At 46.7% G+C, this 72,089-nt stretch overlaps 2 protein-coding genes and 1 long non-coding RNA gene across 3 annotated transcripts; 1 reads left to right on the top strand and 2 right to left on the bottom strand.

The window, feature by feature from the left end:
- Positions 1-33,070: 33,070 nt before the first annotated feature.
- Positions 33,071-33,764, bottom strand: LOC146196096 (myb/SANT-like DNA-binding domain-containing protein 3). Its single transcript, XM_084596914.1, has 3 exons — positions 33,474-33,764; positions 33,184-33,372; positions 33,071-33,081 (listed from the first exon to the last, which is right to left on the bottom strand). Exons 1-3 carry the CDS (start codon positions 33,739-33,741, stop codon positions 33,071-33,073), a joined length of 468 nt encoding a protein of 155 aa, XP_084453040.1. The 5' UTR covers positions 33,742-33,764.
- An 8,019-nt stretch (positions 33,765-41,783) lies between these two features.
- Positions 41,784-71,008, top strand: LOC146196094 (uncharacterized). The gene is made up of 2 exons (XM_084598095.1): positions 41,784-41,996; positions 65,905-71,008. Exons 1-2 carry the CDS (start codon positions 41,938-41,940, stop codon positions 70,847-70,849), a joined length of 5,004 nt encoding a protein of 1,667 aa, XP_084454221.1. The 5' UTR covers positions 41,784-41,937; the 3' UTR covers positions 70,850-71,008.
- LOC146196095 (uncharacterized) lies at positions 50,737-62,155 on the bottom strand. Its single transcript, XR_014706079.1, has 3 exons — positions 61,969-62,155; positions 55,559-55,675; positions 50,737-50,890 (listed from the first exon to the last, which is right to left on the bottom strand). It is a non-coding gene; the product is annotated as an uncharacterized LOC146196095 (long non-coding RNA).
- Positions 71,009-72,089: the final 1,081 nt, after the last annotated feature.

The following is a 72,089-nucleotide window of genomic DNA, read 5'->3' as shown; positions in this document are numbered from 1 at the left end:
TATCTCTGCGGCTTCAATGAAGCCCTTGACTCGTTTGTCCTTTATCACGCGCAGCTTAGCACAGAAGCTTCCTTTGATATCTTTGATTGTCTTATACAGAGCTCTTGTGTTGCTTAATTGGCTGTTGTCCTCAACTGCTTGGCACTGCATGTTCAGGAAGGCGTTCTTATCTCTCCTTGCTATTTTCTGAAAATCCGCATTGAGAACCTTGTATCTTTCTCTTTCCCCCATAACTTTTGCCATCCTCCTTTCCTCAGCTATTTGCAAAGCCTCTTCAGATAACCAGTTTGCTTTCTTGCATTTCTTTTGCTTTGGAACTACCTTAGTAGCAACTTCTTGTATTATATCACGAACATCAGACCACATCTCTTCGGGCTCTTTGTCTTCTAGATCTAATTCTTGAAATCGATTCCTCACTTCCACAGCATATTCTAATGGAACTTGATCCAGATTATACCTGAAAGGCCTTCTAGTTTTCTGCGTTTTCCTCAATCGAAGCTTAATTTTGGCAACAAGAAGCTGATGATCGGTGCCACAATCGTCCCCAGGCCTTGTTTTTACTGCTTGTATAGCGCTTCTCCATCTCTGCCGGCAAATAATATAATCGATCTGTATCCTGTACAGACCGTCCGGTGAAGTCCATGTGTACAGGCGCCTCTTGTGCTGTTGAAAATGAGTATTCGCTATGGTCAGGTTGTTTTCTTGACAAAACTCTACTAGCCTCTGCCCAGCTTCATTTGGCTCACCAAGACCGAACTTGCCTGTAATTCCGGATATTTCTTCACTCCCTACCTTGGCATTCCAATCTCCTATGAGAAAAACGACGTCTGATGATGGGGCGCGGTCTAAAAGGCATTGCAGGTCCGCATAAAATCTCTCAATGTCAGCTTCTTCAGCAGTAGTGGTCGGTGCATAGACTTGGATAACTGTTATGTTGAAAGGGTGACCTTGGATCCGAAGTGAAATCATTCGGTCGTTTTTGGGGTTGTACCCTAGCACTGCTTTGCCCATTCTTCTGTTTACTATGAGAGCGACCCCATTCCTTCTCTTGGATTCATGCCCACAATAAAAGACATAATGGTCGCCGGAGTTAAATTCTCCCATTCCGGTCCACTTGAGCTCGCTGATACCCAAGATATCAATGTTCAATCTGTCCATTTCTCGCTTGACGATATCCAGTTTACCTTGCGTCATAGATCTTACATTCCATGTTGCTATGTGATGCATCTCCTTGCAACATCGGACTTTCCGGTCGCTTCCCGATACATCCACAACTGCGCGTCCTTTTGGCTTTAGCCCAGCCGCTTCATTCGTCCTGGAGCTACTAGGAATCGCCCTTTGTTCATCCCCAGTAACATGTGGGACGCCTTCCAACCTGGGGGGCTCATCTTCCGGCGCCATATCATTAATGGTATTGTGACTGGCCATAGGGTTTTCTTGGCAGGAAATACTGGAGTGGGTTGCCATTACCTTCTCCAGTGAATCACATTTTGTCAGAACTCTCTGCCGTGACCTGTCTATCTTGGGTGGCCCTACACAGCAGAGCTCATGACTTCATGGAGTTTCGCAAGCCCCTCCGCCACGACAAGGCAGTGATCCATGACACAGTTAAATAATGGTTTTAACCGCAGACTTTAAGATAGGGCATCATGTTGCCATGAGAAAGAAATTGACGCTAAATACTGGGCGCACATTGAAATCCTTGGGAGCGCCTATTTCACTTCGGCTCAAAAGCCGACGGGCGGAAGCAAGCAGGCGCACTCCGGCGGGGTCCGACAAGGTACGTGACGTCACGGATCGAGCGCGCAGGCCTTGAATAATTCTAGGTGGCTCTGTGTCTGCTCGCCCTACGGGGCTGGGACTGGTAGTCGCTGCCGTTTGAGGCGGGGGCTAGCCTGCACCTATTGTAGGCCGTCAATGCACCTGCCACCGCTTCGGTGGAGGACGAGGGCCGCTGCGAGGCGCGTCTTTCTCTCTCTCTCTTTTTGTTTCTTTCTTTTCTATTTGCTCCTGTTCGCGCGAGGCAGCGGGGGTGGATCAGCTACAGAGCCAGTAGCAGGCCTGTCCAGTTTCTTTTCCTATTTCCTACAGTCGCAACAACACCAACAATAGGGGGAGGAGAGAACCGAGAAGCGGAGGTTCTGGCGGGTCAGGGACACCTCGGCGCCGGCTACTGCTCTGGCGATCTCGAGTTCTACGGCGTCGCACCGTAGACATCCTGTAGCAACCACCTGCTACAGCCAGGGGTGCCTCCAGCGCTGTTACCACCAATCTGTGTAGTTTCCACAACGCTAACATCACCAGCATCGCCTCCACGCGGCACTTTGACCTGGAGCTTCTACAAAGCCGCCAGCGACGCCAGCCTGAGCACTTCGAAAGCCACCTCGACGCCTGCTACCTGGATTTTACTAACTGCACCCATACAATGCTTCATCAGCACCGAACGATATAGTCCCGTTTTTCGGGCCGTGCGTTCACCCAGGATCAGTGACACTTCCATTGTATGCTTTTTTTTGTATGTGAGTCCTATTATATCTTCATCATTACCCGACATTATGATCAAGGGGCCAGACTAATTCTCTTGACTCCTTCTGGGCAATGCAAGCTATTGTAAAAAAAAACAACTAATCTTAAGCACTAGTAGTGTTGTAAGAACATGCGAGGCTGAAACGGGATATGTCCATCAAAGAATTGTGGTAAGTAATTTTCTTTAGTTTTCCAGCTTTTTACATAAGTATAAGATATGCATTATTGTCATTTCTTCTCCATACAACTCACATGCAAATATTTTCTGTTTCCTTAGGATAAAGAACTGTGTGTGTGTGTGTGTGTGTGTGTGTGTGTGTGTGTGTGTGTGTGTGTGTGTGTGTGTGTGTGTGTGTGTGTGTGTGTGTGTGTGTGTGTGTGTGCGTGCGTGTGTGTGTGTGTGTGTGTGTGTGTGTGTGTGTGTGTGTGTGTGTGTGTGTGTGTGTGTGTGTGTGTGTGTGTGTGTGTGTGTGTGTGTGTGTGTGTGTGTGTGTGTGTGTGTGTGTGTGTGTGTGTGTGTGTGTGTGTGTGTGTGTGTGTGTGTGTGTGTGTGTGTGTGTGTGTGTGTGTGTGTGTGTGTGTGTGTGTGTGTGTGTGTGTGTGTGTGTGTGAGAGTGAGTGAGTGAGTGAGTGAGTGAGTGAGTGCGTGCGTGTGTGCGTGCGCGCGTGTGTGTGTGTGAATGATTTCAATGCAACGTTCTTCATGAGAGAGAGCTTAGAAATCTTATATGATAGGTTTTATGAGCTGTACTGTGATAGCCAGCACTTCAGCCATCGACATGCACCAGTGCGTTGTGCGACGAAGACAAAGAAGAAGTACGCTGGGCTCGCCGTTGCAAGGTCCTCTCCTCACAGCTCTCCATCTGAGCGCCAATAAACGCCTTATTACAATTGGCGGAGGTGCCGGAAACGATCCCATCCAAACTGGAACTGCGAAGCCGTACACTACCCTCTACGACCGCCATGCAAGACGAGTCCACTTCGACGCTGCCGGCCGCTCCACCCACGATCATGTGTTCTGGCGTCGTGCGCCAGCGTGACCCTTGCCTCTTCAGCGGCACGGCCGATCAAGATGTCGACGACTGGCTGTCATCGTATGAAAGAGTAATCAGCTACAACAAGTGGGATGACTCATACAAGCTCAGTAACGTCATATTCTATCTGACGGACGTGGCGAACCTCTGGTTTCGCAACCATGAGGCTGACCTGTCATCTTGGTCGACATTTAAAAAGAATTTCGCGGAAGTGTTCGGCCGCCCGGCAGTGCGTAAGCTTCGTGCCGAACAACGTTTACACGATCGTGTTCAGTGCGCTGATGAGACATTTACCAGCTACATAGAAGACATCGTCGATCTCTGCAAACGAGTCGACCCGGCAATGCCGGAAGCGAACAAAATCCGCTACATCCTCGAGGGCATTTCTGAGGACGCCTTCCAGATGCTGGTAGCGAAAGATCCCACCAGCGTTAGTGAACTCGTGAAGCTTTGCCAGAGCTACGACGAGCTCCGCAAGCGGCGCGCTTCTAGGCGCCGCTCCAGTGTGTGCGACGAAGGCGTATCCGCATTAGCCTTGGGTGGTTCGCCAACTTCTGAAGGGAGCCCGCTGAATCAAAAGATCAAAGATTTTATTCGTGAAGAGGTCGCACGTCAAATCTCACTCCTTCCCCATTTTCAAGACTCGGGCCGCCTCGTTCCCGAACTGGCTCCATCTTTGGCCCCTACTATACGCCGTATCGTGCAAGAACACGTCGCTGATGTCTTGCCGTCCAACCCCGTGGTGCCGCTTGTGACGGCACCTCTCACGTATGCCCAAGTAACGGCTAGGCCACCACCTTCGCCCACGTCGGGCTCCTATGTGCAGGTCCCTGCCTACCGTTCACCGCCGCATGCTGAGCCTTCGTTCCAAGCCCCACCCTCAAGGTTCCGCCCACATCCTATGAAACCTTGGCGGACTACGGACAACCTTCCGATTTGCTATGCCTGCGGTCGGCCGGGCCATGTTGCACGCCTCTGTCGCCAGCGCCTCCAACCTTCACAGCCTGACATTCGACTTTACCCGTACGATACCGACTCACGCTCGCAAATGATTCCGCCCGGTTCTCAATTTGTCTCACAAGATCGCCAAACCTATGCCACTCGTCGATCACATTCTCCTCGGCGCCGATCGCTTTCTCCAATGCTGCGACGTTCTACCAGCACCGTTGAGGGAAACTAACAGTCGCAGTTCCGGGGGCAAGAACTGCGCTTGTTTCGAATTCCTCAAGTCCTCCATGTCGTCCCGCTAATGTTATCAAAGTTTCTGTAGAAGGCGCCACAGTTCTCTCTCTCGTCGATACCGGTGCAGCCGTCTCCGTCATCAGTGAAGCGCTCTGCCGTCGAATTCGCAAAGTGACCACTCCGATTTCCGACTTTTCGCTCCGCACCGCCTCATCACAGCACATTCACCCCTCCGCATCTTGCACAGCCCGTGTGCTCATTCAAGACGTCGTGTACCCCATCGAGTTTCTTGTTCTGCCGAACTGCTCGCATGATATCGTCCTTGGATACGATTTTTTATCGACTCATCAAGCCGTTATTGACTGTGCTCGTGCGCAAATTGCCTTCGCCCCCCTCTGTGATGCCCCCTTCTGTGATACCCCTCCCCGCACTGCAAAACTTCTCGTCGCCCATGACACCGACATTCCTCCGTTCTCTGCTGCCCTCGTACCACTGTCTTGTGAGTGGGTAACTCCTTTGACTGCGATTTTTACACCTTCCGAAGCCGCCTCCCGTCATCCCTGCCTCCTTTTTCCGTTCGCAGTTCTCGAAATTCAAGACGGCAAGAGTGCACTTTACGCCTCGAACCCATTTTCTTGCCCAGCGGTCCTGCTCCGTGGCGAATGCATTGGACGTCTTGAAGAGCTTGATCCCGGTCATATCACCACTCTTGCTGACTCAACCCCCTCCTTCGACGTTAGTCTGTGCTCTTGCGATGTTGCGACCGCTTCGACGCCCTCCGACGTTTTTCGACATGCTATTGATGCTGATCTTCCACTTGCGCAACGTGATCAACTTGTCGCCCTCTTGCAGAACTTCGCTTCTTCATTCGACCTTCCTCAAACTGACTTGGGCCGCACATCTGTCGTAGAGCACACCATTGACACCGGTAAAACTCCACCTTTGCGCCAGCGCCCCTATCGCGTGTCGACTTCGGAGCGCCAAGTAATTGCTGATCATGTGGACGACATGCTGCGTCGTGGTGTCATTCGGCCATCCCACAGTCCCTGGGCGTCTCCAGTTGTGTTGGTACCTAAGAAAGATGGCTCCTTCCGGTTTTGTGTCGACTACCGCCGGCTCAACAAGATCACGCGCAAGGACGTCTATCCTCTGCCACGCATCGATGACGCACTGGACTGCTTGCAGGGCGCCGAGTTTTTCTCTTCGTTGGATTTTCGATCTGGTTACTGGCAGGTGCCAATGGATGACGCTGACCGCTCTAAAACTGCCTTCATCACACCAGATGGATTATATGAATTCAACGTCATGCCCTTTGGGCTTTGCAACGCCCCGGCCACATTTGAACGCCTCATAGACACTGTGCTTTGTGGATTCAAGTGGCGAACCTGTCTTTGCTATCTCGATGATATCGTAGTCTTTTCTACCGATTTTCAATCCCACCTGCTCCGACTGAAGGACGTTCTCACTTGTCTCGCTACCGCCGGCCTCCAACTGAATCTGAAGAAGTGCCGCTTTGCTGCTCGCCGACTAACTATTCTAGGTCATGTCGTTTCTAAGGATGGCATTCTTCCCGATCCCACCAAACTTCGTGCAGTTGCCGAATTCCCACGCCCAAAATCACTGAAGCAGCTACGAAGTTTCATCGGCCTGTGCTCCTACTTTCGCCGCTTCATCTTAAATTTCGCCTCTATTATCGCTCCTCTCATCCAGCTCCTTTCCGGCAGCTCCGACCTCTGGGCATGGACACCTGCTTGTGATGACGCCTTCAACACTTTACGCCGTCTTTTGGTTTCGCCTCCCATCCTCCGCCACTTCGACCCGAATACGCCAACTGAGATTCACACTGACGCTAGCGGTATTGGGATAGGCGCCGTTCTCACCCAACGCAAACCTGGTATCCGAGACTATGTGGTGGCGTACGCAAGCCGCACCTTGACCAAGGCAGAGTCCAATTATTCTGTTACGGAAAGAGAATGCTTGGCCATTATTTGGGCCATCGGCAAATTCCGTCCGTATGTCTATGGCCGACCATTTTATGTGGTCACTGATCATCACGCTCTGTGCTGGCTGGCGTCCCTTAAGGACCCGTCTGGCCGCCTTGCTCGCTGGGCTCTTCGCCTCCAAGAGTATGACATTCGTGTCATATATCGCTCAGGCCTCAAGCATACTGACGCGGACGATCTTTCGCGCTCACCGCTGCCTCCCTTTTCGTTGTCTGATGAGATCTGCGCCTACGATTTGTCTTCGCTTGCCACTATCGACATGGCCACGGAACAGCGGCGCGACCCGTGGATATCTACACTTCTGGACTTTCTTTCAAGTCACTCTCCAGGTCGTTTGTCTAGGGCGCTTGCCCGCCAAGCTCACCATTTTTCAATTCGTGACGGGCTGCTCTATCGCCGCAATTATCTTCACGACGGAAGGAAGTGGCTTTTAGTCATCCCCCGTCATCTCCGCGCCGAAATTTGTGCTGCTTTCCATACTGATCCCCAGTGCGCCCACGGCGGAGTGTTGAAAACCTACACGCGCTTGCGCCTACGCTTCTTCTGGCGTGGAATGCACCGCTTTGTCCGCCATTTTGTCCGCTCTTGCCAGTCTTGCCAACGCCGAAAAACTCCTCTCAAGTCTCCTGCTTCTTTGCAGCCGTTGCCCTGTCCTGCCCGTCCGTTTGATCGTGTTGGCATAGATCTATACGGTCCCCTTCCTACAACTTCAGCTGGCAACCGCTGGATTATCGTGGCAGTGGATCATCTGACCCGCTACACTGAGACATCATCATTGCCCTCTGCTTCCGCACGCGACGTGGCTGCCTTTATTCTGAAAAACCTGGTTCTTCGCCATGGTGCCCCTCACGAACTGCTCGGTGACCGCGGACGCGCTTTCTTATCAGACGCTCTTGAGGCTCTCCTGAAAGAATGCCGCATCAACACCGCACCGCTACCTCGTACCACCCTCAGACGAATGGACTGACAGAACGTTTCAACCGCACTCTCGGTGACATGCTGGCTATGTACGTGAACACCGACCATTCCAATTGGGACCAAGTTCTACCGTTTACTACTTACGCATATAACACCGCGGCACAGACCCCTACTGGATTCTCTCCATTCTTTCTCCTTTACGGGCGCGAGCCACCCTGTACTATGGACACACTTTTTCCCTACCACCCTGACGTTTCCGAATCTTCCCCGCTATCCGATGCCGTCACGTACGCAGAAGAATGCCGTCAGCTCGCCCGCTCTCTCACAACAGAAATCAGTGGCAACAAAAATACCTCCGTGATACCGGCGAAGCTTCGTCATATCTCCCGAACTCTCTGGTGTGGCTCTGGGTGAGCTAGCTTATTTTCAATTTTATTATTCCATTCTGACTGCCATTTTTCGCGCAGCTTACAGCACTAACTTTAAACTTGCAGGGGATGCGTACTTTCTTAATTCCTTGGTGTTGTCCTTGTGCAGCACAGGCATCTGCGTTCTCATTTCCAATAATTCCGACATGCCTCGAAACCCAGCATAGTTTTATGCTTTGTCCTCGTGCTGTGGCCTTTGTAATATTTTGTATGATATCGGCAATTAATGGTGTACTTTCTATCTCCTGCACTCCATTCCCTCTTTCTCAACTTATGCCTTGTGGCAAACTCTTCGAAAAAAAAAAACTGCATTTCTATGATGAATGGCTGTGAGTACACTCGGGAAATCTATGCAGATGATACTGTTCTTCGCATTCTCATTTACTGCTGTTTCTACTGCCACAGAGATTGCGCAACTTTCCGCCGTAAAAATGGTAGCGCACTGATCAGGAACCTCACGACTTTCTCCTTTTCTCTTCTGTCATTGCACTGCCTACATAAAATGGTGTTTTATAATTGTTCTATAACTTGAATGTTCTATAATATCTGTATTTGTTTGTTGAGGGTCCATAATTCTTGTAATAAGATTTCATGGTGTGCTAGGTGTTTGTGGAAGTTTGTAAGTTTTAACTCACATATATAGGGGAAACTGTACCAAAGCGGCAATAGGTAGTGACAATGCGCAACATCGGGTAGTGTATTGGGTATATTTAATTGTAGGCACATCTCTCCGAAAGGAAGCAGGAGTGGCCTAACTTCCTCAGGCTTGTTATTAAATAGTGTCCTGAATGGGCATTTTGTAACTATTGTGCAGCAAATATGTTTCGATAGTGAACGAAATTTCAGGATGTAAGAAAGCGTGATCATGGTTCTTCTGTCTACAAGTGACGGCTCGTTTGTTTCCACGTAAATGCCCTTTATGGGTGACGTCCTGTAGGCACCAGTTGACAGGCGTAAACCTAAGTTGTGGACTGGATCCAATTGTGTCAGGCAACTGGATCTTGCAGACCCATACACTATGCAACCGGCATGACCGCATGCCAGAACGATAAATCCATAAAAGGTATATCTTGTCGGATCGCCAGCGTTTATGTCCCAGCACCTTAAGTATGTTCAAAGATAAGGAGGCTTTTTTAGGGTGTTTATGTGGGGGAGGAATATGTAAGCTTTCTGTCGAAAGTAACGCCTCGAAATTCGTGTTCGTGGTGCATGGTACACGTGCATGTACTGTACATTTATACATGTCTACACGTTAAGTCGCTCTGTAATTCAATACTTATTATTTCATATAGTCAACAGTATAAACGTTACCTATTTTTCAGGTCAACACACTGGCTGTGCTCTCCGACAATAATCGTTTGGATTATGCTGACTGTATGAAAGGCAAGCGTGACACAATCCAGCCACAGTCACAAACAAGTGCATTTTTACCGTACACCTGGCTACACTGTTTAAAGGAAGCTTGCAGCGATCGCATGGCAAAGCTGCATCAAAACCTTTTTATGTATTAATGAGCAGTTTTTATTGGTATTTTTATTAAAAAGCAGGGGACCCAAAAGTCGGCAATGCAAGTAGGGCCTCCTATCCTGGAGAGTTCATTCTGGAGCATTCATCTATGACTTCCAATGAGTTGATTTCTATAAGATCTAAAAGCTATCTGCAAATGATTTATGATCACTTGCTTGACCTCTTGAATATATTAGAAGGTTATGTGGAGACATTTACTGTAGACCAGATTGCATGCCCTTATGCTGACATGAACATTGCAAAACTCCCTCTGCTATGATACGTTGACCATAAAATATTGTGGTAACCATTTCAAAAGTCATTCACTTATTTTTGAGATGCCGGCGGCATTTCTTCATCAGAGAGAAAAAAAAAACTAGCAGCCGAGAGAATCTGGAGCCAACATGCCCGGCTATGCAGCAAGAAAAGCGGAGTCAAGCGAAGGAGGCTGTAATCTGTAGCTATATCGCGCATGTAAAATTAAAAAGAAAAACATTCTTATGATTCCTATTATTTTTTGACTTCCAAAATTCTTATCCAGATGTCATAAAAAAAAAAGGAACTATTCAGCCGCACCACGTACCTTTAGCTTTGATGTTAAAAAGGGGTCCGACTTTATTTTAGCTTACTTGCACTGGCCGGAGCCATGCGGGAGAATCAATCGTGCAGTGCGAAATATATTCATAATAAATATAATATAAAAGCTATTCTAGTTAGAACGCGAACGAAACCAATAGCTTTGGTAGTGAGTGCGGATCACTACGTATTTTAGGTGCTATGATAAAGCTGCATCTCCTAGGGTTACAATATGTTGAGGTACTTAACCCATGCAAAAAAAAAAAACGGATCTCGACGCACTGACTGCAAATGTCATTACCACAAAATGCAGACCGAGATGCAGAAAAATGCAGAAAAATGCAGAAAAATGAAAATGATTGTTACAAGTCGCAGTAAAAAAGGAAATAAAATGAGAATAAATGAGCAAACGCAATGAACTACAATATATTGCACAAATCGGTTTCTAAAATATTTTTTTTTAATTACGCGCATACTCAACGATTAGTACACTAATGCGGCGAATGCTGAAATCTTCTCCATTCTGCAAGAAATGAGGTTTATTGATGTATTGGTGGGAAGGCGCAGCTGAACCTTAAAAATAATTTGCAATGGGCAGCTGCAGACAATACGCTCACCGGAGAGAAAGGAAGAGTGAGAGGCGTTTAATTAATGTATGCATCCGCCCTTAAAATGGATTGCCACAAATGTACTTGTATATCTTGATTGGCTAGGCTTTGAGTAGCATTTGAGTGCTGATGGACCGCAATCGGGTCAGTTCGAACATCTGTCAGGACATTGTCTTATGTCATCCTTTCGCAGTGTTACTCTAAAGGAGGTGTTTCAGTGCTCCCTACTCTTAATACTTCCGAGAAGCGTATATCTGACCACCCCTATAAATCGTTGGCCCCACCGCGATGGCGCAGTGGTTAAGGTGCGTGGTTACTAAAACGGAGTTCCCGGGTTCGAACTCAGCAGCTGGCAGCTGCGTTTTGATGGAGGCGAAAGGAGAGGCGTCCGTCTGCTGTGTGATGCCAGCCAGGTGCTCGAAGTTACTCGGCAGCCCTCTACCACGATGCCTCTTTCTCACTTTTTGGTATCACTGCGGCCTTCCTCCCTTCTCTTACGGCGTGGGTTTGGTGTCCACGGAGAGTATGACAGATACTGCCAATACTGCCCCTTGTCTTTCATATAAACCGATTTACATTTACAATGTTTAGAGGGGCGTAAAGATGAGTTGGTGAAGGTAGTCCAAAACAGCCGTGACCTGAAGGGCCGGAGGGCAGCACTAGTTTTTAACTAACCTATAGTTGAATGTGTTATGTATTGCTACTTGTAATCCATGCAAAATCTAGATAAAATAATTTGCGAACTCAAATGCTCAAAACGTTATCACAATCATACATCCGCAGGGAACTCTAGTGAATTACAAAGCATTTAACAAATGACTTGTCTGAAATAACAGAAGCCAAAAAACTGTTTTTGATGGGGAGTAATTTCTTAACACTTCGAGCCTTCCAATAACTACATTTTTCTTAACTTGACCAGAAGCCTAATAATGCCAGTGCCGCTTCCGCAAGGACATTCAGGATATTGATATTCAGCCCTTCTCATGTCCGCCCGATCAAAAATAATAAGAGGACATTCTCTATTCGATTAACCTGTATCTTAACAAAACCAAAACTGTTCATTTGATTAAGCGCCGGATTTACTAGCCAGCTAGCTTTGCAATAGCTTGCTCATAAGCAGGGGGTGCGTTTTTTTTTTAGAATCCCTGTTTCTCGTGCTCGTCGAGTACGCTACAAAAATGAAAACCTTCCATGTAATTTTGATCACCCTTGTTCTGTGTATCGCCGAATCTAGACAAGTACCATGTTTTTTTTTTCTTCCGGCATAGCACCGCATCTCACAGAAGTTTGTTCAATTATTAGTAGTTTGGGGTTTAACTTTTTTACTTCTACTATAACGCATTTTCCAGAAATTGCCTCAGTATGCACAACCATCTGCAATATTTCACTGGTCAGATCACGTTTAATAAACCTGCAGGGTGAACCTTATATAGCAGGGATTTTTTGTCCAAGTGCTGTGCGCACGGCAACAGGGAGCACGAACGTAAATATGTTTATGGTCCATGAAGTTATAAATGATGTAACGCTCCAAGTACGCTAATGGCAATTTCTCGAGCTTCGCCACTGACAAGCTGGACTCGAGAAATATGTGAGCACGTACTCATGGTATAGGATCGCCTTCGCTTGGAGGGCCCGCGCCAACGGTAATAAAGTCCGTTGGAGTGCAACCGCACCGCTCTATCGCTTTGCTCACGAATATCGTCCTCACGTGTCTCTTAATCAGCTGTTTTCGCACATATCGGCCAAGATGCTGACTTTCCGGCTCCGCTGCTCACGAGCGTTTTATTTTCGACACGAGACTCCTTGTTCTCAATGCACTAAGCGAGTGGGTATGTTAACGCGTAGGTGCTCTCATCAATAGTGAACATTGTACTGAACGATAGAGCTCGGCGTTTATCCAGTAGCGTCAGAGGAAGTAAGACTCGAACATGTTTTCTTTTAGGAAAATAAAAACAAAGTGGGCGACACTTGAGCTCTGCCTTTAGGGAATGGCGTGACGGTAGGAAAGGATTCCAATGACGGCTCCCCTTGTACGTCCACACTCGTGTAGGCGCGCTATGCCAGTCGTCCAGTCACTCTTCCGTTAATCTGTGCCTCTATTACCTCACATATTCTGATCATCGCACAATTATTTATTTATTTATTTTATTTCCCATACCCTCGATTGCCCAGGCATTATAGATGGGATTGGGGTTACATGAATCATAAACCATAAAAAATGGCAGCTTTAGAAAACAAACGCAATACAACACAAAATTTGTCTCAAGTGAATTAAAACACAATACAAATATTAGCGAAAGTGTTGATCGCATAATGGAAGCAGTACAAAATGTTTCAAGAATAATCTAGGACACCACACAAATATGATTTAAACTTATCATAAAAAAAAAAGAAGAAAAAAGTAAGAAACGGGTTACTTGCGAAAGAAACTAAATCAAATCAGGAAAAAACAAGGAAGACAGTAACTGGGGAAAAAGATCGATATCGGTGATTGACACAATATGCGCGGGAAGGCAGTTACAGTAGTTTGATGTACGTGACATGAACAAAACAATGGGTTCAACGCGTCTGAACCGAATTTTGAGGGAAAGCTTTGGCTGCTGGCGACAAAGCGTTGCATCGAACACAACCAGCGTTTCGTTGAACGCATCAAAGTTCACCAGCATTCCATGCAGAACCCACTTTCAAGGCTGTCATGAACATGCCTGCGTGGCATACGGGTAACGTCAATTCAAATGTCACGGAAGGGTGATTCTAATGTCACCCTCCCGCATGAAAGGAGAGGGCAGAGTTGATGATATAGGTTGCTACGTAATGGGACAAATCTTTCAGGCACCGGTGGAATGCTCAAGGGTGGCGTAGTGTACCTTTCGCTACAAAATTATGGTTCACACTTAAGCTCCGCCTTTAAGGGTATGACGCTATAGCATAATCTACTAGCCCACATATTAAGCCCCGCTTTAGCTAAGCCGTATAAACGTGCCTGTGTGTCATAGGGGTAACGTGAATTCAAATGTGATGGCTGGCTGATTGGAATGTAACCCTCCCACACGAAAGGAGACATCCGAGTTGGCGCTCTTTCAGGCACCGGCGACATGCTGAAGGCTGCAAAACAATATATTGGGCGAATTGGTTTCGGACGACCATAACAACAGCGCACTTGACAACACTAATGAGTAGGGAGGATAAAACAGCTCTGACTGCCAACTAAATTTCACTAGGAAATCAGCAGGCTTTTATACACGCTGATAACCAGGAAGCAAAGTACACACAAAAAAAAAAACATACACGGAAAAGGTCAATCGCCAGCAGCACGTGCCAGATTTCACTGAAAAACAAATTATCAAGGTATCCTAGCTTCGAAAGGGTTGTGAATTTACGCTTGTCCGCGTTGTTATTTTTATTCGGCATTTGGACTGCTAACTTATTTCACCTGTAGAACTGCACTTAGCCTCTCCTACATCCGCTATACACATGAAAGGATCATTCATTCGAACTTTATTCAAAACAGCCGACAGTTTCTTCATTCATTTTTTTACAGAGCTTTCTTATGACTTTCTTAATATTTTTTTGATTGCTACATCGTTCTTCATTAGTCTTTCCTACCTCCGCTCTAGGCATAGCTCTAGTTAAATGTGCAAATTTTATTTGAACAATTCGTCACCTTCATTTTTTCCTCTGTTTTTGCTGGTCATTGCTCTGAGGTCTTTCAAGATTTCTTCAATTATCAGAGCCTTTACCTTATGTACCTTCAAGACTGGAGTCTGCACGCTCTTTTCGATAATACTAAATTTACCTCTGATCAAACAACGTCGTGACCACATGCCCTGTATTATTCTTCACCCCTTAATTAAAACTGAAGCCCTTTGTACCTGTGAGCTTCGGTCTCTGTATGGGAGAGTATGAATACTGTTGTTCACAGGGCTTTTCAGAGACTCACTTTTTCTACACATACTCTTGTGAAGTTATAAGCAGACACTTTAAATTTCCTTGCGTGGTTTTGTACTTCACTTATTCTTTCTTGTTCAATGCGCAATAAGGTTAATGCAATTGTTTTATTTATATTATTAACCCGATATAGCAGCAGCCTTCTCTGCAGAAAACCGGTAGTTGTCGGCATTGTATACATTACAGTCACTGCACTGCGCCATCCCCACTCTTCTCTCCGCATGCTTTATTTCCAGGCCATACAACCCACAATTACCTTTACGGTACCCGCTTGGTGGTTTCGCCCCGTTCATTCCTGTCTTCAGGAGGTCATTTATGTCCAGCGTGTCCCTCTACTCGCCATTACAGGAGCATTCCGCACAAAGCGTACGGCTACGCTTCAAGTGCTCCTCCGGGTGTATCTTCTCCCCTTGGAGCTGGACCGCTTCTGTGTGGAGAACAGCCTCTTAAAATGTACTGATCCCGTCATTTTTGGGGGTCACACGTATTTACCGTCTTATATTTTTTCTATTTTATCCCTGGTGCTACCATCCTTCTCTTGTCTCCGCCTTCTCCTTCACCCGTCTTTTTCCTTCTCACATTCCCTTTCAATCCTCTCTTTCCGGCTTTCATATCTTCAACGGGCGCTGCCTAGGTCGCATTCTCGTCTTGTGGCGCGCTACGGAACGTAGCCCAGTTTCGTCTTGAGACAGCGTCCAGCGCTTTCTGTGCAGCATAGGCTCTAGCGTTTTATGACGGGTTGTTATGCTCAGCGTGCTTCATTTCCTTTGCCGTTGCACGTTTATCCTCACTGTCTTTCTCTCCTTCAAGCTATCTGTTTTCTTTCTGCCAAGGACATCTGCGTCCGAAATAACCGCACCCTTGCCAACCATCTCGTTTCATCGTCGTTTATTCTTATATCATGTCGCTGCCGATTATGGGGCAACGAGCTTGCAGACAGGACCACCTCTCTGGTTTCAACGCACAACCTCCTGCGGCCGTCGTGGCTTTCCCCCTTGTCTGTGCCCACCCCCGCATGCAAAACTGTCCTCAGGCTCTGGGCATCTACCTGGAACGGGGATCACTCTGACATCCTGTTATGTGTTTTTGTCCCTTACATTCTCCACCTCCCCCTCGGTTTCCCTCCAACCCGTTCTGTTGTTCCTCTCCTAAAAGGACGCGGTCACTTTCCCTCATACGTCGATCTTTTCACACTTCACACTTCGCCTTCCTACGTCGATCTTTTCACACTTCACACTTCGCCTTCCTATCGATACCGTGACGCTGTGTGTGACGTAGTCCATTGCCGAAGCGCCTGTCCTCTCACCGCGGACACAGCAGGGCGGCTTATCGGCTATCAAAATTTTGTTTTCCAACAAGGCTTCCCTTTTGCTAGCTTTCCCTCGTTCCCGTGCACTGCTTATGCGCCTGACTGTTCGCGTTTTGCCTTTACTCCCATCTGTCAATAGCGTCCAATCCCGCCACGATGATTCGTAGGCCTAATGCCAATCTGCTACATGCTTAATGATGTCGGGAGTACAAATGGTCAATCTTGGTGGGTCGCTGCTCTACCCCTGACATGTGTACAGGGGACTTGATTGCTTGCTCACCCGCATGTACTCGTAGTGTTTGTTTATTTTTATTTTAATTGCTCTTATATAATCGTTGCTAATGGATGTTAGATGGGCAGCTTTTTTTTTCTTTTTTTTTTCTTTTTGATATTATCCTTCTGCGATGATACATTTCTTTTTGTTTTTTTGTTTCACTGATTAAGCATCGTTTTCTCAGATGTACATAAGAGCGTAATATTAATTTAGTCGAAGGAAACCGAGCGATGTTTGAGGGGGAGCTCTGTCCGCTAGCTAACGTTTCGACAAGTGGACTTGTCTTCCTCTAGACAGCGTGGTCCTCACCGGTGAGGTTTGCGTAGGCCTTTGCTTCAGAAATACAACATGAGGGGAGGGCATACGATGCCGTGATGCGAATAACGCAAAGACAGAAAACAAAATTGCCTTGGATACAGGTTTGTTTCAACAGGGATTTCTTGCCCTAAAAAATAAATAATAAAAAGCCATCAGCAGCACCCAAACAAACAATGCGATGTAAGTGATGAGCCAGCACAAGAAGCAGGCCCGCATGTAGGAGTTGTTTAGCGAGTTCAAAGTTACGTCATAAGCAATGCAGCTGCAGCAAAATACTTGCGGGGAGCGCTAAATAAATTCTTGAATTCGAACTTAGGATGACCTAATAATTTCAGCATGAGAAAAATATAAAGAATAAGAAATGCTTGTGCGGCCTGGTAAGAAATACGCCTGCATTCTATTACATCACATTGGAAATCAGATGCTGAATCACCATGGCAGACTGCCTTACTAGGACTAGTACTAGTAACACTAGTACTGGTAACACTAGTACAGTAGCAGTTTATAGTGTTCTCAGACAACCTGGTATGTTGAAGGGAGATTCTTTATCAGGCCAAACGGACATTTTTTATTCGCTACAGTAATTTGATAGCCGAATATTCCCGCCTCAGCAGTTAATATGCCTGTGACGAAAACCTTGCCTCCTTTGTTTCTGTGTTATTTTTTTCTTTCTGCAATGCAATTTTTTTTTTTTTTGGCAATCTTCTAATTATATGGATTTAAGCCCGCTGTGCTTTGGGCGCGGAAGGCTGTGCAACGCATTCTTATCATTTCTTTTCTTTACTTTTCCACACTAACTCTAGTCGCTGCTACGAGAAAAATATTGACAAGAAAGAGAGAGAAAAGGGATTGAGTGGTGCTACGATAGCATTGGCAGGAGTCTAGAAACGGCGGCATTAAGAACAGAAGAGGATACGCAGAAGAAAAAGGAGAGTAGGAAGAAAAAAAAAGGGGGTTACGTTACCCATGAAACAGGAGGAAATATCACAAGAAATTGTTTCAAGAAGAAACAAATACTATAAAAATCCATACAAAAATCTCGAAAAATTGACAGGCGGTGATCTCCAAGAGCAAGATTTGAATGCTCTAGCAAGAATTTCACCAAGACGTTTTTTTTGTTCTTTTTTACTACCTCGAACTTGCACATTTCAGTCAAGGTGAACTCAAGGCAAGTTTTCTGGTGGCCTGAGCCAATTTTTTGTGTGGCCATGTTAAACTACCTCGAACCATTGCCTAATTTAGATAGTCCTGTGTCTCCACTTTGTGAAGCATATTTCGATGTAATGGCGACACACAGATCTTCCGTCATCTTTTTATGACTATATCAATATCTCCTTATCATTCTGTCACAATGCGAATGCTTGCTCTGCCAATTTGCATTACCTTCGTATCATGTGCTGTCGCTTCCTATCCCTCTTTAATACACACGAACTAGGTTCACCTCTGCCCTTGAAGTAACACGGTGACGCCGCGGCCATGCGGTTCCGTACTCATTTCCCAAGAGAATTCTTATTGCAAAAGCAATACTACGCCAGCTCTAACCGCTCGTCGCTGTGTCCGTGTCCCCTGTCAGGAGCTGCCAACTTGGGTCTCTCGTTTGACATGAGACGGTTATGCCAGAATCAGCCTGCCAGGACCCTGACATTCACGTTACCCATATAAGCCACTAAGACATGTTCATACGGCTTGGTTAAAGCGAGGCTTTATATGTTGGTTGAGGAAGAAGAAAAAGAGAAGGAGAAGAAAGCTCGGTCACCAGCAGCTAATGCTTTCGCTCCATATTCTGTTCAGCAGCGTTGAACCCTTCTTTTTTCTTCGAATGCAGTCCAGCGGATATTTGTTTTTCTTTTCTTTTTTTTTTTGCTTTAAAGCATGGTGACAGCTGACCACACCACTAATTCGCTCACCGCAGACAGCACAGCTAGCCCATTAAAAGTAAAAAAAAAAAAAAAACAACATAAAATGTTAAAGGAGGGAACAAAATGTTGTTGTTCTCCTCTAATTTGATGGCACATACTTACACAGGAGGATCGGCCAAGAATTGGGGTGCAGAGATATTAGATTTTGAGATGTATAATTATAACTAAAAAAAAATAGAAAGGATTGCTAGGGAATAGAGACAAACATTTACGTATGAAAAACCAAAATAAAAAGGGTAATTACTAATGTAGGCAGTAGGAAAATAATGAGATATATATAAGTACACATTAAAAAATTACAATCATATTAGCAAGGCAGACGTTTTGGTTCTATTAAGACGTTTTGAATGACGTTGAAAACAGACCTGGCTGTACCCAAGCATGGTGGCAACAAACGATAATAAAATTTGGCTTCTCAAATTAAGACCCAGCTGTTGTAACGGCTTCTCCAAATACCGTTTTCTCATCATGGTAAAATGGCGGCAAAATAGCAAGAAATGATCTATTGTTTCCGGTTCCCCGCAGAATGCGCAGACGGGAGTAAGCGCCAAACCAGACCTAAAAAAGCGTAGGAGTCATGGTGTTTTTTTTTTCTTTTTTAAGAACGCGCCTTTAATAGGGATTATGAAGCAGAGGGAACATATTTCAGATTCTAATTCCTTTTTCCGAGATCTGTGTTATTATTTGTAGCAAAACCTAAACTCCTGAATCAGAAATGCATTCTCATATTTTCTGTCCTGTATATTGAGCACCTGCTGAGAGAACAAACTATCTCATTTCCTCAAATCCACGTACATCCCGGCTGACATGCTGCAAAATCGCTTTTGGGAGTACTTTTGATGTATCCATGTGGCCATTTATTATTGCGTTAATTCTTACGTTCATCACAGCGTCTTCTGCGCTGCAATTAGCTTGCGCCTTTAATTTCGCATAATTATCTAACTCTTCATTCGCTAGCTCAAATTTATTTGCATATGAATCAGTACATGCCTCTAAATTAGATCTAAGACCACAGAGCATTCAATTTGGGCTCCTTTATGCAGCGAAAGCTAGCGATATTTCGCGGCCTGTGGATAATTCATAGCGCTGCGCCAAATTCATGATGTGTTGAAAGATGCAGACTGTGGTACTGAAACAGAATTGTTGTTTAGGAAGCGAGCACAAATGAAATGACTCCATTTTTCAGGGCCCGCAAACGGCCTGGCGAATTTATAAATATAAATGTGCTGTAGGTTTTGTAATTATGTAATATGTAATTATGTAATTAGCAGTAAAAAAAATATTTCGTGGCCTGCGAGTAGCGTGTCCATCTCGCAATCCAAAGGTCCGGGATCAGATCCCACCACAATCTAAATTAGCCAAAATTTCTCTTCAACCCAATAACTTCTCTCTGGTGGCTGCAACCACCTTGTGAATTTGGGCGCGTATCCGAGCTTTCACCTGTCGATTGAGTTAAATAATTGTTTGCGTCCACAGGAATACTCCGCTCACGGCCACGAACGCCGACGCCGACAACACCGAGTTTTGAGTGAAACAGGATGCCCTACAGCGTTAAAATTTATAAAGTATTGTTATTATATTAATATAGTAAATAACACAAGTTGTGTCAAAGTTAATCGTACAACATTTTACGCACGAAAGAAACTGCGTATTGTAAACGAAATGAAGGCTGATCTTCAAGACTAGTCGAGAGCGACATTCAGAGCTTTTTGTTCTCGAGCTAATGATCTGGATATTTCATGCGCAGAAAAAAAAAAAAAAAGTGCGCAATCCTCACACGGGAGCAAGATACTTTCGGTCGAACGGAGAGTCAATAATAGAACCTAGTCACAAAGAAGCCGTGTTCTGATACTCAAAAAATGCCTGGAGACATGCATAGCTGCAGAACTGGACAGGAATGAGGACGTTAGCACAGTCCTCATTACTATGGCCACAATAGAAGTAAACGGAGTCCTGCACTGAGCTCATCGAAACCAAAAACATCGGTCATATTAAGTTCAGCAAGATGGTCTGATAAGTTAAAAATACGGATGTGAAAGGTTCTCTTTGCTGATCTTTCTAGACGAACAGAGATGTGCGTATGAACGCGCCTGCAGATGGGCGATAACATTAACGGGGCTAATAGCGAAATATAACGCTGCCCTATGAGTTGAGCCCACTTAGTATCAAGATCGTAGCTCCTCACAGTACGACGTTGCGGTCAGCGAATGGCATACTCGGCGCGCCCAATGAAATCCGCGGATGGAGCACAAAGAATGTAATAGCGCTTCTTAACTTTTGAGATATCCGGAGAACACTAAAAATTACGTTCTTGTTTTGTACCTATAGGCAAAAAAAAAAAATAACTGCACAGAGCATATCTTTTTAAAGCCCCACACTGATTAAGCCTTGTTGTTTTAATAGTTTAATACAATACTGTTTCAAGTCGCTTGCTTTCACGATGTATATTTATGAATTCGAATGATTGGAAGGTAGATGGTTGGCGAATTTCCTCTACCATTCCACTGAAAAATGCTGCACCCTTCGCCCGTTTGCTCTGCGAGTGTTCTTCCAGAATAGAGGGGTCGGTCATCGTTCGCTCTGCCAAAGGCTTTGGGCCTTGGTTATTTTACAGGTCAACACCTTCCTTCATATATATATATATATATATATATATATATATATATATATATATATATATATATATATATATATATATATATATATATATATATATATATATATATATATATTGTTACGGTACGCAGTGAAAGAGACGATGACGAAGTGCTGCGCTAGTAGAGAAAGACGACGCTGCAGCTACGTCTGGTGTCCCTGACGGTGAACTGTTGCGGCTACGACGTACCATCGCCTCCTAATATCTCGACGTAACATCTTGGTGGAGCTGCTGGGTTAGACACCAATACCACAAGCTGGATCTCCGTAGTGGCCGCCAACTTGGTGCTAGCACTATGCAGTCCGACGCAGCTACCTCTACAGCGGCACAACCAGCGCCGACTGTCGTCGTTGCGCAGCCTCGTGATCCGGGAACGTTTTGCGGTACCGATGACATCGACGTCGAAGACTGGCTCGCTATGTACGAGCGAGTCAGTAAGCACAACCGATGGGACGCAACGTTGATGCTTGCAAATGTCATTTTCTACCTGGCTGGTACGGCGCGCGTCTGGTTCGAGACGCACGAAGAAGATCTAACATCCTGGGACATGTGCAAAGAGAAGCTTCGGGATCTCTTTGGCAAGCCAATCGGACGCAAGCTCGGCGCTAAAAAGGACCTGGCATCGCGAGCACAGTCGTCGACCGAATCATATCTGTCGTATATGCAAGACTTACTAGCTCTATGCCGCAAAGTGAACAGCGCCATGCCCGAGTGTGACAAGGTGGGCCACATCTTAAAGGGCATTGCTGACGACGCTTTTAACCTTCTATTTTGCAGATTGTACGACGGTCGACTCCGTCCTCGAGGTATGCCGGCGGTTTGAGCAAGCTAAACATCGTCGTATTGCTCCCCGCTTCGACCGCTTGCCAAACACAGTTGCTACGTCTTCGTGCGAAGATCTGCCAACACTGCAGCAGCCGTCCCATGAGCCAAACTTGACCAGGATCGTTCGCAGAGAGCTGGAGGCAATGGCCCCCGTCGCATTCACACCTCAGCCGGCGGATGCTACTATAGCACTGATCCAAGCTGTCGTTCGCCAAGAGGTCGCGAACGTGGGCCTTAATGCGAGCGCAAGCCTCAGCTCTGGTCAGCCGTCCGCACAGCCATCTGTCCAGCCCACCGTTCCGGTGGTAGCTGCTGCGGCTCCGACTGCGCCCTTCCCGACGCGATACCCCGGATCTACCCGACGCTACCGCAACCCAGAAGAATGGCGGACTTTCGACAACCGACCCATCTGCTTCAACTGCTCACGTGCCAGCCACATTTCTCGCCATTGCCGCAGCCGTTGGGTTCCGCCACCTCGACCTCGCTACTATCATGATCGCAGCACCGCCTACGGACCACACCCAACCTCTCTCCGTGATATGCCCTCTCGTGACTTTAACCCGCCATCCCCGCGCATATCCAGCCGATCGCCATCTCCCCAGACCCGCCGTTCCCGCTCGCCCCTACCTCACCGTTCCTCGTCCCCCTACTTCTCTGGCCCGCTCCCGGAAAACTGATCAATGCAGCTCCCGGAGGTGAAGCTGCATTGACGGCAAGGCCCGAAAATCCTCTGCTGACCCTCGCTCATCGCCGCAATCTTCTAGATATCTGTGTAGATGGTGTGCCTGTTACCGCCCTCATTGACACTGGTGCCCAAATTTCCGTCCTCAGCTCTTCGTTTCGCCGCCGACTCAAAAAAGTTGTCACACCCGCCTCTTCATCAGCCGTTCGTGTCGCCGATGGAGGCGTCGCTGCCGTCGTGGGACTTTGCACTGCGCGCGTGAGCATTTGTGGTCGAACTACCCCTGTGCTCTTCACTATAATCGGCCGCTGCCCTCACGATGTGATCCTCGGCATCGACTTTTTAACGGCGCACTCTGCCCTGATTGATTGTTCAGGTGGCCTCATTCGCTTAGACCTGCCTTTCTGCTCCGACCGCACAGATATCAAGCCACGCCTCTGCTCCGTCGAGTTTGTTCGCCTACCGCCCGAAGCTGCCATGTATGTTCCTTTGGCCCCGTTTCCTGCTATTCCTGATGGTACATACGTCACTTGTCCAATCACCAATGTTGTTCTCCACCGTAACGTCATACTCCCTCACACTATCCTGACCGTCACGGATAACAGAACCTATCTTCCCGTCCTTAACTTTAGCCGCTCTGTCCAAGTTTTGCCCCATGGCATTGCAGTCGCTGACTTGCTTCCGTTGGCTGACTGCGAAGTTTCTGCCCTCAAGCCTGTGCCTCTGTCTGAACCCCCCGTATTAGCTTCTCGTTCGACCCTTTTTACTCCCATGATAGCACCGTATTTGACACCTCAGCAAGCCGGTGCTCTCTCCGACCTTTTGCTTTCGTACAAGGACATTTTTGATTTTGCCGACCGACCTTTGGCCCAGACATCTGTCGTTACCCATCGCATCAATACTGGTGATGCCAGCCCTATTCACAGAAGGCCTTATCGAGTCTCTCTTGCTGAGCGCCACGTGATACAGAAGGAGGTGACAAGATGTTGACAAATAATATTATTGAGCCTTCCTGCAGTCCCTGGGCGTCTCCTGTCGTTTTAGTCAAAAAGAAAGATCAAACTTGGAGATTCTGTGTAGATTACCGCCACCTCAATCAGATCACTAAAAAAGACCTTTATCCGCTCCCGAGAATTGACGACGCCCTCGACTGCTTGCATGGTGCCAGCTATTTTTCCTCGATCGACATGCGTTCCGGCTACTGGCAAATAGCTGTCGACGAACGGGATCGAGAGAAAACCGCATTTGTCACCCCTGACGGACTATACCAATTCAAGGTCATGCCATTTGGCCTCTGTAACGCTCCTGCGACCTTCGAGCGCATGATGGACTCGCTTCTCCGTGGCTTCAAGTGGACAACGTGCTTATGCTACTTAGATGACGTTGTCGTTTTCTCTCCCACGTTCACAAGTCACCTTGAACGGCTTTCTACGATACTGGCAGTCTTTCGCCGCGCCGGTCTTGAACTCGACGCAAAAAAATGCAGCTTCGACCGCCACCAGATCAAAATCCTGGGACATTTGGTTGACGAAAATGGTGTGCAGCCCGACCCTGATAAAGTTCGTGCAGTCCGCGAGTTCCCTACACCACGTAATACAAGTGATGTACGAAGTTTTCTCGGGCTCTGCTCCTACTTCCGTCGCTTCATTCGGAACTTCGCTGACCTAGCACGTCCCCGTGCCTCCCTTTTGCAGAAAAACGTGAATTTCTCGTGCAGCCATGAACAAGCTCAGGCCTTCACAACGCTCATTTCCGCGCTCACCGCTCCTCCTGTACTGGCGCACTTCGACCCGTCTGCGCCTACAGAACTGCGCACCGACGCTAGCGGGCATGGTATTGGCGCCATCCTTGCCCAGTACCAGCACGGCCACTCTCGTGTGATTGCCTATGCCAGCCGCCTTCTATCTCAGTCCGAGCGCAATTATTCCATTATGGAGCGCGAATGCCTTGCACTTGTTTGGGCGTTGACCAAATTCCGCCCTTATTTGTTTGGGCGGCCCTTCAGCGTAGTGACGGACCATCATGCCTTGTGTTGGTTGTCATCACTTAAGGACCCTACTGGCCGCTTAGGTCGCTGGGCCTTGCGATTACAAGAATACATGTTTACTGTTGTGTACAAGTCAGGCCGCCTACATCAAGACGCCGACTGCTTGTCCCGCCACCCCGTTGACCCTCCTGAACTTCCTGACAATACTGCTGACGACTGCGTTTTGTCCATTTCGAACTTTCTCCACATCGGCGTCGAATAGAGTCGTGATCCTTCCCTGCGCCCCATTATTAATCACCTGCGCAACGACAGCACCGATCCGCCCATCAGTATGTTTGTGCTGCTTAATAACACATTATACCGACGCAATATGCGCCCAGATGGTGTAGACCTTTTGCTTGTTGTCCCCACACATCTACGCTCTGCTGTTCTTGCGCACCTTCATGATGCTCCTACAGCAGGGCACCTAGGAGTGTCCCGCACATACGACAATGTTCGACGGCGATTTTACTGGCCTGGCCTCTACCGCTCTGTTCGTCGCTACGTCGCCGCCTGTGAGCTGTGCCAGCGCAGGAAGGTTGCAGGGGCCCTAGTGGGCCCCTGCAACCACTCGCAGTTCCAACTGAGCCCTTTTCTCGAGTTGGTCTCGACCTGCTCGGGCCATTCCCCACATCGACTTCAGGGAACAAATGGATTGCCTTAGCGACCGATTACGCCACGCGGTATGCCATAACCAGAGCTATCCCCACCAGCTGTGCCTCCGACGTTGCAGACTTTCTTTTGCATGACGTCATTTTGCTTCATGGTGCTCCTCGTCAACTGCTCACCGATCGCGGCCGCTGCTTCCTTTATAAAGTTGTTAATGACCTTCTGCGCTCATGCGCTACGCGCCACAACTTCACAACGGCCTACCATCCACAAACGAACGGTCTTACTGAGCGCCTTAATCGTACCCTGACCGATATGATGTCAATGTATGTTTCTGACCATTACCGTGACTGGGACATCTCTTTACCTTTCATAACATTCGCTTATAACTCCTGATGACATGATACCGCCGGATACTCTCCCTTTTATCTACTCTTCGGCCGCGACCCTCTACTTCCCTTCGACACCTTACTGCCTCTTGATGATTCCTCCTGCACTTACGCTTCTGATGCCATCGCCCGCGCTGATGCCGCCCGTCATATTGCTCGAGACTGGCTTCATGCGTCCCAGTGTTCTCAAAAGCACCGTTACGATCTCCAGCACCGTGACGCCTACTACCCTCCTGGCTCCCTCGTACTCCTCTGGCTCCCTGCTCGACGTGTAGGCATGTGCGAGAAACTTCTGCCCCGCTACTTGGGCCCTTACCAGGTCTTGCGACAACTTACCGACGTGACGTACGAGATTATCCCTGTGAACCGCCACTCTCCGGCAAACTATCATCCAGAAGTCGTGCATGTCGCCCGTCTCAAACCTTATATCTCGCGCTCACCTGTGTAGTCTACGCACCGGGACTGTGCTTCTTCCGGAGGGGGGGGGGGGGGGGGGGGTATTGTTACGGTACGCAGTGAAAGAGACGATGACGAAGTGCTGCGCTAGTAAAGAAAGACGACGCTGCAGCTACGTCTGGTTCTCCTGTGAGTGTGTCCCTTACGGTGAACTGTTGCGGCTACGACGTACCATCGCCCCCTAATATCTCGACGTGCCTCGTAACAATGTATATATATATATATATATATATATCATCATCAGCCTGATTATATCCACTGCAGGGCGAAGGCCTCTCCCATATTTCTCCACTTAACCCGGTTCTGTGCTAGCTGCATCCACTTGACCCCTGCGAACTTCTTAATCTCATCCGCCCACCTAACTTTCTGCCGCCCCCTGCTACGCTTTCCTTCCCTTGGAATCCAGTTTGTTACCCTCAGCGACCATCGGTTATCCTCTCTTCGCGCTACATGTCCTGCCCATGTCCATTTCTTCTTCTTAATTTCCACTAGAATGTCGGTAACTTGAGTTATTTATCTGATCCAATCTGCACGCTTCCTATCTCTTAATGTTACCCCTACCATTTTTCGTTCCGTTATATATATATATATATATATATATATATATATATATATATATATATATATATATATATATATATATATATATATATATATATATATATATATATATATATATATATATATATATATATATATATATATATATATATATATATATATATATATATATATATATATATATATATATATATATATATATATATATACTGTTGCCGGTAAACGCGTGACCAAAGTGATGTGCTCATAGACAAAGACGACGACGCTGACAGCATGGATGCTGCACGGCTACTGAAGTCTTTGCGTCGAGTTGAGCCCATCGCAGCGCCAATTACATTAAGTACATCCCCGTAACTTCTTGGAAGAGGTCGCGGGTTCGACACAATCTGACGCTGGATCTTCACAGTGGCCGTCACCTCGTAACCGTCACGGTGACAACCGACGCGGCTCCATCTACCTCCGCAACTCCAACTGTCGACCCACACCCGTGACCCTGGCTCATTCTGCGGTACAGATGAGGTCGATGTCGAGGCCTGGCTTTCGATTTATGAGCGTGTTAGCCAGCACAACAGGTGGGACGCCACGCTGATGCTGGCCAATGTCATCTATATCACTGGCACGGCACACGTGTGGTTCGAAACGCACGAAGCAGATATCCCCTGGGATATCCTGGGATGTTCTGTGACCTGTTCGGAAAACCGGTTGGCCGTCAACTCGCCGCCAAGAGGGACCTCGCCACACGGGCCCAGACATCTACCGAGCCCTGTATCACCTATATACACATCCTCAAAGGCATAGCCGACGATGCCTTCAATTTTCTACTCTGTCGGGGCTGCTCTACGGTTGACTCCGTTCTGCAGGTTTGTCGACGTTTCGAGCAGGCCAAACACAGACATATTGCACATCGCTTCGACCGGCTCCCCAACACCGCTCCTAGTTCCACATGCGAGGATCTGCCGACCATAAGGCCGCCTTCCAACACCGAAAACGTGACCCGCATCGTGCGTCGTGAACTGGAACCATTTGCTCCTGCTGCATCCCACCCGCCCTCCTCAGACAGCAACCTAGCGACGACATCTCTCATTCAAGCCGTCGTCCGTCAAGAGGTTGCCAACTTGGGCGTCCCTTGTAGCCACACCGTGGAACACCAGAGTTCGAGCCCCGTCCTTCCGATAGTCGCCACCGCTACGCCCCGCAACACCTACACGCCACGCTACCGATACTGCAATCCTGATGAGTGGCGCACCCCTGACGATAGGCCGATCTGTTTCACGTGCTCGCGTATTGGCCACATCTCTCGCCACCGCCGCAGCAGCTGGTCTTCACCACCTCGACGTTTCACTTACGTTGACTGCTACTCCGATTACAGTCACGGCCGTTTCTCGCCTCGTTATGAGCCGCCCCGCACCGATACCACTCCGCCTCCTCCTGTGTCCAGTCTCTCTCTTTCCCCGCCAACCCGCCGTTCCCGTTCACCTCTTCCTCGCCGCAGTTCCTCTTCTCTGCCGGCCGCTTCATGGGAAATTAGCCAATTCAACACCCGGAGATGACGCTGCATTGGTACCCCGACCTGGAAATCCTCTACTGCCCTTTCTTCGCCCTGTAACCTCCTTTCGCTGTCCGTAGATGGGGTTCCCGTCTCTGTCCTCATTGACACTGGTGCCTAACCGCCAAACTCTAAAAGCTTCCTTACCTCAGTAAGGAAGCCTTCACCGCGGTTAGGTTTCTTCATGTTAATCTGGAAGCTTCCTTACTGAGGAGCCCTTAGCAAACCCGTCCTCGGTGCTTCCTCTGTAGCAAGGTAGCTAGTAGCTGCCTTCATGCGCCCTCGTCGAGCTCCGCGCCCTGGAAAACGCGCTTCACCTCACTACTGCCACACGTGACCCCACTCTCGCGCGCGCGACGAGACGCGAGCGAGGCGATCCCGGCGTTGTGAGGCAGGAGCGTGGGAGCGTTGGTTGGCGCAGTCGGGAAGAAAATGGCAGAGTGGGCCGACAGCTACGCGGTTGACAGCAGTGATTTTTTTACCCGTGCTTGTGAATGTGCCTTCGATGAAGCGTACATTTATACCCCTACTGCTAAGTCACTTCGCGATGTCACAAATCCTATGGAAATCTACTCGGAAGAGGAATTCGCGTTTCGCTTCCGATTTGGCAAGGCGTCCGTGCTGGCCATCTTGGCGGAGCTGCAGATGAAGGCCAACACCGACCTGAGAGGAGCGCCGCTTCCACCGCTTCTGAAGGTGCTTATCGCGCTTCGCTTCTACGGCACCGGTGCGATGCAGACTGTGATCGGTGACCTCGTCAATGTTTCGCAGCAGTCCGTGTCGCGCTGCGTTTGGGAAGTAACACAAGCCGTATGCTCACGCCTGTTCCCAAAGTATGTGAAGCTCCCCAAAGAAGCGGAGACAAAAGGAGTCATGGCTCGCTTTTACAACATTGGCCGGTTTCCCGGCGTCACTGGGTGCATTGATTGCACTCATGTCCCCATTGACAGCCCTGGAGGAGAAAACGCCGAAGTGTTCCGCAATCGGAAGGGAGTCTTCTCCATTAACGTACAGGTAAGCTTCCGTCGTTTCTTTTCCGCTGAGACGTGTGCACTTTATATCATGTTTAGGATTTCCAGGTACGAGATATTTCGATATTGGAAGGTCTTCGTGCATGCATTGTCATCGTTTCTTTCGTGCTTGTTTTGATAATTGTCTCCCGACGAGCGGGAGAGTGTTTACGCCTCGGCTCGAGGCCGCGCATTTGTCACGTATATATGCCACGTTCATATTGTTTTGGTGCGAAACCTCACACTATCGTTAGAGGCGAGCAGAAAGCTTTCTTGTGTAGGTGTCCACCAAGAACTGAGGCACTGAGCCTTCCTTTCTACCAAAAGCAGACCAACTAAAGACGTTTTAACATTGCACCAGTCTCTTCAGTGCTAAACCGGCAAGCAAAATCATGCCAAACAGTGCTTTTTGGTAACCTAGGCAAGAGTGGTTACAACATGTACAATGTTTGGTCTACAACAGATTACAATATAGAAAAAAAAATTGCGCACAGTAATGTTCCTGTGGAACACATTGGGTTATAAACTTGAGATAATCGCATAATACATTCCCATCTAAACACAAAGAAAAAAAAAGGAACATATCAAGGGCATTCACTGGAAGAATCAAACATATGCTAAACTTACTGGCTGGAACTCTTTGCATATGAACATTATTCTGGAAATAAGGTTGCTACATTGTAAGGTAACTTGTTCCAATCAGCTATCGTTCTTGGAAAGAACGAGAGCTTGTAGGCAGTAGTTCTGCATTGAGGCATTAAAATTGTTTTCTCGTGTTTGAACCGTGCACATTTCTTTCCTCACAGGCTGTCACTGGTCCAGAGCTACAGTTTTATGACGTTGTCGCAAGCTGGCCTGGATCCGTCCACGATAGCCGGATATTTGCAAACAGCAGAGTAATGGCTCTGTATGAGCAAGGAGCTATGCCAGGCGTTCTCCTTGGAGACCAGGGCTATGCCTGTCTACCATTTCTGATGCCACCTCTGAGGGATCCTCGAACAAGTGCAGAAAAGAGGTATGTGGTGATATAATGGGGTGCAAGAGAACACTCGTTGAATTCTCAGAGAGTACATGTAGAGACACATTTAAAAAAAATGGTGCCTGGGAAACAACTTGATTCCTCGCATTTACTGAAGTTGAACATGTATGAGGTTGTAAGTGTGCATGTAGAGACACGTTTAAAAAAATGAGGTGCCTGGGAAACAACTTTATTCCTCGCATTTACTGAAGTCAAACATGCATGAGGTTGTAAGTGTGCATGAATGAATTTGCACTAAAACAGATTTCTTGTTTATAATAAATTATTTGCACACTTTCTGCCTAACAGGTACAACACAAGCCAGATCAGAACCAGAAATACCGTGGAACGGGCCTTTGGTGTCTGGAAGAGGCGCTTCGCATGCCTAAGAGTAAAGCTGCTGACGGCCACTGATCGGTCCGCGGCCATTATAACAGCTTGTGCAGCTTTGCACAACATTGCATGTGCAATGAAGGACCCTTGCCCAGGTCCTGAAGAGGAAGTCCCCGACCTGGGTGAAAATTACACCCCAGAGGAATCCGATGCAGTTCTGGGTACACAAACCCGTAGCTGCCTCATTCGCCGGTGCTTTTCCTCTGGGCACTGATATGATGGAGTGGACTCTGTACAAAGGTAAAGCCATTACTATCAGCAATACATTACTGATTGAAAAAGCTATCTCTTATGTTTCAGCCCCAAACAGTGTGTATCTGTTCAGTCAGGCAGAGACAGTCCTCAGCAAAATACAGCATGCCAACTGTGATGTGCATAAAGCTTTGTTGTGTTGCAATGAAAAGCAAATGGAGGCTCATTGTTGAAAGCACTAGTTTAAAGATTTTATTGGAACTTGAACACATTTAAAAAACACACTGAGCTAACAAAAGAAAGAGTTGCACTCAGAAACTGTCCATGTTTTGTGGCTTCATAATGAAGTTGCAAGCACCGCTCTTGGCACATGCATTGTTGTCATTTGTCACATTGTCGCTTCTTCGTCTCCATGGTTTTGCAGCATCAAGTATTACCACATCGTGCTCCTATAGGGTGCAAGCACACATTAGCTATAAGCTCATAAGCACAGGTGACATCGAAACACATGAAAAAATTAAATAATTGACTAGTCGCCTGCAAAATAAAATTAAAGTTGAGGATTATGTTTGTCATCTGTGATGGAATGTACTTATGGCCGTAACTACATTCTCGTGATTGTATTTGAGCATAATGCTTAAAATAATATAGGTCACCAAATTGTTGCTTGTATGTTTTATTTCAAGTATGCGTTTGGCATTAGAACAGATGGACCACAAGGAATTCATCTAGAAATGGTAAAAAATAATTGAGCCACTACTTCATGTTGTTCACCTTTAGCTACAGTGATTCATTGTTTCATTTCTCGTGACTAAACACCGACTTCGTGTCACAGGCATCGTTCAGTTAATGAAACCAAAGCAACATCAAGAAGAAATTCAATTATTTTGCAGTTGTAGGCAACTGACTCTTGGTGATCCATCCATCCATGTATTACAATATCTAACGCATCATCTGAAAGCAAACACTCGGCTAAAATTTGGTGTCCATAGTCCTAACTGCAAGAGTGCGAAATTAGAATTCTGCTATTTGGAGTCATCTGCCTGCAGCTGCTCCCTGAGGACAGCCTGCTTCAGCTTCTGCACATTTTCTTTTTCTTTTAAAATGCGAAGCCGCATTTTATGCAGCACCTTGCGCTTGTTCCTCTCATCAGCATGCTGTTCCCTCATGTTGCTCATTCTGTTCTGATGCTCCTCTGTGAGACACCGAAGCCTTTCCCTGTGTTCAGTTTCTTTGTGTTTATTTTTTTCGCTCCTTATAGCATCAAGACGAGCCTCGAGCTCGGCGTCAAGCATCTGCTGCAACAGCGCTAGCCTGCCTCCACGGGCACGCTGCACACTTGGTTCAGCTGCTGCCCTTTGGTTATGTGCAGATGCATCTGTTCCATGCACCGTTGTTTCAGGCCCTGTGGTTCCAGGCTCATCTGCTGCTCTATCTTCACTTTCCCTGGGTGGTGTACTTGAGCTGTGCACCATGTACTGCATAGCTGCCACATCACCTGAGCTGTGCTCCAGTGTTCGCTCTGCAAAAAGCAAAACCAAAAATACTTCCGACATGAAATCCACATATATGTTACATGAAATAAAGTAACTATGTGCAAGAGTTGCTGTTTTTGTCTGATGGACTTTCAGCATACTTCGAAATGGAAAATAAAATACAGCAATAATGAGACCTGGCAACGGTTAAAGTACATATAGGTTAGCAGCAGCGGCTGCTTTTGAAACATACGCAGCGCAGATCAGCAGTCAGTAATCGTGCAAGTCCCAGCCCAGTTGCAGAACAGAACGGTATGCATTTTTTTTTTTGCACATTACCTACAGCTCCTGTTTGGCAATACAGTATGGGGGTACAGTCAAGATAATCATTATGGTATAGTGGCACAAAAACAAAATATAACGCATCTTATGTTAATGCAAACAAATACAAGCATAGATACTGCAGCAGTGAGGCAAACGATTCATTAGATTTTGTGGACTTCCTGGGACAACTTGTACCATTAATTTATATTTGGAAACAAAAATGAATTCCACCATTTGCATGCCGAACTTGATTGCTATACAGTTATCGCTACGTTCATGATTTTAAGAGTAGCGAGAAGTTTGCATGCACCTCGCAATATTTGAGAGAACGCACTCTCGCGCGAGCAGCCTACTTCGTTTCACAGCGTATCTGACAAATGAAGTTTACGTTCCCTGATAAAAACAGCCTATACGACTTACCCCATCTTATGCCACACGGCAAGTCTTCTAATTAAAAAAAAAAATTGCGCACCTTCGTCACTGTCATCTGGTGCGCTGTCGCGCAGCATGCCGTCCAGTATTTCGGCAACGGATGCCGATGGTCCAGTTTCCAGCGGGCGGTCGCTGTCGTAAGAGTTAGGTATGCGCACGGCAAGGTGCGGTACAGCTGCTTCAACTTGCGCCAGCTGATCGTCCATAGGTGGTGGGGGTGGCCCGCCTCCTGCAATGTATGCATATAGTGTACATGCATAAAACAGGCCTAGTAGTTGCGGCTACGCGGAAGAGGCGAAAAACGTACTGTAGTACGTTTGTAGTACATACCTGTCGCCATGACGTCTCGTATTTGCTTCGCTTTCTCTCGCTTCCACCGCTGTTTCATGTTGTCCCACAACTTTTTTAACTGCTTCGGCTCTCGAGGGCGTACGAAGGGCCTACTGTTGAACTCTTCGCAAAGTCTCTCCCACGCTTTGCTTTTCGCGCTGAGCGAAACAGAGTCCGTACGCTTGTTTTCGATCACAGAGCTGCGCTGTCGGACGAGCTCCGTCAAGAGGTTCTTCTCTTCCTCTGTAAAGTATGCTTTGCCAGGCATGGTCGTCTCCTTCGGTGGTGAGTTCAGGTAGTGATCCAAAAAAAAACGCTGAAGCGGCGTGGCGGCGTGCACAGGTCGTGTACTTGCAGCGCAAAGAGTTGACATCGGCTCGACTCACCAGTGTTGATAGACGGCCGCCAGCTGGCGCTCGCCTTTAGCAATGTTTCACGTTTAGTAAACGAAATCGAAAGAAAAAGGCGACACGCCTGTATGTCAGTAATTAAATGAAAAACTGTGCAACAAAGTGTATTTTTATTATTGAATAAAAGCGTTCGAGTAAAGCTTCTGGCGCTACCCTCAAACGCAGATGCGTGGCATGCGTTCCTTACGTGAGGAGGCGTGATGGGTGCTTTCAGAGTACGCTGGCTTCCCAGATCAAGAACATGCGGAAAGGAGGCCTCGCATAAGGTTAGGAATAGGCCGACGGAAAGGAAGCTTTCAGAGTTTGGCGGTAAGTCTCGATCATGAGCTCATCGTTTTGCCGCCGCCTCAAGAAAGTACAGATCCCCGCCGCTTCGCCCACCGTTCGTGTTGATGATGGCAGTACTGCTGCTGTCTGTGCACTGCCCGAGTGACCCTTGCTGGTTATCACATTCCTGTTCTGTTCACCATTCTCAACCAGTGCCTTCGTAATGTGATCCTCGACCTTGACTTTTTAACGGCCCACTCTACCCTTATCGACTGCTCCAGCGGCCTTCTTCGTTTGGACCTACCTGTCTGCTCAGAACATCCTCAACCTACACCCCACCTTCGCTCCACCGAGTTCGCTCGCCTGCCCCCTGACTCTTACCTACCACTGTCACCTTTCCCGCCTGTGCTTGATGGTGACTATGTTGCTTGCTCTATCACCAAGGTCTTTCTTGACCGCAGCGTCAAGAAAGCTACTCCTCATCTCACCTTCCCATCTTCTTCCTCACCTCATCGTATGCGTTACCCAGAACAGCACCTACCTTCCTATCTTGAACTTTAGTCAGTCGCCCCAAGTTCTACCCGAAGGAATATCCCTTGCTCCCTTGTTCCCTCTCACGGACTGCATCATTTGTGCGCTCACTCCTGCCCCACATTCAAGCGTCCTTCAAACACCCGTATTGTCCGCTACAATTACCGACCCATGTCCGCCATCATTGCCTCCGACCTCAGCCCCGAACACGCTCAGGACCTGCACAACCTTTTGTTGTCCTTCACCGACATTTTTTACTTTGCTGCCGGTTCTCTGGGCCAAACATCAGTTGTGACTCACCGCATTTACACCGGCTATGCGAAACCTGTACATCGGAGGCCATATGTGTCCCTTTCTGAGCACCCAGTCATCCAGCAGAAGGTCGACAAGGTGTTGGCCAACGATATCATCGAACCTTCGAACAGCCCCTGGGCATCTCCTCTCATGCTCGTTAGAAAGAAAGACAACAGTTGGCGCTTTTGCGTCGACTAATGATATCTCAACAAGATTATAAGGAAAGATGTTTATCCGCTTTCGCGAATAGACAATGCCTTGGATTGTTTACATAGAGTCCGCTACTTTTCCCCCGTCAACCTTCGTAGCGGCTACTGGCAAATCTCTGTTGACGAACAAGACTGCGAGAAAACAGCTTTCGTCACTCCCGATGGACTTTACCAATTTAAGGTAATGCCTTTTGGACTTTGCAACGCCCCGGCCACATTTGAACGGATGATGGACTCCTTACTGCGCGGCTTGAAATGGACGACATGTCTGTTACTTGGATGACGTGAGTGTCTTCTCGCCCACGTTCGAAAGCCACCTTCGTCGCCTTTGTTCCATCTTGGCACTTTTCCGCCGTGCCTGACTTCAACTGAACTCAAAGATGTGCAGTTTTGGTCGCCGCGAACTTAAAACGCTTGGTCATTTGGTGAATGCCACCGGCGTGCAACTCGACCCCGACAAAGTTCGCGCTGTCAGTGCTTTTCCATCTCCCATTTCACCCCGTGATGTCCGTAGCTTTATAGGACTATGCTCTTATTTTCGCCGGTTCGTCCCAAACTTTGCCAATCTGCTGAAGAAAGGCGCTTCTTTTTCTTGGGGATCAGAGCAGGCTAACGCATTCTCCACCCTCATCGTTGTTCTCACCAATCCTCCTGTGCTGGCCTATTTCAACCCGTCTGCCACCGACGCCAGTGGCCACGGGATTGGTGCCATTCTTGCACAGCGATCACCCGGCCAACACTGCGTAATTGCCTACGCCAGTCGACTTCTGTCATCAGGGGAACAGAACTATTCTATTACGGAATGGGAGTGCCTGGCTTCGTTTGGGCCATTGGGAAATTCCGACATTACTTCTTTGGCGACCCTATGCTTATTACATATCTATCGTTCTGTCATTCGTTCCAAGTTAGACCATGGATAAATAGTATACTGCTCAGCAAGATCATCCTACTGTAGTGAACTACGAGCGGATACACGCAGACGAGGAAGAGAACGATGGAGTGCCGCTGCGCTGCTCGAGCTCGCTTGTGTGTGCCTAGACTGGCTGTGTTCTTGTGTTCGCTGTGCAGCTTCCATAGGGCTATATCCCCTGTTGAACACTCAGTAAAACCCCTTTCACTTGGTGGAGGTGAGGATTTCCTGCCGCCCTGATGCTCCGCAGCCGCACAATCTCGACAACAGCCTTGACTGACGCTACCACCCCTCGTCCAACCGGCATCTCGTTCTCCGTCTGCTGCGTGGAGCTTTGCGCCAGCGGGATCCTATCTTCAGTGGAACCGGCAACCACGATGCTCATACGAGCGGGTCGGTACTCGCAACCAATGGGACGATGTATTAAGATTCAATAATGTCATATTCGACCTAACGGGCATAGCCATCCTGGGGTTCTGCAACCACGAGGCCGATATCGCATCGTGATCTGCTTTCAAGGCTAGTTTTGCCGATATCTTCGGCCGGCTGGCAGTGCGCAAGCTACGTGCTGAGCAACGCGTGCGCGGCCGTGCACAGCTTCCTGGCGAGAAATTTACAAGGGATATTGAAGATGTTGTAGACCTGTGCAAGCGCGTGGACGCTTCAATAATAGAACACTCCAAGATTGACCACATTTTAAAAGGAATTGTTGATGATGCGTTCCAGATGCTTCTGGCCAAAAATCCAGCAACCGTCGTCGACCTTGTGAGCGCATACCCAAACTTTGACGAGTTACGCAAAGCGCCGTAACCTCACCCGTTCTTCGCTCGAACACCCGGAGCCTCTTGCAGCTTTAACATCTGATTCAGAACATTCGTTCTTGCTGCCGAAAATAAAGCAGTTTATTCGAGAAAAATTTTGCCGTCAATTATCGCTCGTTCACCAGCGTCCTGACGTTCCCTCTCCTTTGGTGCCGAAGTTGCAGCAAGTAATCAGCGAACAAGTCGCAGAAGCACTTGCCGCGTTTCTGAAGCTCCTTCTATCGCTCCTTTGACACGTCGGAGCACCAGCACAGTATAGCCAACCTTCTGCTCCAGCCCCTTTCACCAACGGGCAGTGGCTGCGAAGCCTCCGCCTGAGCCGTTGCCACCCATGCAGCCTCTCCTACGCCACTCACGGCTTCCTCAAACGGCTCCACTTTATCCTCCGACTCCGCGCTATTACAAACCTTGGTGCACTTCGGAAAATCGCCCAATTTGTTACTACTATGGGTGCCCCGGACACGTGGTCCGTCGGTGTCGTCGTCGCATGGCCGCGCCTCCTGGGCCTGCATCTTCGGATAACTCCCCACCGCTGCTTCGTTCTCCTCCCTCTTTGCCTGCATAATCCGCCGAACAGCGCCCGTATACGACCCACCGTTCTCCTTCTGCACGTCGCCGGTCACTGTCACCAATGCGCCAGTGACCACCACCTTCTGACGAGGGACACTAAGTTCCGCGGTTCCTGAAGCAAGAACTGCGTGCTCCGCGAAAAGCTCAAGGCCTCATAATTTGCCCACGAACGTTATAGTGATCTCTATCGATAGTCGGTCTGTGTATGCGCTGGTCGATACGGGTGCTGCAGTGTCAGTGATTCATAAGCGACTCTGCCGACGATTACGATAAGTTACGACGTCATTTCACGATTTGTCGCTTCGCACTGCCAGTGAAGAGAGGATTGCACCTTTAGCAGCATGTACAGCACGTGTCGTCATTGAAGGTCCTTTGTACAGTGTCGAGTTCATAGTTTTGTCGCTTGTTCCCAGTGCATGATCCTAGGATGGGATTTCTTGCCCAAAAATAACGCCATGATCTATTGCGCCCGAGGTGAAGTGGAATATTCTGCACTGTGCGACGCACTGCCCGACCACAACCGTTCGGTGTGTCCTCAAAAGCTCACCATCGCTGAAGATGTCGACGTAGCACCAGATGCTTATGCCCTTGTGCCTCTTTCGTGTCCTGCCATGTGAGCCGTTACTGTTTTAGTTAGTCTGTCTGCATCTTTCATCCACAGCAAGCTATTGCCGCTGCCGTCCGCTGTTATCGATGTTCACGGTGGCTTTACGCAGCTACTCATCTACAATCCGTCTGCGCGCTCACTTACTCTGCTACGGGGAGATTCTCCCGGTTCTACTCAACCAGCCCACCTTCTACCTGACCCGGACGCCTCCGAGACCTACCGTAATAACTACATCGATACCCTGCAGTCCGATCCGACGCCTGATCTGTTGCCAGACGACCTCTTCCGAACCGCCATCCATTGACGCTCTTCCTTCAACCTACCGGACGCTTTGTGTGGCCCTTTTACAGACGTGTCGTTTCGCTTTCGACAACGCCCACACACTTCTCGGCCGCACTTCCACAGTCGCGCATCACATTCAGACCGGCTCTAACCCGCCTTTCCGACAGCGACCGTGCCGTGTGTCACCGGCAGAGCGCCGCGTGATCAATGAGCAAGTTGAGGACATGCTACAACGTGGTGTAATCCATCCGTCTCAAAGACCCTGGTCTTCACCAGTGGTGTTACTAAAGAAGAAAGATGGTTCGATTCGCTTTTGTATCGATTACTGGCGCCTCAACAAAATTACCCACAAGGACAATTACCCCCTTCCGCGTATAGACGATGCTTTTTATTGCCTTCAAGGTGCCGAGTACTTTTCGTCTCTTTATTTACGTTCCGGTTACTGGCAAGTAGCAATGGCTGCCGGTGACAGAGAGAAGACCGCATTTGTGACGCCGAATGGCCTCTATGAATTAAATGTGGTTACCTTCGGTGTGTGCAACGCGCCCGCCACATTCGAGAGGATGCTGGATAACATCTTGCGAAAGTTCAAGTGGCACATCTGCCTCTGCTACTTAGACGACATTGTCTTTTTCACTGACTACACCACGCACCTAGAGCGTTTGCCGCAAGTTTTCAATTCATTTATTTTTCAGCGCAGTTACAAAGCAGCTCTGAACTCTCACGAAGAGTTCACCGCATTGCGCAATCTTTTGACATCGCCACCAATCCTTCGCCACTACGACCCGACAGCACCCAGCGATGTCCATACTAATATGAGTGGTATTGGCCTCGGAGCTGTCTAGATCCACGACTAGATCCAGTACATAATCTGGAGCTGTCTAGATCCACGACTATATCAAGTAGATAATCTTGGTTTACGGTTAGCTTCTGGTGCTTACAGAACACCGCCAATAGCAAGCCTGTATGTAGACACAAATTAAACTTCCTTAGAAAATCGAAGAACGACACTAAATTCTACATACATCCTTAAAAGCCACTCTCAGCCTAAACACCTCTGTCACTCAGTATTCACAGAACGCCCATCCAGGATTCTCTTCAGCAACAAGCCCAGTGCAATAAAACCACTCCTGCGGTTCGAACAACAATGCGTGGACCTGGACATAATGAGTGAAGTTCCAACTATTGCCCCAAGGTGTGAACTAACACCATAGTACACCTCCCCCAAGGTTTCTGACCTGAAAGTAACAAAATTTCAGAAAGCGCACACACCACATAAAGAATACCTGGCCCTAGAGGAAAAATATAGCAACTACACAGCTTTTTATACAGATGGATAAAAAACTAGAGACTATGTTGGAAGTGCAATAGTACAGGATTCAAAAGAGAAATCGATACGACTTCCTCAGTGCACATCAGTTTTTACAGCAGCATGTTGTGCAGTTCGTGTCGCTATAGACAAATTAAGGAATGAAAACATCAAAAATAGCATTATCTACACTCATTCGTTAAGCGTCCTTTTCTGCATTAAGCTATAAAAATGCAGTTGAACCATTGATTGGCAACATAATACACAACATGTTAGAGATAACCTCTCGAAAATATAAAATTCTGCTGGGTCTTCAGTAATGTTGGGATAAGGAGGAACGAGAGAGCAGAAACATGCGCTGCGCAAGCCGAATCCATGAAAGTAAATCATGAGAACATACCCCACAGAGATTGCACAAAGTTGGTGCGCAGAAAAACTAAGATCTAATTGGTAAGCTCCTTCGGCAAATTAAGGAAAGAACAAGCTACATTCTGCAAAGCCCTTTTAGGGTAATGGAAATTGTACCAACATCAAGAACGTTTTATCAAAGTTATCTTATGTCGTCTACGCATAGAAGACGCACACATCACACAATTTCCTCTCGACAAAAATAAAGCAAACCAGTCTGTGAAATCTGCAGTGATGAGCTCACAATCACATTTTAATCTCATGTCTGTCACTTGAAGATCTTAAGAAAATATATTTTATTGTATTTTAAAATGAACACATTCCATTTCATCCTGCATTGCTTTCAGGCGAACAAGCAATAATCGATTTTTCTCTTGTTTGTACATTTCTAAACAAAGGCAATGTTTAAATTCAATAATGAGCACCATAACTCTAGGCACTTCACATAACAAATCATCTAACCTAGTGCTGGCGCATTATAGCCAAAGTTCCTTTTGCACCATAAAACCCCACATAACTAACTTTAAAGTGTTAAAAATCTGAACAAAAAAAAACAAAAAAAGCACATCAGAATTGAACGATTTCTTGATAGGTGCCCTTGTTTTCTACGCTTTTAAAAACAAAGTTTTTGCTGCCTGTGAGCGTCCAACAATAGCCTGTTTCTGAGGGAGCGTGCCGCAGCTGTGACACTTCAACCAGTGTGCACAGCGATACGACAGTAAAACACGGGGTTTTCTAACAGAAATGTTAAATAATGTAAACATTGTTTAATATGTGTTTGACAGTTTTACATTAACGCTATTATGCCAACATAGCACTTATTTTTCTTGCGCTCATTTCGAAATTTTGTTTTCGCTCATTTGACAGGCTCTCTCAGGTAGGCTCACCTGTGTATCTTAACCATGCAAGTTAACTAAAAAGCTTGAAATACAAACGAGAAGAGTAATGCAAGAAATAGGAATGGGGTGAACGGTACGCATGCACCGCTGCGTTTAATAAAATCAAAATGTTGTTAAATAAACATCATCAGAAGTAATGAATAGAAAATGTTAGTTGGTTATACATGTGGTGCGGAGAAGAGAGAACGCATGCACCGCTGCGTTTAATAAAATCAAAATGTTGTTAAATAAACATCATCAGAAGTACTGAATAGAAAATGTTGGTTGGTTATGCGTGTGGTGCGGAGAAGAGAGAACTGTGTATCTCAAAAATCATTGACATTGCAGGTGGACAAGTGTGGCACACCGTCGATTAACGTAGCGGCTGTTATATTGCTTGCGGGTATAGTGTACCCAAGCGGGCTGTGCATGATACAGTAATCAGCTTTTAGCCGCTTCATTTTTTGGCACACTAAATCGCAAAATCAATGCATAGTAAGTAATAACCTGAAGCAATAGATCCGTAATACGCCGTAACAAATTGTAAAGGTATTGTCGTTTTCTACATCGCTACAAAACTCTAAGCTGATCTTTTCTTTTTTTCTCTAGACCTTTGTAGTGAGGCTTTCGCTCCCTGCAGGCCCTTATATTCGGTCAATATCGCGTACTAGCTCCAAATAGCCCGTGGCCTCTCCTTATGTAAATACGCTGACCCCAGCTTCAAAAGTCAGTGCACCTACTTGCAGATGACGCAGAGCACGAACCATGGTTGACCATAATGCGAGCGCTCACAGGGCGGTGGCTAAAGGTTACCACTCAGACATTCTGTAAGAACTTTGCATCTGATGTTAATATGCTAGTTCATAAGTTTTCGCTATCGCCACGCCTGCAAAGCTCTCAGTTTGCTGTGCGGTGGCTAGGCGGCCACCTGAGACATCTTCTTGGAGAGCAGCGTTGAATATCCAAGAATGAGCGCGGCCAATTTCTACCCCCTCCTGGGATTGCTTACTGCCGCAGTTTGGATAAGGTACGGCTTTGACTTCATTTAACTAATTTTCTTTCATTCTCTGGACCTATATCTAAGTATGTTTGCTGTTCTCGAATTTAAAGTCATTGGCGTTAACACATTAACTTCGTCGGATGCAAAAATATATTCGCATGGCAGATGGGATACCATGCGTCATTTTAATTTTTTGATGCGCTTGACGCAAGGACAGATTATTGTGTCTTTGCTTACTCAATGAGAGGCTAAAGAATGGGTTGCATCTATTGAACCACGCCGCATCTTTTGCGAATTGTTTTTGACGCGTATTTATGTATAACTTAATTATGGAGCCGGCAAACGACGGGTTAAAGCGTCTTTTTTCTAAATAGCCAGACCTGCCCATTGAACCACCAAGTAAATGATAAACAACAACAATACATTCTATGAAAGTGCTTTAAAGGCCGTATCACCTTTTGAAGCATGAGCTTAAGTAGAATGAGATGCTAAACTATGTGTTAGGTGATTATGTCATGCTAGCTTTCTTCTTATAAAGCAGATCACGCCAGTGAGTTTTTACAAAAGGACCGATATGCTAACAATAAAATTCCTAAATACTTTGAACAGAGCACAGCGAGTGATGGAGAGCAGGAACAGAAACGATTAAGGTTAGGGGCAAAATAAACCCTTTCGATCAACGCACAAATGCAAAATATTGATTCCTCATCTGATATCAAGAGGAAAGAGACGTCATCGAAAGATGTATTGAGAAGGCAAAGCATGCAACTATTCCCTGTTGGGTTGAAAGAATTCATATGAAGGACAGTGAGGTAAGGCTGCTACGTTAGGTGCTCGTAAACAGGAGAGGTAAGGAATTTTGCATTGCACGGAGTGACCGCAGCTCGATGCCAAAAGAACTGATTGCAGGTTCACCTAAAATACGTTAGTGACAGGGCAATAGCGCATTCTCCAGCTCTGACATAAATTGTGTGAACACGAGGAGAAGCGTACTTTCATTCGTTAAAAAGTAGACATTAGTCACAATGACGTTAAAACCAACATTTGTCACATCTATTTAAAAATGAGACATGATCACCTCGGGAGAAACGTCAGCTTTTTGGGAACTTGATGGGTCGGTACAGCTTGCAATAGCCATTCATCTAGTGTGCTATCCTAACGGTGTTACCCCCTTTTCTCAGTAGCATGTTTTTCGCGGAGATTCAAGCCACACTTACCAAGTAGTGAAAAAGTGCTTGCATGTGCCACGTCTCTCGCAAACCTATTTCCACGAGGTAGAAACTCACAGCCACAAAGGTGAACTGAGACTTATATCAAAGGTAGACTGTCACGAAATACTACCAATACAGAATTAGGAATCTCCAGCCTAAATTGTGAGAAAGCTGTAAAGCTTTCCTGTGCAGTCGTATGGCTGCACTTGGGTCAAATTATATGCGTACTTACTGCATTATTACGACTTAAATCAAAGGACAGCCATTCAATAACCAGGGAAAGAACCTTCCTTTCCCAACATATTTTTATGCGCTTAAAGACGGCATCTGATAACCGGAATCAGTTGTTCAAAGAGTAATCAGGCTGGAACAATTATACACTGAATTCGATGCAACAACATAGAAAAGAGTGAACTTATCATTGGCATGGAGCTGAAGCGTTCAAATGCCTCCAGAGAGACACAAGCTTCGTGCTCTGCCTAGCTGAGAAGTTCTATGAAGCAAAAGACGCATTTATTGCTGAGATATTTCAATTCGAAGTTGAATATTTTTTTTCCTTCCGCTGCAATTCAGACTTTTTCCCATTTACGTAGTCAGGTAAAAGTCAAGGGTTGCACTTTCTCCTTACGCGCATTAATGCGAGAGCACACAGAGGTGTTTTGCGTTGGCTTAGGTTAGCTTCTAATGTTGTTTCTGGATTGCACTGTTGGCCATTACGTGAATCTACTGTAGTCATATGACTACAGTAGACATTCACCAACTAGCCCGCCAACAGCTCCTGTTAAAGCATTACGTGAATTATGTCTATATACGTCTATTATGTCTATATATGTGGACTGATGTTCGTGATATAATACAAGAAGTTGCTACTATGGTAGTTCCAAAGCAAAAGAAATGCAAGAAAGCAAACTGGTTATCTGAAGAGGCTTTGCAAATAGCTGAGGAAAGGAAGATGGCAAAAGTTATGGGGGAAATAGAAAGATACAAGGTTCTCAATGCGGATTTTCAGAAAATAGCAAGGAGAGATAAGAATGCCTTCCTGAACATACAGCGCCAAGCAGTTGAGGACAACAGCCAATTAAGGAACACAAGAGCTCTGTATAAGACAGTCAAAGATATCAAAGGAAGCTTCTGTGCTAAGCTGGGCGTGATAAAGGACAAACGAGGCAAGGACCTCACTGAAGCCGCAGAGATAAAGAAGAGGTGGCAGGAATACACAGAAGAACTGTACAAGAAGGACCCGAATGTGCAAACCCAACATAAGACGGTTGTGATCACTGATCTCGAGCCGGGCATCCTGAAGAGTGAAGTTGAATGGGCCTTAGCCAGCCTTGCTAAGAACAAAGCTAGCGGAATTGATGGCATTCCAGCTGAGTTGCTTCAAAACCTCAACCATGACGCTGTTAACATTCTGCATACATTATGTCAGAAGATTTGGACAACCCTGCAGTGGCCACAGGATTGGAGGAGGTCAGTTTACATCCCCATTCCAAAGAAAGGCAGTGCCAAAGATTGTTCCAACTACCGCACGATCGCGCTTATTTCACATGCTAGCAAGGTGATGTTGAAAATCCTCCAAGGTAGGCTGCAGCAGTATGTGGATCGGGAGCTTCCGGACGTGCAAGCTGGGTTTCGCAAGGGCAGAGGAACTAGAGACCAAGTTGCCAACCTTCGCTGGATCATGGAAAAAGCAAGAGAGTTCCAGAAACCCATCTGCTTCTGCTTTATTGATTATGCGAAAGCGTTTGACTGCGTAGATCACAGCAGATTGTGGCAAGCTCTCCAAGAGATGGGAGTTCCAATTCACCTCATCTGTCTCCTCAGGAACCTGTATGAAGGGCAAGGGGCCACAGTCAGTACTGGGCATGGTCTTACTGATTGGTTTCCGATTGAGAAAGGAGTGAGGCAAGGCTGCATACTGTCGCCCTGCTTTTTTAACCTATATGCAGAGTGCATCATGAGGAAGGCCGGTCTGGACGAGTCTTCAGCTGGAATGAAGATTGCTGGAAAACGTATCAACAACCTTAGATATGCGGATGATACCACTTTAATGGCAGAAAGTGAAGCGGAACTCAAGAGACTTCTGATGCGCGTACAAGAAGAGAGTGAGAAGCTTGGGCTTAAACTGAACATTAAAAGGACAAAGATCATGGCGTCTTGCCCTATCAAGTCCTGGAGCATCAAGGGACAAGAAGTGGAAGCTGTGACAGATTTTCTCTTCTTGGGCTCCAAGATTACCACGGAAGGAGACTGCAGCCATGAAATTAGGAGACGCCTGCTTCTGGGAAAGAGAGCAATGGTTAGCCTTGACCGCCTAGTAAAGAGCAGAGACATTAATCTCCCAACCAAGATCCGTATAACTCGTGCTATGGTCTTTCCAGTTGTGATGTATGGATGCGAGAGTTTGACTGTGAAAAAGGCTGACCGCTGAAGAATTGACGCGTTTGAATTGTGGTGCTGACGAAAACTCTTGAGAGTTCCTTGGGCTGCCAGAAGATCAAATCAGTCAATATTGTCGACCATAAATTCTGACTGCTCATTGGAGGGTCAAATTCTAAAGTTAAAGCTCAGCTACTTTGGTCATCTGATGAGAAGAGAGGAGTCGCTGAAAAAAGATTTGATGTTGGGAAAGGTTGAGGGTCGCCGGAGAAGGGGTAGGCAGCGAACGCGATGGTTAGATGGCATCCTTGAGGCACTGCAGATGAAGTTATGTGATGTTAGGAAGATAGTGAGAGACCGGAAAGCGTGGCGTGACATGGTCCATAGGGTCACGAAGAGTCGGACACGACTGAACGACTGAACTGAACTGATGTCTAATGTCCCAAGCTAATATGCACTATGATTAAGGCATTATAGCCAATTATTCATGACTAGATTTTATATTGACTTGTTATGGGGATTCTGGACTGGATTCTTGGCTGTCTTGAACACTTGGACATGACTTGGATTAGTGATATGATTAATGTTGCAAGTCATTGCACAATGTCGTTAAGGTATTATAGCCAATTAATCTTGACTGGATTAGGTATTGGCGTGTTATGCATATTATGGTTTGGATTGTTTGTTAAGGCTTCGATTCGGGCTACGACTGATGTGGCTAGTCAATATACATTGTCGTTAAGGCAATGTAGCCAATTAATCTTCACTAAATCCGGTATTGGCTTGCTATGTGGATTCTGTATTGTATTCCCGCCGAAGACTTGGATTCTGGCTATAACCAATGTGATTTGTCATTATGCAATATCATTAAAATATTCATCATCATCATGGTCATCAGCCTGACTATACCTACTGCAGAGCGAAGGCCTCTCCCATATTCCTGCAATTAACCCGGTCCTATGCTAGCTGCATCCATTTGAACCCTGCCACGGCTTGCTCCGTGGCCCCTGCGAACCGGTGGCATCATCCGCCCAGCTAACTTTCTGCCGCCCCTTGGTACGCTTTTCTTCCCATGGAATTCAGTTTGTTACCCTAAGCGACCACCGCTTACCCTATCTTCGCACTAGATGTCCTGCACATTCCCCATTATAGGGAAGCTGAAACGGTTCTCAAATAGCATTAAATTAGGTGGTTGGAAAGAATGGGTTTCGTTAATCATGTGTGTCATCTTTTTTTTTAATTCTGTCGATCAAAAAACAGAAATCGCTTGTTGAAAACGCGTCGCGGTGACGTCTTCGTCGCTGCCGCGAGCGGCGAGGGCGTGGCGTCGAAACTGGGGAACAGGCGGATGTGACGTCAATTCCGAAATGCTGGCCGGCCAACTAGGCCGGCCGTGTGTTTTACACGCTTGCTTCGCTCCATCCGCGCATTGGGGATCTAAGGATCAGCGCAATCTGCTGTTGGTGCCGTTTGTTTTCTCCAGTTATATCGTTTTGTGCTCAAGGTTTCGCGTGTTCAAAGATCCCATGAGGTCAACCAGCAGATCCGCAGCTGTTGGGGAGTGGTGCTCCGCACGGTTCGACGCCCTCCAACTAGTGAGCCTCTTTTGCTCAGTTGTAAAATAAATGTCGTTCAATGTTCAAAAATTGTTTTCCCGTGTCATTATAAAACGAACATTCTTGTGAGGGCGTGAAGCAACTTGTGGCTATCAGCCCGGCTTTCCATTGTGCGAACATCGGTGGTCCAGGTGACATGGCGCTTTATAGTCTCCCAGAGGATAAGAAACTTTTTCGGCGCTATGGACTTCTGTCGTGAAAAGGGGAAAACAATCTTGCCTTTGTAATCAGCTGTGTTCTGCACTGATAATTTTCGTGTCGATGACGATAATCGAAACTTAGCAGCGATTTCGGCCACTTGGGATTCCAATTAAATCCGCGCAACTGAAGTCCGGTGCCGTTCTGTCATTGTTCCCGCACCTAATTAGGTTATTACCGTTGTTGCACGGCTGACTTCATCGTCTTTATGCTTAACCGACGATACCACACTTAGAACTCGATTCGCGGCTCACTGTTGTTATACAGCACGCCGCCGTTCTCGGCTACGTCAACAATTCCCAGTTAGGAACAGCGAACGAAATGCATGATCGCTAGAACGAAGCTGCATTTGAAATAGTAATATATAACGCAGTATCAAGAGTGCCGTGCTGCTCGCGCGGCAACGGCGCGCTCAAACATCGTCCGAACGCAGCACTGCCTCCATGTGCCGCACCGGCCGCGCCTTCCGCAAGCTGTGCGTGGATCCCTTGCGCTAGCGTCAAGAAAGCGTGCTGAAATTTATTTCTGTGCTAAATAATAAGCCTAGGGATAACGAAATGTCAACAATTAACCCTTATTGAGGCTCGCTAACCCGTATACCGAGATGCTGGTAGGATAACTGCGATATAAGCAAGTTTGTTTTCACATGCGTAGCCGCAGTCACCGGTGCCGTCGCGGCTTATCGGATCTTCTTTTATGTAAACATTAGCTAATCTTCTAAGGCGGTGCCGTGACAAATGATATCTTCATTGCATTGTGAGACAAGGGGATTTACAGTAGGCAGTTCTATGAGTAGCCTGTTTACTACAGCGCTGCTGAATTTTCAAGCGTCGTCTGCTGTGGCGCCGATGCGAAACAATATAGGCCTAGCGACGATCAGGGAGTGCGCTCGTCCAGAGCGCCCGTCCGCCGCAGTCGCTGCCGTTTTTAACAAGCGATTTCTGTTTTTCTTATCGACAAAACTGGAAACAAAGTTGATACATATGATTAACAAAACCCCTTCTTTGTAACCACCGAATTTCATGCACTTTGAAAACTATCAGCCCAGACAACACACATACGTCCCAGGGATATTCCAGAGATTCCGATTATGGGAGATTCGGATATCCTAGGGAAGTCCGTAACGTCCCACAAAAACCTCGAAAACATCGCAAATGAAACAACAAGTGATTTCCTCAGGACGTCCTAAGCAATACCGAGGTGGGACATGTTTAGGGTACTTTAGGAGCTTATTGGTACATTGTTTAGGAGATTTTTCTTTGCTTGTTACCCTAGGCCCTGTCTTGCAGAGGCCTCGGAAGAAGCATGCAATTATATGAATCTCAGTTCATGTTGGTGTTATGAGCAGACTCAAGTTGCCATCTTTAATTTGTATTGGGACAGTTAGGGCAGGAATGATCGGGAATAATTGGAGGCAGAGTTGAATTTCAACGGGAAAGACTACTATGCTGGAGGTGACAATTCCCAAATTTGTATAATTGTTTTGTGTTGAACTAACGATTCAAAATATATGCAATAATATTTGGCTATAAATAATGTCGCTTAATCGATGAACACCCACGTGCCAAGCAATATTCGGGGGCGTTGAACACTGCATGCTACAACCTGTACTATACCTGGTTTCTGCATTTGCCTATAAACGGGGTGTCGCCTACTATGCATAAAAAACACAGCGGAAATTTTATGATCCTTGAGAAATTACACACACAGAACTTATGCGCATACTCACATTTTGCAAATAACAGAGGATTCACAATTTTGAGATTACCACACATCTCAAGCACTTCTATATATACTCCACAAGGGTGTCCTGATATGTGCAAGCAATACACTTCTTATGTGCAAAGCTATATAAAATAATCCCTTGGGTAGTTATATATTCTGTTAGCAGTAGAGTTAACCAAGGTCCCATGCCACATTCTGTTACTTGAGCCACTTCATTTCTTTGTTGACAATAAAAATAAAGCCATTAGTTAGAGCTGGTTTGTGTTATTCGGAGAAGTTAGGCACCATGTGCTAATTTGCCGCCACGTCTAACTGTTGCAATTGGCATATGCCCTTTTTGCGAACACGATTCATATTGAACGTTACCTCTCATATCATGGCAGGCTGCATGTAATGCAGCATATTTCGTCACCGCCTTTTATATATTTTCCAAAGGAACCAATTCTCATGCATCAGCTAATGTAGTTATGAGCTTACATTCGCTGTTCACGTGCTCTGAAAAACCACAATGTACAATCAGTGGCAACCACCCACCATAGACTCCTGAAGAAGCAAAACTGAAATTTAGTTAGCAACTGCTGAGTATCGTAGCAGGGACGGCGCCAATTTCTAGTTAGAGTGATGAGGCCTTTTGTTTTTGGCATTTCAAGCGAATTTTCGTGGTTCTTGTACACTCGCTTTCGTGCAACAGGGTGCATGATTCCTTACAACTGCCCTGGGATGTATTAGCATGGTCTTATAAAAGAAGAAGTAAATGGGACGTCCCACGAATATCCTTCTTTGGACGTTCGAAAATAGCCCAGAGATAGCCCGCAGGGACGTCCTACGGATTACCTTGTTAGGATGTGGGAGGTAGGGATTTAAACGGGAAGCCCCTGGGAGTTGGTGTGTTGTCTGGGAGCTTCCCATTAGGTATCATCCTATTTTTTCAAATTTCAGTTCTTTTAGCATATTAATCGCGAATTGTTTGAAAAGACGCATTTTTAAAGCTTCTTTATGTTTCCAGACAAGATGTTAATTGTACAAAGGAAGTAAATTTCCGAAGTTTCTAACCTGTTTAGAGTACTTCAGAAACATCTTAATTTACGTTTCGCTTTTCTGCGTCTTCTCTTTATGCGGTTATATTTCATGCGCGGTACTAGCTTTGTGATCAAATTGGTTCTATAGTTTTGTCTGTGGGATCCTTGATATTATCATGCAGTGGTGACAAGCCCAGTAGTCACAAATTAAGACAGTGACGGTGCATTTGTATGAAGCTCTATTGGGCTGACTTGCGCCCAATAGAGCTTCAAGAATCGGCGGTGGCGATAGCAACATCGTCGGTCGTCGAACTAAGAAGCCCTGTCGCACATGTGAATGTTTAATTTAAAGGCGGCTAAGAAAGATCTAGATAAAACCATGAACGGTGACTAGCATATATCTTGGAACATTTGTATAAGCACACGTGCGTGGCTGTAATCTTTCCAGATACACATAGAAAGCGCCTTCTGGGACGAAGGAAATGATAAAGCCTGGTCTCGCAACAACGAGCATGAATAAACAAAGAATACAGGAATTGATCGGCGAGCTAGAATCACAGTAATAAGGCCGCATGTCGGCGGCTGTCGAAAAAGAACAAATAAACACGAATGATGTTGCGGCAATATAATGTATTGTGAGGCAAAGTGTAAGTGCTTCTTCAAGTTTGCATTCTTTGCAAAGCTGCAGCTTCGCTTTCTCTGCCTCAGATGATCATCGAAGACTCAGTCCACAGAATATTTGGTCCAGGTCCGTTCTCGCCTGAAGTGGCAACCTAAAATTTAACAATTTATTAGCAGTTGTGAAGTTTGATCCTTGCTTTAGTTTGGTTTGTTCGGTTTAACGTCCCAAAGCGACTCAGGCTATGAGAGACGCCGCAGTGAAGGACTCCGAAAATTTTGACCACCTGGGGTTTTTTAACGTGCACTTACATTTCGCAGCACACGGGCGCCTGGCTTTTCGCCCCCACAGAAAAGCGGCCGCCGAGGCAGGGATTCGATCCCGCATCCTTGGGAACAGTATTCGAGCGCCCAACCACTGCGCAGCCCCTGCAGGGTTTTATCCTAGTTCTCTAAGTATAATTTGAAACAATAATAAATTTAATGCACCCGACCATTTGTTGTTTTTCTGGGAATGAGTTTCGTGTATCACGCTCGGGTGAGGGCAAACACGAGAAAGCAAACTTTGTGCTGCACTAATAAGAAGTACAAAAATGAAACAAGTTAAGACGCCACAAAGGAATTACTCGAAGTTAGTATACAGCTAAGAGAACTTCGTGGCATGATCCTTGGAAAGGTAAACAACAACTGCATTCGGGAAAGGCTATCTTAGAAGAATGGAAATCATATGCACACATCCGGAACGTTTTATTCAAGTAATTTTATGCCGTGTATGTTCAGGTGTGACACATATTACATGCAACTTTTCAATAACAAAATAAAAAGGGCAAATATTAAATATGTGCTGTAAAGCCCACAGTATACCACATTTGATTCCTTTGCACAAAACACGAAGTAAGGAAAAGAAAAATTATTAGGTTTATTTAAGCGAATACACCCCATTTTATACAATGTTGCTATTATGTGAAGAAGCACTTGGTTTTTTTTTCACATTTTTGTTTATTAAGGAAGCCAGTCTTTTAAGTGTTCTTTTGATATCAAATGGTTACTATCTTACTAAACAATGTTTGTTAAGATAGTAGATAGTAAGATAGACACTCGACGTCTGCCATTACGTCGAGTGTCTTGTACTCCCGTTCTTTCAAAAACACAGCGAACTTCGGGTAGCAACACCGCAGGAACTGCACACAGATCACATGGTCACGCAGATCTTCAAATGTCTTGGGAACATTCGCCATTTCGATCCAATGGTCGAAGTAACCCGAAAGCCTGGCGGCTAACTGCTTTCCCGTCTCGCCATCTTCTGCTCGAGCCTTTCGAAAATTGTCATGGTAATCTTGAGCAGTGAATTTCAAACGCTGCAGAAGAGCCTTTTGACCATTTGGTAGTCTAAGGAATCTACGGCTGACATCCTGCCGATCACGATCAAGGCTTCCCCAGTTAGGCACATGCTTACGACCATAGCCTATTTATCTTGAGGCCAGTCCTGTCCCACTGCCACACGCTCAAACCGTTGCAAATAGGCATGCAGGTCATCCCGTCACTCGTCGAATAGGGAGAGCAGTTTTTGAAGGTTGAGAAGCTGTACCTGTGGCGCTGACACTACGGGCTCGATAACCTCTGTCGCGTTGCTCCTGCAGCTAGACGACTTTGTTCTCTTTCAGCAGCGCGTTCGCCCCTTTGCTCCGTGCGTTCTTTATCCAGTCCTGCAACTAGGCACCGAAGAAACCGAGCTGCGCTCCGAGCGCGGCTAGACGTTCAAGATCCATCTTCGCTCAAGTGTAGCAGTGCGCGTTAACCCGTCCTCGATACTCTGCCCTCTCTCTGATCGATTAATTCTTCGAATCCAATAAATTCTAGGAATCCTGGCAGGCTCGCCAAACTCTGATGTTATGTTATGGGCCCAGGTCCGTTCAGGAGCTCTGGTCAGGTAATAGGTCAGGTTCACAGACACACGGAAGCTTTTCTTTTCTTGATCAGTAACGTATGACGGGCAACACACATGCATACAGCCTAGCTTAATACCTAATGGAACATGTCTAAAAAACGTCCTACTTCCGTTCAGTCTTCTCGTTGACTCGACGTCGTTGCAGGAGAGCCCGATGATGCTCGGAGTCCTGTTGAGGCGAGTCCTATGATGCTCGAAGTCCGGTTCAGGAGAGACCGGCGGCCGGGTTGTGATGCGGGCCCTGTTCACGCCCAGGCGTCCGAGTACTCGGTAGCGCGGCAGGCCACCCTCCAGTGTTTGCGTCCGGCGTCTGCGTCGCAGTCCGGCATATTGCTGTGGGTCACGCCCGGATACTGCAACGGCACCAGTGCGGCGGGCAGGCACGATGGAGCAGTCGAGCTGCCTCCGGGAGTTGTTCATAGGCTGGCGACGTGCTGTGCGGCACCAGACCTCGGACCAGGTGCTCGACAGGTGCTGGCGAGCCGGCCTTTTGCACCAGGCCCAGGACGATGATGAACTCAATCGTCAGCGACGCGTAATTCCGTCTCCTCAACGGTTGGGTCCCGCAACTTCTTTCTCCTCAGTGATTGCCTCTGAGCGGGTTAAATGGCGATAGTTACCAAAAGGTGTCTCTGAACGCAACCTAAAGGTAACATACACTGACTGAAGGCAGGAAATGATTACAGTGAAGGTTAATTGATTAGTGTCACCATTGTCATGCCATCACCTCGTGGCTCTGTCCACAGCTAATTTTGCTGCTATTAAGAAATAAAAACACTACTTATTGTAACCTAAAGGGGAACACTCCCCAGGAATGAGCTTGGTAGTTTTTTATAATGCTGCAGTAAAAACAAAACTAAAAAAAAGAGAAAACATTATTAATACAGGGTTCGAACATCCGTTTTACGCGCTTAGCGCTGAGGTAAGTAGTGTCAACCCATTGCGCCACTGAAGCAACGAGTTCGGCATCCTTTAAAGCCACTTTTATTCATTTTTACAATATTTCCGTTATCTGTCACCAGGTGACGCTGCTCAGAGGACCCAACCGTTGAGGAAACGGAATCACGCGTCAGCGACGCTCAGGAACGTCCGTCGCGTTCTCTTGCCCCCTTCCTCCTCCTCTTCTTCTTCTTCTTCTTCTTCTTCTTCTTCTTCTTCTTCTTCTTCTTCTTCTTCTTCTTCTTCTTCTTCTTCTTCTTCTTCTTCTTCTTCTTCTCCCTCGTTATAATGGCACATACCCACAGTGGGGGATTGGCCAGAATTCGTTGTAGGTGTCATAATATTGTGACATATATGTCCTGCATCGCTGGACGCTAAAGAAGACAACGATCAGAAACGGTGACACAGAAGACGACAAAGTGGTAGAAACGTTTAGTGCTAGAAGAAGGTTAACGCTGTTGTGATTCTGTGCTTTGTGTGCTGCGTCAACCTGGACTAACCTTCGTGCACTAACCTTGCCACGTATCAATATGTTGGACGTCATCCTCAAGCTAGACGAGCACCGTGTCCATGCACATGCTGCTTGCCGTCATAGGGATGAACCCCGATGGAAAACGCAGGATCTAAATTGGAGCAAAAATAGTGACAGGGGTTCTGAAGAATCTCAGTTGGCGGAAGGAGGACACGTATTTGGGGAACCAAACAAACGGAACATCTTTTCTCCAGAGGAGACAAGACCGTAAAGGAGCAATTACGAGCGATACCCACCAGCTGTGCAACTGATGTGGCTGCGTTTCTTCTCCACGACGTCATCCTGCTCCATGGTGCTCCACGCCAGCTGCTCACTGACCGTGGCCGTTGCTTTCTCGCTCGAGTAGTCGACAAAATTCTTCGGTACTGCTCCATTAAGCACTATTTTACCACCGCTTACCATCCACAAACGAACGGCCTCACCGAACGCCTCAATCGCACGCTCACGGACATGCTGTCAATGTATGTCTCGGATGATCACCGTGACTGGGATATCACACTGCCGTTTGTAACGTTCGCGTACAATTCCTCTCGTCACGACACAATGGGCTACTCACCGTTTTATCTTCTATACGGCCGCGACCCTCCTCTTCCATTTGACAGCGTATTGCCTCCCACCGCTAACGCCAGTTGCTACGTTCGTGGCGCCATCTCCCGAGCTGACGCAGCCCGTGTTATTGCTCGCCGACGACTGGCCTCCTCCCAAAATTGATTCTCGCCACCGGGATGTCCACTACTCTCCGGGCTCTCTCGTCTTGCTCTGGACTCCCGCTCGTAAAGTTGGGCTGTGTGAGAAGCTCTTGCCACGCTACGCAGGACCCTACCGTGTTTTACGGCCAGTCGCCCCTGTGACATACGAGGTCGCCCCTGTACATCCGCCGCGACAGTCCTCTATGCCACGCACAGAGATTGTTCATGTCGCCAGAATGAAGCCGTACTACCCCTGCAGTAGTTCGTCCTAGTGCGCACTGGGACTGTGCTTTTCGTGGGGGAGGGGAGGGGGGGTAATGTGACATATATGCCCTGCATCGCTGGACGCTAAAGAAGACAACGATCAGAAACAGTGACACAGAAGACAAATGGTAGCAACGTTTAGTGCTAGAAGAACGTTAACGCTGTTGTGGTTCTGTGTTTTGTGTGCTGCGTCAGCCTGGACTAACCTTCGTGCACTAACCTTGCCGCGTATCCATATAATTGATAATGTCGATTTGACTGTATGATAGAGTTTGTGTCGCTGAAATAATTTGAAATTCCGAGCGATAGTAATAGAAAACAATGCAAGAAGGATTAAAATAGTAAAATAATGAAAATAATATTAAAAAGAAAAAAGTACAATTAAGACAGATCAACGCAAACACACAAATCTTCCAGTAGCAATATTATAATTATGAAGTAACTTACACACCAGATTTAAGGCATACTCTTGACGGTTGCACAAAAGGAGAGGAGGACAGGAATTGTAAATGGCAATCCTAGGCGAGCAAGAAGCATTTCTAAATACTTTCTTCTCTGAGTAGCATACCTGCGGCAGGAGAGGATGTAATGTTCAATTGTTTCCACGTCATCACATGCCGCACAAAGATTCAACAGCGTGAATCCAGAGCGACGTAAATAAAAATTGAGGGAAGGAATTCTACAACGCATGAGCGTCATGGAGACCTCACATTGCCTCTCGGTACAACATCGGACATTTCAATGGAAATTTAAATGGTTAAAATCCTTAGTCGCAAGGAGTGGCTCATGGTTCAAGGAGGTTAATGTTTAAAACCGTTCAAAACGGGATATATTTAGCAAAATAAAATTGGGTACAACATCGGCAACAGGCCCATTGAGAGCTGAATTTGGTTAATAATCCGCCATTATATTAGAAGCGATTCCAAAGTGACCCGGAACTTACAGAAAACGTCCTTTCTGTAAATATAACGGAAGGAAAAACATCAGGTTTGTTTCAAAAGACGCATTTTCGGGCTTTCTAATGCTGCTAAGACTGACAGGCAATTAGAGAGTATGATTACGTGAGTAACGTCACCGAAAACTTTTTTGAAGGGCCAAACCAATTGAGAGCAATTCAGCAGTCAATATTGATGTATAATCAGGGATCCGTACAGAAAAACTCCAATCAAGTGTGGGGGAATGAATCCCTATTGCTGCTTTTTCATTCCGTTGTGAGGCATCTGTGAAAATAGCTACGTGTCGTGAATACTGTAATAGATAATCTTCAAGGTTCCAATTTATTACAGTGGTAGTCAAGTGTTTTGCATTGCATGTCAACGACTGGTCAAAGCACAGTGCAGAAGCAGCTTGAACATTGCCAGCACGTTTTACTGACATAAGCGAAACTGCAATTTGGACAGCAAGGACTAAGTAAATACAAATTGTGGTTGCTTATATTGCGGCCAATGATAATCTAGAAAGTGAGCTTGTTGTGTAATAAAAATGGGAGAAGCCACTCCAGACAGAAATTCCAGTGCTCGTAAAAAGGTTCGCACAGTGAGGAGCTCAAATCGAGAAATCAAGTCACGTACACGGGCCTCTAAATAGAGGACTGCATTTAAACCTGATTTTGGCAACCCCAAACATAGTCGTAAAGCGCGCCTCTCCAGTAGCAGCAACGGTCGTAGTTTGTATTTAGGACTGCCTGAGAAAAGAACACAGTCGAACTTCAGAATGGGTCTCAAATAAGTTTTGTAGAGAAACAAAATGTATCTCTACGCATACCGAATTTCTTATGGCTAATTCGATTCAGGCGACCAGGGGCTCGCTCACCTTTCAGGCTATTACTTTTGATATGAGGCCCCCAGTCGAATTGGGAATAGTATAATACACCCAAGTACTTTAACGATTCAACCTATGGGATTTGTGAACAGCAATACGCAAGGGAGATATAAAGAGGGTGTGCCGGTGGCAAAACGAGTACTGAGGATTTCTTCACGTTAAGAATTATTTGACTTTACCCAGCCAAACTTCAAGGGCATTCAAGTAGGCTTGCAATAACTGGTATAAAGAATGAACATCTTGTGCAGAAGAGAAAAAGGCAATATCATCCGCATACACGTACACTTTTATATTTAGATGAATAGGAATATCCCTCATTAATATATTAAACAGCGATGGAGATAGCACCGATTCCTGAGGCATGCCTCAAGTTTAGTAATAAGTTTCAGAAGTTATAGAACCTCTAGTGCAGAAAAATTCCTATTGCTTAAAAATTCTTTTAGCCCCGCAAAAAATGTAAAAACGTGGCCTAATGTCGTTTAATTTATTCAGCCGTATAGAGTGTTGTTCACTGTCATATGCTTTGGCAATATCCAAAGTGACCAATGCCGACACTTTCGAACCCGACCTCGGCGGCTGCGTTTTGATGGAGGCGAAACGGAGTGGCGTCCGTGTGCTGTGCGTTGTCAGTGCACGTTAAAGAACCCCAGGTGGTCGAAATTTCCGGAGTCCTCCACTACAGCTTCTCTCATAGCCTTAGTAGCTTTGGGATGTTACACCCCACAAACCAAACCAACCAAACGTCTTTCTTCTTCATTGTTAACCTAATTCTACTACTGCGCCCAAGGACGCGGGATCGAATCCCGGCCTCGGCGGCCGCTTTTCGGCGGAAGCGAAAAGCAAGGCGCCCGTGTGCTGTGCGATGTCAGTGCACGTTAAAGAACCCCGGATGGTCGAAATTTCCGGAGTCCTCCACTACGGCGTCTCTCATAGTCTGAATCGCTTTGGGACGTTAAAACCCCACAAAACCAAAAACGAATTCTACTCTCCAAATCTGTATGAGCCGTCCAAATCAGCACCCTTGACGAAACCCAATTTGTGCATCACTAAATGCATTCAGGGTCATAACATTGTGAGACGCAGGTGAACTATGCGTTCAATAAGTTTCACTAGATTTTAAACTAGAGAAATCGGCCGAATATTATCCAAATCGAAACCTTTTTTCAGATCTTTGAGGATTAGTATAAATTTAGCAACTTTCCAGTCTTCAGGTAACCAAGCAGTTTCCAGGAAAAATTTTACAATATTCAACACTTCCGAGTTGTGGTCTTGCACTAAAGCCTTCAGCATAGCGACTGTAATACCGTCACACCCAGGAGCTGCAGATTTCAGAGCAGCCACTATACAATGCAATTCCTATGGCTCAACTGCAATGAAATCAGCACGTGGCGTAGGTCGAAGTAACGGAACCACCATTTGCGCTTGAAAGCGAATAGCAAGACCGTTCGCAAATTGTTCAAGTTTATCTTTTGCTTCATTGGGTGATAACACCTCTGACTCGGTTACATGTGGTGGAAATGAACTTTCGTTGCGTTCCATGAACCTATAATGCCTTCCGAATTAATGGATTAGAGAGCTAAATATTCGTATTACCATTGAACTCATCCTTTGCTAACGAATAGATTTTTTTTAATGAAGCCGCATAAAATATATAATTTATTCAGTTTTGGGGATACTGGTTATGGGAAATGCTCTTTCATGCAGCTTTTCTACGACGGAATACTTTTTCACATTATTCGTTCCACCATCGGCACGACATTTTGTTAGGGATCAGACGATTTCACAGTGAATACTGAACGCTCAGTGGCATTTAACAGAGAAGATATTGCTTGTTGAGCAAGTTCAGAATGCTGAGATGGTGCTATGGAGGAAAAAGAGGAATTCACGAACTTTAAACAGTTCGTGGTTGACAAATTTTTGTTCACAAGTAATTACTCTAACGGGAGCAGATACTATATTAAACGTAACTGGGAAGTGGTCGCTAGAGGTAACACAATCCACCGTAGCCCATGATGAGACCCTTAATCCATTTGCTGCTAACGTTAAATCAATTACTGACCTAGAAGCTGCTCGCATGTAGATTATGCATAGACTATTACAGCAACGCACATCATTTACATATATCCAGTTCCAAAGCCGCTCTGTTGTACGGACACCTGTTGGGAAGTAGACATTTGCAATAGTGAGAGGAGCACACTGTCGGATTGCGATATCAACTGCTAGCAGTTCGCAGTCTTGCCGTAGAATTTTGAGTGACAAATTCGCTCGATGAAATGCTTTTTGACGAAATTAATGTTAGCAAGCCGCCACCCCGGCCGCTAGTGCGATCTGATCTAAAAGTCCTAAAATATTTGAGATAAAATGGCCGATCTGGCAAAAGCCAAGTTTCTTGTAATAAAATTATGTCTGGGTTGAAATTTGAGATAAGACTCTGTAAATCGTGAAATGAAGAGATGCAATTGAACGAAAATTCCACTGTAGTACTTTTAACCCCGCCATGATTATTGTAGAATTCGGGAAGCTGTAACAGCCTCCTTTAAGACATCAGTGTTATTCTGAAGATTAGGAGAACATTTTTTACTTTTAGTGTTAGAATAAGCAGATTTTGAGGGGGAGGAAGAAGCACGGCGCTTCTGGGATGCATATATCATCTCTACATCCAAAGGGTAAACGGTGGACACGTGGGTATTCACAGCACCCTGACCCTGTACGTTCATTGAAGAAAAGGGAGTAGGTGTCGTCTGGGTAGAATCTCCATCAACAGAAGCCCTAGCAACCATAGGAGCATGGTATTCAGCTATACCAGGGTTGCCAACTTGCAAAGCCACAATTTCGGTAGAACCAATCTTTGTAACTATGACCTGTGACACAGCTTCTGAAAACGTGCTTAACATACGCTCGAAGAAACCCTCAAGTGATTTCTCTACAGCTGAGACAACCGACTTTGTCACGCCTGTTTCCACATCCGAAGCTGATGTTTTTACACAAGCTGCATACGAATTCCTCCTATGGTCTAGCTGTGCATAGGCAGCTGCTCTAGAACACTTTTTATGCTGGATAATGTCGAGAACAGTTTGCTCATCTGCGTGTATTGGGCATGCATCATCATCAGCAGGGTGATCTGCGTGACATAGTGTGCAAATTACCACAGCAGAGGTGCACATGGCAGATGAATGGATGTCTCCGCGCAGTCTGCAACGTGTTGCGGATTTGCACGCCTTGCTGGTGTGTCCGAACCGCCAGCAGTTTTTTGCACTGCAAAGGGCGAGGCTGCAGGGGATCTACACGGTACACAATGGGCCATACCTTAATCTCAGTTGGACAGTTAGCCCCGGCAAACGTCGCTATCATAGATTCTGTCGGCACCTTGAAGCCACCAGCATCCTTGCTGCAACGGAATAGTGATAAGATGCCAACGCCAGCCTCATTAAATTCATCGATCATTTCTTGCGGAGAAGCCGACAAATCAACGCCGCGTATAATACCTTTTGCACATGCCAGTTGTTCAGGTATAAAATGCTTTACTGGCAGTGATGCAAACGATGTGCATCGAAGCAAGTCCGACACACACTGTATATTCGAGGACTTACAGAGAATACCTCTCCTGCCAAACGGACGCACCTCAGAGATTTCTAGGTAGTGGGGGGGGGGGGGGGGGTGACAGCCTTTAGCTGCTCCTGGATTATTTTTGGATTTTTCAACTGAAGGGCTCCATCCCCAATTGGTACAAATGCCACCGGTATTATGCTTATTCCATTCCTTCCAAAAGTTTCCAAGTCCAAGCTTTGGGCCGGCAGACTGGCAAACCAGGATGCCGAACCCCCACCTGGGGAAGCTAGAGACATTATAGGCCTAATTGTACATGAACCCTAATTCCGGATTACTACTGGCCAATTCCCCGATGTGAAATGATTTTCACCGGAGAGAACAGTCAGGCTCGCAAACAAGACAGGATCCAGCAGTCAAGGAGAAGACTGCAGAACAACACACCAGCACACCAGCACAGCTTCTTCCCAAACAAACTCACGCGCACTGGCACGCCCCGCATGCGGACGCACTTCAATTCTTCTCGAGTAACCCGCGCACTCGCCACGATCACCATCATCACACAGGTATGCCACAATTCTGACACCAATGGCGACTCTAAGCGTACCAATTTCTGCAGCCGCCCAGACAGCATACATATAGCGGTACGACAGTATATAGAGATCAACTGGCTGTAGTGCCCGGCCGGACGGCCGTGCGCAAGTGGCCCCGTGTTATGAAGAGGTCATGACGTCACACATTTTATCTATTTGGCTAACCTGTGGGTGGTCGCGTCATGTGCTGTGGTGATAGTCACCGCCCATCTTGAATCGTTCAGACGGACATGAAATGTAGAGACGTAAGTAGTAAGGGCTAACGCTCCTAAAGATAGGTGTTTCCCTAGTCAAACCCACTAATTTTTTCTAGATATTAGGTAAAGCATCGGCCATTATTTTCGGTTATGCACAATTAGGCTACATTTTTAACCAACCATCAAATATTGCCCGAACGCCCAAGTATCAATAGAGAGTTGTCAAATGTTGTGAAAATTTCGACTAAATTAATTATGACTGGCAATGCATAGGGTACCTCTGTTTTGGTGTGCCGTATAAAGTATTTTGGCAATTTTACTCATGGTTAAGCCAATGGTCTGGCGAAAGTGGTACGATATTCCGATTGAACATCGCATTTATTACGCTTTCAATTGAGGTTAGCATTCAGTCTAGCAGCCTGTTCTAGGGTTTCCGCAGCTTGTACCATCTTCTCTCTCTCTCTCTCATGCACGCCGGAGTATTTTCCAATTCATGCCGGAGCATTTAATACAATCATTTGGAAAGAAGTCAATTACTAATACCCAATTAAGTACACTGAAGAAAGCTAGATACCGGTCGGTACATCACGTTACGCTTAAAACGATTGTCTTGGTTACATTAGTGCTTTGCTTTGCATTTTTTTTTAATTTTTAATCCATCTTAGCTGCGACAGCCTGTAGAGGTGTTTTCATTCTACACATACCACATTGGTATACCTGACCTGTCGCTTGCTCGGCGAAACGCTGGCGGAAACCTCTCGCAGAACTTTGGAGTTCCCTTCACATGCTCGCATTATGCAGCACTACTGTCATATGCGATGGAGACGAATGCAGTTCTGAGGCATTATATGTGGCAGTTGCTCATGCGCCACGAAGCACAACACAATTCATTGCATATGCTAAGAACACGAGAAGCGCCTTTCTTCTTCAACCTCTGCTAACCACCATGCATCATTTAAAGAATCGAATTCTTTATTTCTCAGACAAATGAAATATCTCGTGCCACAATCGCATCGGTTTTCATTGGGGCGTAGCAACCGCTTAAATGCTCAATTCTTAAATAAAACCAGTCAAAAATATATTTCGTTAGGCAAAACTTCAATATATATTTCCCTCAAATGGGCACTAATACTTTATCGGGTTTTTCTTCCGCATAATTATGGCATGCAAAGGTAGAACACACTGTAGTTCCAACAAGCTGTCGGCCAGCCCAAGAAAAACTACGCAACTGGCCCTCGTCACGCGAGCTCAAGAGGTCGCTCCCGATTGGAGGCCACCCTAGACTCGCCCCAGCCCGAAATAATTCCTTTCATTTCGTGGCAATAAAAGTTCTTACCACCACCAACAAGAAAAATTTCTCCCCAATCGCAGTTTTTAATTTGATAGGATTTCAATATTCGCGCCTATTAAGGGAGTCGAGCGCAAAAGAACACCGCATGGACCTCGCCGTGTATATGCAGGATATCATTTTTCGGTCGCATATTAGTGCGCCGCACTCTCGTCACCTTTTACATGCTGCATTTTAATATTTGTCGTGCCTTAAAGAAATTGACACGCATAGCATTCCTTTCAGGCCGTGCTGGTAATTATGCGGCAAGCCGAATGTATCCCTTATTATAACCAGGACGTTAACGAGGACATGACTAAAAGCGTATGGAAAGAGCTGCGTTAAACATATCATATAATAAATAATTATGTGAATTGTGAAGGTGCTCTACAGATTGGCGACGCGCATCACATTATGGTCCACGAGCCTATATCTTAAAAGCAGAACTATTAAACACGTAATTATTTAGTTAGGGGGCTATAAGTATTAACCTGCGTTTACTGCGCTAGTACAAAAGTCCCACATCCAGTTCAACTAAGTCCGAGGTGTCAGTATTGAAAATTTATTCCGAAAGCAATACCACTACAGTCATAGCGAGACCTCTGGTTGCCGCAGCTATGCCGTGAAGAGGCGTAGCTACAGTGCCCTCATACAAAATCAGCCTACCATGACATTTTAATTCATGTTATACCAGTTTCACAAAGCAGGAGCTGCCAACTCTGGTCTCACCTTTCATATGAGAGGTTGATGCCAGAATCAGCCTGCCAGAACCATTTGCATTCTCATTACCCCTACCATCACGCGACTTTGCTGAAGCATAACTTTATATATGTGCTGGTAGCTTACGCTCTCGCGTCATACCCTTACAGGTTGAGCTTAAAGGGCAACTCCGGTGGTTTTTTCATTATTTTATGTTTTGGTTGAATTACATTCCTCGGCACGTCCTGACTCCAGCACAAAAAACGTTTTTCGAAATTCCAATTGAAAGTATTTTTAAAAAGGAAAAACAGCAAATCGAAACCGAAACTGCTTTCAAGGCCAGAAAACAACGTCCCAGTTGACGAAATGGTGACGTCACACTCAGTGTTAGAAAAGCACTCGTACCTGCGTCGGATGGTGAAAATAAAGTATGGAAATCATGACGCACTGCATAAAATGTCTGAGGTAGTTCAATATAAGTCTCACAATTTCATAATCACGCGGGAAGTGGACAGTAACGCCGGTATACTGTTTGTGACATCAGAAACTCAGCATTGCCCACAGAAATAGTCTCAACTTAAGCCATGAAAACTGCATTTTTAAAGTCGTGTTGCACGCGAACGGACGATAGTACGGCGCCCAAATTTTGTAGAATGCGTTAGGAAGGAGAGGAGAACCAACGGTAAAAATTTTACTAGAATATTCGAATGTCAAAAAACCTCCGGAGTTGCCCTTTAAGTGTCCCCAATAATGTACCACCTTACACTGATAGGGTGTGATAGGGGAATAATGTAGCAGGCAGAAGAAGATTAAGCCGTTGCTTTCGCAGTCAAACTAGGCTTAACCAGAACTAAATCACAAATGATCTTTGGCTCAGGTTTCATGGGACAACTTCCACTCGGCTGCTATCTGTAGCCCTGTATACTAGCTGGAAAGGCCACCCATTTCCATAAAAGAAGCTGTTATAAATTCAGATATTACTAATTATTCTTAAACGTCAGCTCATGAAGTATGTGCCTATAGACCAACACCGATCTCTGACGTAAGCACGATGCGGTGGCGCTTCTATCGCCACCGTGGTCCGACTGGGGTGAAAAATAGGCTTAGAGCTCATAGGAATACATGGAACCGAAATATTCCAAAGCAGTTTTCTCATTTCACGGGTGATCTATGATGTCGTTATTCGGTACCGAGCAACCATGAACGCCCTGGAATAGCTCATGGAAGTGTGAAATCTTATTACCGAGGCGAAGTATTTTTAAAATACCGCTAAACGCATCGGGGTGCGAGTTGAGAGGGCGACCCATAGAAATTCATGTAAACACAACTTACCGCAACATTTTGCTCGGTTCAGCAGTGTTGAACACTTCTCATTTTTTGGTGAACGTCTTGTACGACGCCCTGACGTCATGTTGCATGACACACTACATTATTTTGCATGTAATGCAAGTCTGACGACTTGCGGGACCGCTCACAGCACGATAAATGGACCGCGCACAGTTGCAGACGACCATGCATGCACAACCCGCTGTCTCTAGCAGACGCTCCCGAGCTGGAGGCGACCGCGGTGGGTATCGCCAGCTACGCTGTCGTCTGCTGCAAAGCGCAAATCTCGTTCGGTTCATATCGTCCTATGGCGTTTGACAACTGCTTTTTAAATGTAATTCTGTCTAGGACGTATCACTGGAGCGACATTGTTCTCAAGCTTATTTACCCCATGCGGCAGCATATCAGACTGTAAGGAAAACTGCGCGATTCGCTACACCCAGCTTGCCTTTTGGCGGTGTCTGGATTCATAAAACAGGTTATTCGGGGAGTTTTAAAATTAGACTGCCTCCGTAATGACGCACCATACTTTATCACACACTTCTTCAAAAAGCTGGTCAACGTTTAACGACCAGCCACCACTTCTGATGCCCTGCGAAATGAGAAAAATGTTCCGGTAAGCTTGTGTTTACATGTATTTCTACGGGTCCCCCTCCCAGCTAGCACCCCAAGATGTTTTGCGGTGTTTTAAAAAAAATCGTCTCGGTAATAAGATTTCACATTTTGACGATCTATTCTAGGATGTTCATAGTTGCTTTGTACCGAATAACGACATCAGAGGTGCCCCGTGAAATGAGAAAACTGCTTTGAAATACTTCGGTTCCATGCATTCCTATGAGCGCTAACCCTATTTTTCACCCCCAGTCGGCTATAACGCCGCGAGCGCCCCCTTTGTTTGTAAACACGGCGTTCGTCTATAACAATCTCCTGTGCGAAATGCAAAAGCTAGCCTTCACAATGAGTTATAAGATACGTAGTTGTGTAATATCCACTCCAAACCTAAAACACCGTTTATATTTGTGGCAAATAAAGAGAAAAGTTATTTTCATAGATGGTTCTGCGAGACGTATTTCAAATCTATTACGACATCATCTTGAGATTACATTAACTTGTACAAAAGAGAGTGCACAGAGGGAAACCTTCCTGTGCTTAATCATTAGGACATCTAGCTACCGTATTTCCGAGCCCCACACAATTCAAATACGAGATATCACCTTTCTGAAAACCAAAATACGTTTTTGTATTCTCACCATACAGCGCTAATTCGTTACCTTCATTTTCTCACCAGCATTACCTGCGCAGCACCAATTAAATCCACTGCCCATGATGGAGGGCTTGGAAATGAAGACAGAGTGTCTCAGGAGGACAGACAGCAACAAGCAAGCCATTCAGAGGAGCCAAACAAATCCAGTCAGCAGAGCGCATCTAATCAAGAGAGCGAGTCTAAGGATGATAGCCAGTCACAAGGAAGCAATTCAGAGGAGCCAAGCGAATCCAGTCAGCAGAGCGGATCTGATGAAGGCAGCGAGTCTAAGGAGGGTAGCCAGTCACAAGGAAGCAATTCAGAGGAGCCAAGCGAATCCAGTCAGCAGAGCGCATCTGATGAAGGCAGCGAGTCTAAGGAGGATAGCCAGTCACAAGGAAGCAGTTCAGAGGAGCCAAGCGAATCCAGTCAGCAGAGCGCATCTAATGAAGGCAGCGAGTCTAAGGAGGACAGCCAGTCGCAAGGAAGCAATTCAGAGGAGCCAAGCGAATCCAGTCAGCAGAGCGGATCTAATGAAGGCAGCGATTCCAAGGAGGATAGCCAGTCACAAGAAAGCAATTCAGAGGAGCCAAGCGAATCCAGTCAGCAGAGCGCATCTGACGAAGACAGCGATTCCAAGGAGGATAGCCAGTCACAAGGAAGCAATTCAGAGGAGCCAAGCGAATCCAGTCAGCAGAGCGGGTCTGACGAAGACAGCGATTCCAAGGAGGATAGCCAGTCACAAGGAAGCAATTCAGAGGAGCCAAGCGAATCCAGTCAGCAGAGCGGGTCTGACGAAGACAGCGATTCCAAGGAGGATAGCCAGTCGCAAGGAAGCAATTCAGAGGAGCCAAACGAATCCAGTCAGCAGAGCGAATCTGATGAAGACAGCGATTCCAAGGAGGATAGCCAGTCACAAGGAAGCAATTCAGAGGAGCCAAACGAATCCAGTCAGCAGAGCGCATCTAATGATGACAGCGAGTCTAAGGAGGATAGCCAGTCACAAGGAAGCAATTCAGAGGAGCCAAGCGAATCCAGCCAGCAGAGCGGGTCTGACGAAGACAGCGATTCCAAGGAGGATAGCCAGTCACAAGGAAGCAATTCAGAGGAGCCAAGCGAATCCAGTCAGCAGAGCGGGTCTGACGAAGGCAGCGATTCCAAGGAGGATAGCCAGTCACAAGGAAGCAATTCAGAGGAGCCAAGCGAATCCAGCCAGCAGAGCGGGTCTGACGAAGACAGCGATTCCAAGGAGGATAGCCAGTCACAAGGAAGCAATTCAGAGGAGCCAAGCGAATCCAGTCAGCAGAGCGGGTCTGACGAAGGCAGCGATTCCAAGGAGGATAGCCAGTCACAAGGAAGCAATTCAGAGGAGCCAAGCGAATCCAGTCAGCAGAGCGGGTCTGATGAAGGCAGCGATTCCAAGGAGGGTAGCCAGTCACAAGGAAGCAATTCAGAGGAGCCAAGCGAATCCAGTCAGCAGAGCGGATCTGATGAAGGCAGCGATTCCAAGGAGGGTAGCCAGTCACAAGGAAGCAATTCAGAGGAGCCAAGCGAATCCAGTCAGCAGAGCGGATCTGATGAAGGCAGCGATTCCAAGGAGGGTAGCCAGTCGCAAGGAAGCAATTCAGAGGAGCCAAGCGAATCCAGTCAGCAGAGCGGATCTGATGAAGACAGCGATTCCAAGGAGGATAGCCAGTCACAAGGAAGCAATTCAGAGGAGCCAAGCGAATCCAGTCAGCAGAGCGCATCTGATGAAGACAGCGATTCCAAGCAGGATAGCCAGTCACAAGGAAGCAATTCAGAGGAGCCAAGCGAATCCAGTCAGCAGAGCGGATCTGATGAAGACAGCGATTCCAAGCAGGATAGCCAGTCACAAGGAAGCAATTCAGAGGAGCCAAGCGAATCCAGTCAGCAGAGCGGATCTAATGAAGACAGCGATTCCAAGGAGGATAGCCAGTCACAGGGAAGCAATTCAGAGGAGCCAAGCGAATCCAGTCAGCAGAGCGGATCTGATGAAGACAGCGATTCCAAGGAGGATAGCCAGTCACAAGGAAGCAATTCAGAGGAGCCAAGCGAATCCAGTCAGCAGAGCGGGTCTGACGAAGACAGCGATTCCAAGGAGGATAGCCAGTCACAAGGAAGCAATTCAGAGGAGCCAAGCGAATCCAGTCAGCAGAGCGGGTCTGACGAAGACAGCGATTCCAAGGAGGATAGCCAGTCACAAGGAAGCAATTCAGAGGAGCCAAGCGAATCCAGTCAGCAGAGCGGGTCTGACGAAGACAGCGATTCCAAGGAGGATAGCCAGTCACAAGGAAGCAATTCAGAGGAGCCAAGCGAATCCAGTCAGCAGAGCGGGTCTGACGAAGACAGCGATTCCAAGGAGGATAGCCAGTCACAAGGAAGCAATTCAGAGGAGCCAAGCGAATCCAGTCAGCAGAGCGGGTCTGACGAAGACAGCGATTCCAAGGAGGATAGTCAGTCACAAGGAAGCAATTCAGAGGAGCCAAGCGAATCCAGTCAGCAGAGCGGGTCTGACGAAGACAGCGATTCCAAGGAGGATAGCCAGTCACAAGGAAGCAATTCAGAGGAGCCAAGCGAATCCAGTCAGCAGAGCGGGTCTGACGAAGACAGCGATTCCAAGGAGGATAGCCAGTCACAAGGAAGCAATTCAGAGGAGCCAAGCGAATCCAGCCAGCAGAGCGGGTCTGACGAAGACAGCGATTCCAAGGAGGATAGCCAGTCACAAGGAAGCAATTCAGAGGAGCCAAGCGAATCCAGTCAGCAGAGCGGGTCTGACGAAGGCAGCGATTCCAAGGAGGATAGCCAGTCACAAGGAAGCAATTCAGAGGAGCCAAGCGAATCCAGTCAGCAGAGCGGGTCTGATGAAGGCAGCGATTCCAAGGAGGGTAGCCAGTCACAAGGAAGCAATTCAGAGGAGCCAAGCGAATCCAGTCAGCAGAGTGGATCTGATGAAGGCAGCGATTCCAAGGAGGGTTGCCAGTCACAAGGAAGCAATTCAGAGGAGCCAAGCGAATCCAGTCAGCAGAGCGGATCTGATGAAGGCAGCGATTCCAAGGAGGGTAGCCAGTCGCAAGGAAGCAATTCAGAGGAGCCAAGCGAATCCAGTCAGCAGAGCGGATCTGATGAAGGCAGCGATTCCAAGGAGGATAGCCAGTCGCAAGGAAGCAGTTCAGAGGAGCCAAGCGAATCCAGTCAGCAGAGCGGATCTGATGAAGGCAGCGATTCCAAGGAGGGTAGCCAGTCGCAAGGAAGCAGTTCAGAGGAGCCAAGCGAATCTAGTCAGCAGAGCGGATCTAATGAAGACAGCGATTCCAAGGAGGATAGCCAGTCACAAGGAAGCAGTTCAGAGGAGCCAAGCGAATCCAGTCAGCAGAGCGCATCTGATGAAGACAGCGATTCCAAGGAGGATAACCAGTCACAAGGAAGCAGTTCAGAGGAGCCAAGCGAATCCAGCCAGCAGAGCGGATCTGATGAAGACAGCGATTCCAAGGAGGATAGCCAGTCACAAGGAAGCAGTTCAGAGGAGCCAAGCGAATCCAGCCAGCAGAGCGGATCTGATGAAGACAGCGATTCCAAGGAGGATAGCCAGTCACAAGGAAGCAATAAAGAGGAGCCAAGCGAATCCAGTCAGCAGAGCGGATCTGATGAAGACAGCGATTCCAAGGAGGATAGCCAGTCACAAGGAAGCAATTCAGAGGAGCCAAGCGAATCCAGTCAGCAGAGCGGATCTGATGAAGACAGCGATTCCAAGGAGGATAGCCAGTCACAAGGAAGCAATTCAGAGGAGCCAAGCGAATCCAGTCAGCAGAGCGCATCTGATGAAGACAGCGATTCCAAGCAGGATAGCCAGTCACAAGGAAGCAATTCAGAGGAGCCAAGCGAATCCAGTCAGCAGAGCGGATCTGATGAAGACAGCGATTCCAAGCAGGATAGCCAGTCACAAGGAAGCAATTCAGAGGAGCCAAGCGAATCCAGTCAGCAGAGCGGATCTAATGAAGACAGCGATTCCAAGGAGGATAGCCAGTCACAGGGAAGCAATTCAGAGGAGCCAAGCGAATCCAGTCAGCAGAGCGGATCTGATGAAGACAGCGATTCCAAGGAGGATAGCCAGTCACAGGGAAGCAATTCAGAAGAGCCAAGCGAATCCAGTCAGCAGAGCGGATCTGATGAAGACAGCGATTCCAAGGAGGATAGCCAGTCGCAAGGAAGCAATTCAGAGGAGCCAAACGAATCCAGTCAGCAGAGCGAATCTGATGAAGACAGCGATTCCAAGGAGGATAGCCAGTCACAAGGAAGCAATTCAGAGGAGCCAAACGAATCCAGTCAGCAGAGCGCATCTAATGATGACAGCGAGTCTAAGGAGGATAGCCAGTCACAAGGAAGCAATTCAGAGGAGCCAAACGAATCCAGTGAGCAGAGCGGGTCTGATGAAGACAGCGAGTCTAAGGAGGATAGCCAGTCACAAGGAAGCAATTCAGGGGAGCCAAGCGAATCCAGTCAGCTGAGTGGATCTGATGAAGACAGCGAGTCTAAGGAGGATAGCCAGTCACAAGGAAGCAATTCAGAAGAGCCAAGCGAATCCAGTCAGCTGAGCGGATCTGATGAAGACAGTGAGTCTAAGGAGGATAGCCAGTCACAAGGAAGCAATTCAGAGGAGCCAAGCGAATCCGGTCAACAGAGCGCATCTAATGATGACAGCGAGTCTAAGGAGGATAGCCAGTCACAAGGAAGCAATTCAGAGGAGCCAAACGAATCCAGTGAGCAGAGCGGGTCTGATGAAGACAGCGCGTCTAAGGAGGATAGCCAGTCACAAGGAAGCAATTCAGAGGAGCCAAGCGAATCCAGTCATCAGAGCGGATCTGATGAAGACAGCGAGTCTAAGGAGGATGGCCAGTCACAGGATAGCAGTTCAGAGGAGCAAAGCGAATCCAGTCAAGAGAGCGCATCAGTAAATCATGAAAGAAACTAGGAAAAGGCCGCCATCCTTTGGAGAGCAGCTAACGAGAAGAGAGGAGGCAATGAAAAGACGAAAACCATCAGTACTGTTTACGAGTATCACTTTTAGCATGGACATAGCAAGAGAAAGTAACAAATTCAAATAAAAGAAATATTTTTTGCCTCCCTTTAATTATATTCTGGGCTTATTTACGCACCAGTATCGGCTTCATTATTTTTGCGTGCGTTCAAAACAACATCTCAGTAATTCCAGCAAGCTTCTTTGCCAGCCGGGCCCTCATTGCTCTAGAACACTTCTGCGTTTTTAATAATGCTTCAGATGCATTTGAATAACAGGTATTTAATCTAAGTGAGGACAATCATGGCGGTGAGGAGGGGGGGAGGGGGCGATAATCTTGTTTCCTGACTTGTTAGCTTCCAGATGTTAATGAATAAATTTCTTTTTATATTTCGTGTTTGCAAGCGAAAATGCGTGCAATGAAGATCCTTAACATTGCATAAGTTGTCTTATAGCTCCTATATGAAAGGCAGGTGATGACAATAAAAGTTTCCTGCTCATTGTGTTGGAATTCACAATCTTCTGCTTTATTTTCGTGTGCGGCTCCGAAGCGACTTCCCGCTGCGATAGGGACCTCCTCGTGAAAGCTCAAACGGGCTCGTAACAAAACAAATCATAAACTCGGTTATGCATTTTATTGGTTTGGTTATGGGGTTTAACGCCCTAAAGAGACTCAGGCGGAGAGAAGGCGTAGTTGAGTTCTACTAGGCCTACGGAATATTTCACCACCTGTGATTCTTTAAAATGCTCTCACATCGCACAGTACGAAGGTGCCTTGCTTTTCGCCTGCGACGGTTAGAATTCGATCCCGCATCTTTGGATACATCAGTTGAACGCCCTAACCACTGCACTTACGCGATAATCTTGTAAGTGCTGTTTTCATGACATCTATTTTCGCGAAAACTTTTATGCAGGAGATTTGTGCTTAACCCACTGAACCTCTGTCCGCGGAAAAACATATAATAGTTTATGACGATATCCCGAATTTTCTGCAAACTAGGCTATAGTTGTTAACTTAATATACTGTGGCGCGCCTAGTAACGGCCAGCATAAGACGAACAGCTCGTTTCTAAATGTACACCATGTCACCGATATTTTCGGAAACACTGTCGCGCGAGTAGTAGTCCTGCCATTAGGTACGCATCTTATTAAATATGAGTATGTTAGTTTTATACCTCACAATTGTGACTTTACG

Source organism: Amblyomma maculatum, chromosome 3 (assembly GCF_055883805.1).
Source record: "Amblyomma maculatum isolate TAMU_Amacu chromosome 3, ASM5588380v1, whole genome shotgun sequence".
NCBI lineage: Eukaryota > Metazoa > Arthropoda > Arachnida > Ixodida > Ixodidae > Amblyomma > Amblyomma maculatum.
The sequence above is the reverse complement of the archived record's forward strand: the minus strand, read 5'-3'. Positions and strand labels throughout refer to the sequence as shown.

What these genes read in the sequence shown, in the direction of transcription:
- LOC146196096 (XM_084596914.1), bottom strand. Translation starts at nt 33,741, where the DNA reads ATGCCTGGCAAAGCATACTTTACAGAGGAAGAGAAGAACCTCTTGACG. An exon ending in ACGAGACGTCATGGCGACAG is followed by an intron (nt 33,373 to 33,473) that starts GTATGTACTACA and finishes CATACATTGCAG; the next exon opens with GAGGCGGGCCACCCCCACCA.
- LOC146196094 (XM_084598095.1), top strand. Translation starts at nt 41,938, where the DNA reads ATGAGCGCGGCCAATTTCTACCCCCTCCTGGGATTGCTTACTGCCGCA. An exon ending in ACTGCCGCAGTTTGGATAAG is followed by an intron (nt 41,997 to 65,904) that starts GTACGGCTTTGA and finishes TTTTCTCACCAG; the next exon opens with CATTACCTGCGCAGCACCAA.